This window comes from Anopheles nili, chromosome 2 (genome assembly GCF_943737925.1).
Source record: "Anopheles nili chromosome 2, idAnoNiliSN_F5_01, whole genome shotgun sequence".
Lineage (NCBI taxonomy): Eukaryota > Metazoa > Arthropoda > Insecta > Diptera > Culicidae > Anopheles > Anopheles nili.
In genome coordinates this window covers 67458739-67514582 of record NC_071291.1, presented here as the reverse complement: position 1 = coordinate 67514582, position 55844 = coordinate 67458739, and the positions used below count along the sequence as shown (strand labels likewise).

The window sequence follows — 55844 nt, the reverse complement described above, 5'->3', positions numbered from 1 at the left end:
ATTGTGCTCTTCTCCCAGAGCACCTCGGGTCGGGAGAAGATGATAGAATGATAGAAAAGAACGAGAAAACTCGCTAGTGAAACGTAAATACACGCCCCACGCTTATCGAGGCAGAAAGGTAAATAAACAGCATCCCAGACGGAACGAGAGCAAAATACGAATCCATTCCAAACGTCAAAACGACCGTGCGTGGCCGCAGTTGCTTCACTTTTGCATTTGCATTATGTTTTCACTTCCGTTTGCTCCCGTTTTTTAGGGTGCGTTTTGTGGCTGGAACGGAAGTGTGAATGGGTCGGCACTATGATGGTTGGAAAAGTCAATTTCCGGCTCAACATCAAAGCAGGGTGACATTTCATGAGCCGATTTGAAGGGCATACAAGAAAAACACCGAAATTAGTTGATCGTTTTGAGAGAATTCCAACTGATTTCTACAGAGCAGATCTCGAACAATTTACTGAATTTTCATCCCGGAAACATTCCAGAATATGTTTAACCAACAAACGTCGTTATTATCAGTCCGCTTCGTACCGGGAACGACATGATCATACGGAGGAGGTTCGCTACAACAAACTTCTTATCAAAACATTACGCTTACCAGCGGGTTGATTATCAACATCAACCCCGATGGAGTTTTCTCCCGCAGCACGCAACGGAACGGCACGGGCGGGACTTGATCGAAAACGAAATGAAGCCTGTGATTATTAAACGATTTATTGTTTCCGTCATGGGCGTCAAGTCATTGTCTCGGGCCGCGTTGTCTGAAAACCGGTTTATCCGCTAGAGAGCGTGCAGCGGATCATACAAGCGCCAATAGATCGCCAAGAAATATGTCATTAAAGGTTGGCATTTTCGAGAAAAGCATTACAGAGGAAATTGAACCATGATATATGGGGTTTTCTTGTAAAAGATTTACTTCATTTTGTACCACAAATATAGCAAACTGTTCGAGTAAGTTTGCCGCAACAAAGCGGTTCGATAGACCTGCAGCGTGGAATGCCGGATTTAAGGGTGGAAAAACTCGCCTGCAACAAACTGTCAGCCAGCTTGTAGTTGGCAACCCCCCCCCCCCCCCCCCCTTACCAACTTCTCTCTAGTCAACCCACCCAACGCGAATGTCGTCCCAAGCCCAACCACTTACCTTGGGTGATGGAGTTCTCGCGTTGTCTCTCGATCGAGGTGCTTTGTCTCCGCACGTCTGGTGCGATTAGTGCAACCAGATTTGCTTCTACCTAGCACCGACCGGTTGCATTAGCGAAGGGTTGGCCAATTGCACCCTACTTGGGAATGCCACCCCGATCGACCGGAAGTTCTCTCGACCTGTTTCTTGGGCGTTTGGAGCTTGCCCAAGCGAAGTGTTGAAGGACGACTCTGCAGGCGGATGATGGAAGGTTGCTGGATCGCGATAAATTCACCAGCTGTCAAAACTTCACTACTTTTCTCACACAACACTCACTCTCGCTTTTTACCTTCACTCGTGTTTAATTTTTTGCCTCGTGTATTCTAATGCACAAACCGGACACCGCAAATCGCACACACTATCCTGCCCATGACACCATTCTCTTCTCGCACCCGGTTCTTCACGGGGAAACTGTACCACGCCTACCGGGCATTAGAAGCCAAACCCGGCACCCAACCACCACACCACGGGGCATTGTAAATGCATTCCGGTCTGTGTTCCGGTTTTTCTTTTTGCTTGTTTTTTCTGCCAAACCCATCCACCAGCCTCAGCACGAGCACGAGTGCCCTTTGGCGTCAGGGGCCTGAGCAAATGCGACTCCACGAAGGTGTGACTCGCAGGCATTGGCCCACATCCTGTATGTGCAGCTGGCAAAGATGGTGATGCACAGCCTCCGCCAGCGATGCAGCACTTCTTTTGCGCGATGACGCTTTCCTGCTCTGGTCGGTGGGGTGTGGAGAAAAACAGGATACCCGTGGTTGAGGATGTTTTGGGCTCACGAACACCACCCAGAGGGAAACGCATAAAACACAAACACACGCACTTGAACACTCTCTCTCTCTCTCTCTCTCTCTCTCTCTCGCTCTCACTCTATTTTTCTCTCGCTTTCTCTAACACGCACTGGTTTTCAGTGCACTCTTTCCTTCCGCACTGATGCACTTTTATGCTCCACGTAATGGCGCATGGGAGGCTGAGGAGCTCTCGCACCGGTACTTGGTCACGCGCCCGGTTAACGAGCGGAAGAGCCGATTTTGGTGTTTAAACCCTCGAAATCTGGGGTGGCTTTTGCTCCCAGTGGAAGGGGGTGGTTTTAGTTCACCCCCTGCCGTCGATGTTGGGGGAGAAAAGCAGCGAATGAAACGTTGAATGAAATTTCCTAAAACACGAGCACGAGCTATTTTTGCGATTCCTCCAGCATCCAGCAACACAACCAACACAGCGGCCCGCTCGAATGGAGCCCTTTCTTTTCTTCTCACTCTCGACGCGCTGGAGCGCCACCTCCCACCCGTACACCCGTAACAACCCCTCGCGCCACGGACACGTATACACATGCGCGCGAGCACTGCTCACCCCTCACTCACCACTTCCAAAAGCGCACCTTTTCCGCCCAGGCAGTGAGGGCGAAAAATTTGACCACGGTGTGGTTCTAAACGCACTCACACACGCACTTCACGGCGTAAATCCGGTGGGCTTTGTTTGAGCTTTTTCCACCACGCGATGGCAACGCACACGCGAATGCAAAGAGCTCTCGTACGCAAGAACACGCGCAAGGAAGCGCCTGCACGCCGTGGATGTTAAGCGCGGTTCTCCACGCGACCACCTCCGGCAGCATAAACCGCTTTATGCTGCTGCTGCTGCTGCTGGTGTTTGGCGCACCTTTCGCGCCGTCTTTCCCCCACTCTGACACTGCCTTTTTGGTGAAAGCAAACGGCGCCGCCGCCCGAAACCGACAGCGAAAACCGACAGGCGGCCGCAGATCCGCGGATTTAGCTCCGCGATCGCGATACAAGTGAACCGCGAGAAGGTGGAAAATCTTCTCTTGATTAAAGTCATCCCTCCTCTCCGAAGGGGCATGAGAAACGATGTCTGACAAGTTGAACACATCTCGCGGTGTCGTACTAACGTCTGCATATTTGCGTTTGCACTGTGTGCTGACTATTTTAAAAAGGTTTAAAGCGTATGTTTTATCAATTCAAGCTTAACATAATCTAATGCTCAAATTACACTAAATCGTTAAAGAATGGTACGCATGGAAAATGATAAAACTTTACCAAAAACAGCATATCGCGTCCGTATTTCATTTTAGTTGTTCATCCCTGAAGTTACACCTCTCTCTCGTTATGACCCACTCTCGCTCTCTCTCAAATTTGCTCTGTTTACTCCTTTGTTTTCTCTTTGTCTTTTCTCTCGCTCTCTGTGGCAGTTATGCTCCCTCTGTTCATTGACGTTTGTATGACAATTTGGAAATAATATGCTGTTTCTAACACCTGTAATCGTTATACAGAATATAGAGAACCTAATTTGAATTTATTATAAATCATTCCAGATATCAGACTAGTTTTAAGGCATATTTAAACTATTATTTATCCATGAAAAAAGAATGAAGCACGATGAATTCTAACAGGAAGACGGCAATGTCTTTCTAATGTTACGGTATAAATTACATTCAAACATTTTCTAAAAGTGTCTATTGTTTTCTCATAATACTTTTATTTGAATTTTATTTCTCGTTACAAAGTAATTGAAATTGAAACTACAAAACGGTAAAGAAAACTCCGTTAAAAAAAACAAAAGAAATGTTTCCGACAGGTTGGAATGTTCGAATTACAAAATAAGAGAAAATCTATCCTATATTTATTTTTTTCTAAATATTAAAGAAAAATATATCCTTTGTGCCGCAGCGATAACCAAGAGACGATTTACTAATGTAACTACCGAAATTTGAACAATCATTGAACGGTCTACTCACTATCAATAGAATGTGCGCGTTATGAATTTTGTAAATTCAATTCTTTTTGCCGATTTTTTAATCATTTTTGTTAGAAAAATTGCTCAATTATCATTATCGAATAGAGGGATGAGAAAGTTATTAGTTGTCATTTTCGTAGAAGTGTGAATGGAACGAATAGACTCAAATTTATCCATGCCTGATGTTAACGATTGAACCATTGAAATAGTAGATAGCTGAAGAGAAATGCTAAGAATTATCCTCTAAACATGGGGTTGGGTTACATGAACGACGATTAAATACTTAGTACAGAGAACACTTATAGAATAGAGTAAAAAGGTGATTGTTTAGGCATAATTTGGGCACAATCAGAACGCTTCAATCGACCACGGTGGTTATTCAAACGTTGTTTTTCGCTGGCTGGATTTAAACGACGATAAGCTGGGATTTAGAAGCGTATGTAAATGCTCAGAATACGCGTGGGTAAATAAGCATGTTTTCTTTGAACATTTTTGAAGACTATGAGCTATAGCTATGAGGAAAAGAATGCAATAAAAAATCTTTCTCGTTGATCGAGATCTGTGAGCGTTTAGATGGTACAAGTACACAAGAGGAAAGCGGCACGGAATTAAATATCTAATACAAAAAATGCATTTTATGAATGCACTTAGCATCATACCATAGTTATGTTTTTCTTCGTTTCCTCCTGAAACCACGAATTTGTGCACTTCATTTTAGTATAATTCGAGGAGATCACACCAGCGGCCCCCAAAAAGGTTCTCGCCCCTGGAGAGTGTGCGTTGGAGTGGTTTATAAAAATATGACCATCCCAGCGTCTTGTCGTGGAATCCTATTCTATATGGAATCCACTCTCTACCGTGGAATAATGCTGTGGGTTTCTGTTTCTTTAACTCTACTCTCAATAGATATAAAAATATATACCATTTTTATATACGCACATGTCTTTTACAATACTTGTGTCTTGTTTTTTGCAGGCAGCAATAGTTTTCACCATGAGTTGAGCTTCTATGCCGGTAGGGGGAGGTTAATCTCTACACTATTACTTTCTTCACTATTTTATCACACTGGAATGCATCATGTTGCTTCTTTCGTAAGAGGTACATTTGGGGAGTGCTGCCTATTTTCTTGTTGCAGTTGCAGTTGTGTGAATTACTGTTATACTTTTACATCGCGGAGACACGCGGAGTGCTTCATTCGGCACGAGCTTTACACATGCATCCGTATCCCTATTCGATATGTCTGTTCCAAAAGCGCTTCTTTTACCGACTGTATGATGCGGCCGTCAATTGCTCCTGGAGCTGCCGACGCATTAACGGAACGGGTGCCATTCCACTGAAGCACGTTGAACACACTCTGGGGATGTTACACGCGTCCTAAAAACTTCGCTTATGATCGTGTGCCATCGTTTTGGTGCAGTAAAGACGCTTGTGTTGCTTATTGTTACCTCGTCAGACTTATTGGATTCTTCCTGCTACGGGGAAAGGAACGAAGCGTACTTTCCCGTGTCGGTATCGTTATTACTTGGCTAATATTCGATGCGCAGGGATGTGATTTTCTCTGAGCCGTTACTGTAGTGTCGTTGTCGCTTAATGTTATCGGTTCTACTTGCATCCAGGAGTATCTATATTGGGCAAACATGCCGAGCGTATGCTTTGATGGCCAAAACGATAGGGAAAAGGATAGAAGTAATCCAAGCGGAAGCAGTAAGCACACCGTATCAAGGGCATCGTATCGCAGGGCACTTTTCCCTTTTGGACGGATTGAAAATTAACGAAAGCTAACACAATCAACGGTGTAGAAGACGGAGAGATGCGGAAAAATACATTCGGTACAGTACCGCTTAGTAGTAAGTTAATCATCCACACAGTGGGAGAATCGAAGCCCGGTTTAGGCTCGCCTGCTTTGCCGGCACGATTCGTCGTAACGTAACAGTTTGAAAACTTAGTATCAAAAATCGTAAAAAAAGACAGCGCTATAGTGGCCACCCGGAGGGCCGGGAGACTCACAAGGGAGCAAATTTAAACGTAAGCTGCTCGTACAGCACCATAGGCGCAGGCCTTGCGAGGCCACCCTCAGGTGCTGTGCTCAATGTAGATCTCCTGGGCCGTATCCTAGAATCTATCCTTAGACGCGGCACTGTACTCCATCTCGGTGAGGTTCTGCATTTCCTGCAGCTCTTGGAATTTCTCGTGATCTCGAATATGCGCATAGTTGGCCGCCAGACACATCAGGTAGTGTACGAAGCTGAGAATAATCAACAGACAAGACACCGTTGCAAGGATGAACATGATCTCGCACTTTTCCACGCCATCCTTGCAAAACGCTTTTACTTTAGCCGGTTCGCATATCTTCATATCTTCCTGCTTGACGCCTTCCGGGAACATAAAGTCTACATAAAAAATTAGGAAATCCGAATTAGCGTTTGTAGTAATACGGTTTAAAATTAACTAGAGCTTCCAAAAGTAAAAGACTTACAGAACTGCGTTAGGTCGATGCAATCACGATGAGTCTGCACGTTGTTGTTGGCGCACATGTTCCAAAAAACGGTAAACACAAACGTGACGATGGCCAAAAAGCAAAGGATCAGTATCCACACGATATTCAGCACGTACGTGATAGCCATAAAGACGGCGCACGAGATGCGGCCACCGACACGCGACCCCCACGCCCGATACACCTTGTGACGGGTAGCACCCGTGGCCAGGAATCCGACGAACAGAATCATCAACCCAAGGGCTGCCATGGAGGCGCCAATTACAACGAAAATCATCTGAACCGCCTCGATCCAGGGCAGCCGCAGGTGAAACACTTGATCGAGCATGATGATGGCCAGCGAGGTGCCACGGAACATCGTGCCACAGAAGACAGCGACTCCGATAAGGCACATGACCGTCGCAATCAGCGTCGCGTACGGTATCCGTGTAATGCATGATTTACAGCAACCACCTACGGCGGAAAGAAAAACACAAAGATATCGATTAAAAAAAAGAATATGTAGGAATATTCCAAAATTTGACCCAACATAAAAAGTGCTCGATGTATGATGAAAAGATCGCTGAAACAGCATATAACAGTGAAAGTAAAACAACAGATAACATACGAAAAAAGGAGAGATGGAATGTGTACGATATAGTTAGTGAAAATTTGAAATTTATGATCAAGTACTGCTTTTATTTGAGAGGATTTTACAACACACGATGTTTGATGAATAAAACCATTGAGACTAACGAATATGGCGTTGAAAATGAAACAGCAAACAAAAAATGGTATAGCAATGATAGAAGCGCGTCACAAGCTGAAAAAATTTCTTGCGACTCCATTTCATGCATCGTTGAAGAACAAACGACACAGGTTTTTTTTATCATTTGTTGAAGGAAACTGTTAGTACTGAACGGCAAATAAATTATTTATGTTGTGTGCCCTGTTTAGCACGGTCCTGTTAACCGTTTGCTGACCTTACACAATAGAATAGTACCGATCTATTACTTTCAAATTGCTTCCAAACAGTCTATTACATTGCTACGGCCGTTGGAACACAAACCGGAAAGGTTTAAATCGAAACATAAGCTTTGAAGAAAAGAAACGCACGAGGCGGAAAAGAGAAATTTGTTTTCTCATGTTTCGAATTTCGCTACACGGATTTGCTCTGCAAAGGCATCGCCTAATTGATTAATCAATTGCATATTTTTTAAAAACCTGTTGCTGAAAATATATAAAAAAAATCCAACAGTGCGGCCACAAAAGGGTGGTATTATGAACACTAACATAGTGTAACGTACATGTCTCTGTAATTATTTGAAGATGTCAGGCAGACGAAAACGATGCTAAATGCAACAAGTGATGTAAATTAAAACAAAATGAAAAAAGAAAGAAGCAAACACACAATAAAAGCAATGATTTGCGCTACATGTGAACTCGGTTAATTAAATTTGATCTCCGCACGGTTCGTATTAACCTCAAGAATGCGAAGATAGCGATTTCTAAGAAATGATTTAAGCCCCACATGGAACACTGTCCCGCAAGTGCCGGCAACGGACAGATGAGAGTGTGCACGAGTATGAATCACACCCATTGCGGCGTGGCTGGAATGGCCTTCCGCGTGTACGCACGCAATGCTTTTTAAATGGTGAGTAACAGAAATCAAATTGCACCCGTTTTCCAGCGTCACGCTGGCAAATACCTCTCCGCCGTGGTTTGCCGTGTAGAGTTGTGTCCGAGTATCGATCCACCGATAAGTTCGAACGATAAGGTACCAGGCTGCGTTCGGTGTTGGTGGCAGCCTGCTGTTGCGGTAGGGTGTTGTAGGCACGCGTGAGGGCTCCATCGTCGTCGAAGTTAGTCTCGAGCAGAAAATCGTCCCGTATTTGTCCGGTCGGTGTCCGATTCCGATTCATGGCCATGGCCGGATGTGCCGTTGCACGGTGATGCACTTCCGGTTGCTTCCCTCGTTCTCCGGATGTTGCTGACAATCGCCCGCTGACCGTTTGAACTGTCGGATATGCGGGACAGACACGTGCAGTCGTGACGATGATACTCGGTATTGTTGCTGGCCGATAATGGGATCCACCAGCGTTAGGTGGGGAAGCAGAGAAACCACAACCGCCGGAAATGGGCGTTAAACAGCCAACAACCGCACGCCAACCGTAACCGTCATCAAAACGGTACAAGATCAAACATCGTCATCCCGTGACGCTCTTTCTCGAATCCAGCGCGTCTGCTTCGACCTAGTTTATCGACCCACCCAACGCGAGAAGGTCAGATAGTAGGCTACGAGGCAGTTACGTAGTCGTTGGGGATATTCACGTTCTACGAATCACCAAATTCCGCGAGCTGGGACGGTTTTTGTCGTTTAAATTACGCTGATACACTACACGATGGCAGGTCGAAGTCGCTCGAAAGGGCAAACCGCACTTAATTGAGTGGGAGCGTTAATTACACCAAGGGGCCACTATGCGGCCCACTCGGTTCGTTCGTTACGGACACGTAGAAACTTACGCACGGTACCACTGGATGGCGTACGTCGTTTTGAATGAAACCCCAACGACGGGCGGTTCAACAACATTCCAGTCCCTCCACGATACAACTACCAACGCGCACAAACACTACCACCAACACGATTATTGGTGGGGAAAACTATGCACTCTACAGTCTCAACAAGTGGGGGGTTGCATCCGACGACAATGGATAAAAGATTTTTCTGCCAAAACATGCACTAAATTCGAACAGCATCAGTTCCGACACGAATGAGTTGGATTAATTGCACGTTTCATGTGATGCTTAACGTAATGTGATGCTAGCTTGGACCCCACCTTTCGGAATGGTTTCTCTTTGTGCTAAGACTGCTTGCACCCAGCACTTGCGATATTTCGACAAAGCCTTATCTTATCTTCGGCTGATACAACGATAAGAAATCCTGCTGTACAGGCAGCTACCAATAAACACGCTAAATCGTCGTGTGATACGTACCCATAATTAGTTGGAATGAAGACTCCTCCGGAATGCACTTCTCGTGCAAGAGCTTTAAATGAGGCTAAAGGTGCTACACCCTTTTTTAGGCCTTTCTCTTTCGCGAGATAGAATCGGTAAGCAAATGCTGGGTTTTTGTTTGATATGAACTTTCACTTTGCAAAAACTGCGAAACTGTTCGATTAACTTACAGATGAAGATCAGTTTTTACTAAAATTCGTTAGAAAAACATAATTATAAACAACACAAAACTTGCAGCAATCGCACGTAAACAATTTTCTTCAATGTTTTTTTTGTACACTGACATCAATTGGCTTGTCGGATGACGTCTCGTCGAAATTGTCGAAAACAAATTGGCTTCCGCGTTTCGAACATAAACAAAATTATTTAAAATAACTCTTGTCTGAATGAAAACCACTATAGTTTTTAAGAAATGCCTAAAATAAATTATAATTTATTGATTCCTTAGTTCTACTTTACACATTTGGCTTCATGTTTGTCGAATGTCGAACAACGCCGTTTAGTCGACATACCAATTTCGACATTTCGAACATGGTCGTTTTAATTTTAACCGTCACCTATTAACGTAAAAAACTGTAATAGATCAATATTATTTCTTATATTATGTTGTGGGAATTAAGAAAACAAAATTGTATTGTATTTGGGAATAATGCAAAAGTTCACCCACTAATAATAATATTGATTTTGAAATAATTTAAAGAAGCTTGTTAGTAGCCTGATCTTGTTGTTGTTGTTATTTATTTAAGATATTATTGTTATTTATTTAGATTTGTATATTTTTTGTGAGCTGAAAGGCATTTCCTCCCAACAGCTGCAGATAGCCTTATCCCGGGCTGACTCGGTTAGCCTGATCTTACCTTAATAAGCTTCTTTACTTAAACTACCAGCTCAGTGGTTGAAGCTGCTGTACGCACATTTAGCTCTGAAACATAGACTTTTTTTATATCTGACGAAGCTCAGATGAGGGGTCATTACAACTACGATCTCTATGAATTGTATTCCAGCTTATTAGAATAGCACCAAATGATCCAACTCCTTTTTTTAGTCCATATACGTGGATAGAGGAGGTGATGGAGTTAATACATCCGTCAAACTCTGGCAGTTGTAATAGGCTGGCAATCGATCGTGAACGGTTTCTGATATGATATGAAGAAGAGAAATTGGTATTATCATTTTATGTATATTCGCGAAACATACAAAAATAAATGAGCATAAAGTGAACAGTTGCATTCAATATGTAGACATAATAATTTTCGTTTATTGGTTCAATCTGTAACATTGTTGCCCGATCTAAAACTGATTTATTAGAGTAAGCTTATTACAAACGGGGCCTACCGTGTATTCCGTGGTAGTGCGGGTTTGCTGCGGAGCTTGGACCTAAAAAGAAGAGTGCATATATTTTGTACAATCGTTCCGTTGAACTGATTACGAACGATATTCGTCCTTGGTCAACGTTCAAAGATCGCCTCGATGGCTGATAGTGTACGCTTCCGAATCTGTGCTGCTGCTGTTCTTCCAGACCTTACAGGCGTGTTCCACAAACCAGCAAAATAGTTCCTGTACACAGTTGCAATCTTCAGAATATGCTTTTGCAAACGCTTGTCTACGAAGAGATGACTCGGAACGTGCGTATGTTCTTGAAACCCCCAATTCAACAATGAATCTTCTCTCACCATTAAATCTAATAACCGGGAACCACTCCCGTTCACACGTACAGTAGGCGGTATGCACTTATGTACTCTAAACACTGCCCATCCTAACTTACTACAAACGAATTACTTATATCTCTATCTTATGACGCGTAGCATGGGTGGTGGAGGAAGAGGTTTAAAGAAACAGGAATAAAATCTTACAGTATATCTTATTGGTGAACAGAAATTAAATAAACAGTAAAATTGCCACAGTTACACAGTATAGCACGGTACGACCTGCCTCCTTACGCCACAAACGTTGACGAATGGACGTAGGAGCCAGTATCCTTTCTGGTTTCGCTACATCCAAACTATATAGTAATATCCCAATAATTACACGTACACTCAACACGTCTCGATCACACGTATTTTTGTCTTCTTCTAACCAACAATTAATCGACCGATCGAACGTACAATAATAAATATATAAGCAAATATATATATATGTGAGAGAGTGTATATATATCGGTTTCTATATTTTCCTACACCTTAGCCGCCTTCATTAGGAAATGGCCTACGCTGTACCTTTTCCCGTTGTACCCGTAGGGCGAACACCCTACAACTTTGGGAAAAAATGGGAGCTTGCGAGAGCTAAGATTTCACGCTACTAACCTACGAATTATCGTCCTAAACAACATTTTTACATGACTTTCGTTTTCCGATACTTCTCCCGTGCTCAGGTATGTGAGTGTTTGTGTGAATGCACGTGTGGGTGTGTTTTTGTCAGTGTGTTGTTGCTGCCTGTAAGTGAACTGTTCGAACAATTAATGATGTAAAGCTGATAATGCTGCGCTTATATTTGCTACTTGCTCTCCGGTGACTTGTGCTGGAGCTTTGCCCCAACATAGCCACCGCCATCTGTCTGACTGCGGGAAGGATCATAGAGATCGGGTTACACAATTCCATCGGATTACATCGTAATCCATCATCCTGCTCTCGCTGCTTACCTCAATAAAACAAAAGCACTAAACGTACAACAACTTGCGATTCGGTTACTTAGGGCACTACAGTACAAACTAAATCCTTCTCGATCGACGAGGGTCCGAAGAAGAAAAAAAACAGACACAAACAGGACACATCAAACTATTTCTTCTAGGGACACTTTAGGGGGTTTATGCGTCCCTAGTTGTTATGTGTTCTACGATTGGCCATTAGTGGTTTCATTGCTATGAAGTGTTTCCATTGGTCTGCATTGCGTTTACAAGCTAAGGAGAAAGCGACTAAGAGCGCGGTTTGCTTTTAAAAACGCGTACTCTGAGGCTTACAATATTGCGTATGGTTCTGTGTTTGGTTCGATGATTGCTATAAGTGTTACTGTTTGTAGCTGTTTGTTTGCTTCGCTCCTACGCTCCTTCTGTCGGTCTTTTCGACGTTAGTTCCGTCTTTTGTACAATGTGTATGTGTGTTTGCCTGATGCATCCTGTAGGCCGCACGTGCCTTTTAAACGGTGGCCGGAGTCGATGGTTTACTGGTGGCCGAGATTTCGCTGGTGCTGTTATTCCCTGTAGCCGCCACGTCCGGTGAGTTGGCGCTGGCCGAACAGCTCGGCTGCACTGGTACGCTGGTAGCGGTGGCCGCCTTATCCCGGTCCCGTTCACGTCCAGGACGGAACGCTTCCAGCAGGGCGTCGACGCGTGACTCTGTCGGCGCCCACCGGGCAAAACCAGCGGCATTTTGCAACCACACCACCATCGTCCCTACGACGCTCTTAAAGTTGACCTCCGATCTGAGGAATAGAAGAATGCTTAAAGTCGCAGTTCGTGGCGTAATTACCCACGGCGATAGAGGCATGCATGACAAGGGAATTTTTGATCTTGGTTTGCTGATGACAGGTACTGCTGTTTACTAGGTACTGCTTAAAATAATTGTTGAAACTATATAATGCATGAATCGTAACAGCTAAATTTATTATTCTTTGATTGTAGATGCAGACACCCAGTGCCCAAGCCCCAATCCAACATGTGCGAACCCAGAAAGCTTTTAGCTCTTGCCGATTGAGACCCTCCAGATGTGTGAACGGAAGAAAAGGTGCATATGCTAAACGAACAACGGTGCTAAAAACATAAAAAATAAAATGACAACCTAAACGTGTTCTTACTTTGGTATGCAGTGCTGCAGGCCGTGGCGGTACTCGTGCTCCATCCCCATTACGACCACTTGCTTCCGTTTGTACGGGCTGTCCTCAATCTTCGCCAGGCACTTCAATGCCGGCTCCTTCCATTCCTGTAAAAACACTATAAAGCTACGAAGGAAGGAGAGCAGGTCGTCTGAAGTTAGCTACAATTCTCCCCGCGGTACGGTTTCACTATTTTAATCTTACCTCAACGGTTCGGCCGAATCGGTCAACAGCCGGTCAATATGCTGCAGGCTAGCATCGATCAGCTCCTCGCAGTACGGCGGATTAACCTGAAACGAACCCGAAACAGGCTTGAACTCCAGGAACGAGCCTCTCGAACCGAAAAACGAGTCCGTATCGCCAAATGCGGAGCAGTACTGGCGGAAGTAGCAATTGAGCGGGCTCGCAAAGCACTCGAACGTGACGTTGAAGTGGTAATAGAGGCACTCGAACACGACCGCCGGTAGGGCGGACTGCGTTAGCTCCGGTTCCTGCTGGTTCGGGTTCGCGTTGATCCCGAGAAAAGTCGCGTATCGCTTCAGCATGCAGTACGCGCGCCCGATGAAGAAATCGAACTTCTTATCGTCGAAGCAGTTGTATCGGTACAGCTGCTCGAGCTTCTGCAGGTGCGAGATGTTAACCACGTGCGTATCGGGCGCCGCCATGACGGCCGAGTTCGTGTACTTGATCACCATGTGGTCGCGGTCGTTGTTGTAGTCGATCTGCGGCATACGGGGCGATGGCAACGCGAACTGCACCGGGTAGCACCACACCTTGCGTGTTACCGGAGGCTGCAGTGGAGCCGCAAGCTCCGGGATGCTGTGTTCCTTCAGGATCTGCCCGTGTCGCTCACGGATGTTGCGCGCGTGCTGTACCGAAAGGTGGTAAAGCTTCGCGCATAGCTGCTCTACGCTGGTGCGTACCGTTGCGATGATGTGCGGCTCACACTGGCGCTGTAGGTGCGTTAACCGGTCCTGGAAGTCCTCGTAGCTGGCACCAACCGTCCGCCGGAGCCACTCGTACGCGTCATCCGCGTTCCATTTAACGATCTTTTTGCTCTCCTCGCTGGCGCCTCTTCGCTCGACGATCTTCTTCGCAGCATCGCAGTACCGGGACAGCTGTTTACGGGCGTCCCCCGTGAACTTGGGCTTCATGATCTTGATCGGGATGTCACGCAGGATCTCGCGGTACATTTGGGGTGAAATTTCGGGCGAACACTGGCTGGGCAACAGCGGATCCACGCCCTGATCGATGGTTCGCCGCTCCATGAGCCACCGCTGAAAGGAATCCTTCGGTGGGGCGATCGATTCGCGCTTGTTGCACAGGTCCTCGTACGTTTTGTTAAGCCTCATTGTGAGTGAACCGCGCAACGCTTCAACTTCCGGGTACGGTTGGGGGAACGTCGTCGGTAGTCGCTCGTAGATCAGCACGTTCGTCGGCACCTCCAGGTCCCAGGGGCCCGGTAAAACGTACTTCTTCAATGGCGGTGGCCCTCCCCCACTCGCACCCGTGCCACCACCCGCTCCCGGAGGCATGCTAGCGGTGTGTTGAGCATCTTCCGACGCGCGTCGCTTTAACGTGTGGTTGTGGGGGGACGGAAGTGAATTATTGTAACCGCTGGCATTGTGCGGATGCGATGAAAGCGGTCCATTGGGTCCCATCATCGGATGGCTGCTGCAGATACCGAGCGGGTCCGTGAGCGGATCGAATTGGGCGGGACCTCCGCGGTTCAGAACGGGCGGTTCCCAGAGCGATTCCCCGGTGAGCTTGTTCCAGAAGTATGGCCGTCCTTCCCGTTTCGACCAGAACTTCCGCCAGCCTTGCTGGGTCAGCTCGGGCGCGAGCTCCTCATTGAAGCCGGAACCGGCCACACCGGAAGCAGCCGGTGCCGTGCCGGATGGGGTGTGTGCAATGTCGGGCGGGGTCGTTTTCGTCGGTGTCAGCAACGGTGCGCTTATCGTGGTCGGGCTGGAAGCTTGCAACTGGGGCGATTGGGACTGGCTTTGGGCGTGCTGCTGATGCTGCTCTACCAGCGTCGAGTTCGTCAGTTGATCCCATGCCGATGGTGCCGCCGGAAGCATGCTTTCCGTTTTAGTGCTCAATCCGACGTCGTTCATGATGGGTGTTGTTATTCTACGGAAATCAGGTACAAAAAGCAATTAAATAAAGTATTCCTGAAACGGGCATCCTCCTGCAGAGTGCAGCGGAATATAATATAGCTATATCGTAACATATTTTAGGGTTTTCTCAAACTTCCCCATGTACGGTGAGATTTTTTTTTCTCCACAAAAGCTTCTCCATTCGTAGCAACCCCTTCTTACGACGGTTGCTATGGTTTTTGCTCGAGAAGTGGGTCCAAAAAAAAAACTTCCAATCCACTCGCCGTCGATTGTGCTCACTCTCTCCGGTCGCTCGACGGAACGGGATGAACGCGCGGCCAGAGGACACTTCCCTGAGCATGAGGAAGGGGGGCGGGAACAGGTGGCCCCGTTCCGTCGTGCGCACTCGGTCCCACGCGATGCCAGCCGAGGTGTCACATGGTGACCGCGTTCTTGCAACCGGTTCCGACAGAGCCACCTTCGAGAGCGGCTGCAACCTCCGTCGCGACGGCTCGCGAGCGACTGAAGCGTTTGCTGTCTCGCCGTCATCGCCGTGCCGCGTGCAAGGCAGGCGCGCAAACAGATTCGCGTAAAACGCCACCCATACGCGATGCTCGCGCTCATTCTGCTAGCGTAAACCGAACTCGCTGCACGCGCATCGCACCAACTGGCTGCTATCGCATCCGTCTCGAGACGTGCGTCTTATTGGGCGGGTGGTTGGGAGGCACTTTTCTAAAGGGGGTAGGTTTGTTTTTCACCCACCGACACATGGCATTGTGCCCTTTTTTGCCGCCAACACACGCTGTAAGCCACATCCTTTGGCCTTAGGGGGAGGTTCCCCATTACTCACCCGGGATGGCCGGATGCGGGACGGGGCGGAAGGGTGCCTCTCTTCTGCCTTCAGCTAGGCGGAACGTCGCCGCGGGACAGTGGCCCCCGTTCGTCTTGCTGTACGTGTGCTGACTACTGCCACTTGCCGTTGCTGCGTCTGTCATATGTGCGTGTCACCGTGTGAGTAAAAAACCGCGAAAAACGACTCTTCACACGCGAAAGTGGTCCTACGATATGGCACTGGCGCGGTTTTTTTTTCACGCCTAGCACTACGCGCACAGCACAGCAGCTGGATCGAAGCGCGCCCTAAGACGGAGACTAGGGCCCTTTTTGTTTACTGCGCAACCAGCTGCCCGTTCCCCCACCCCGACGGCGATCCCACGCGCGCGGCACTGTTTTGATACGAACGCTTCGCACCCCAGCGAGATGATGCACGGCGGCAGCAGCAGCAGTAGTACTAGCAGCAGTAGCAGCTTCAGCTCGACCACGGGAGAAGATGCACTCGCGAATTTCGGGCACAAACGTTCAACCGATCCGGTGTACTCCAGCGCGCTCGCGTTCGTCATCGACGGTACTTCAGTTTCGCGCAGCAACACGCCGCCAAAACATGACGTAAATTATCGCACGAACGAAAACGGGTGACGAAGAAAATTCACAACAGCCGTCCGTCGAACGCCATTTGCTTTTTTTTTCTTTTTTGTTGTGTCAAAGTTTGCCTTCAATGCAAGCGACCTTTACGCGTGACGTTTACGTGACACGTCAGGTTGCACCCATGTTGGATTTTCTAGTTGACGTTTTCGTTAGCGTGCCCATTTTGCACATTTTTGTCAATGATCATTATTTTCAGAAGCTTGCAGATTATCTGATAATGCTTAGAAAGACGTTATAAATATGAGATAGTCAGTAAAAGGTACTAGGAAAAAGAAATGACAATACAAACTGGTGCGTGAATATGAAAAGAATGCAGCATGGCTCGACGGACAATTTTTGTCAGCTGAACAAGTTTGAAATATTGGATAAATAATTGAGCAAAATCTAATTTTTATATCGTTTTATCCTTTAAATATAGCATACAATTATCCTTTTATAGTTTTCAAAATAGCAATTTCATAAATGCTGTTCAAATCTTGTTGGTAGCAACCTGATGGTTATGATCTTGACTTGAATGCCATCTCTCTCGCACACGTGTTTGCAATGTTGGCGTTAGAGGAAAAGAGAGCGAAAGCAAGCGGTGATGCACTTTTCTCGCTTGCACGAAGTGCAATGTGCATTATTTTCATCAAACTACAGTGAGGTACCATTTTTGCTCTGTTTTAATGCTCTGTTTCAACAGCATCAACAGCATAACGCTTTAAACGTGATAGATGCGAAACTAATTACGTTTATCCGTCAGGAACAATTGAGATAATTGATTTCTTATTATTATAGTTACGTAGGCTGAGTTTGGCCTTTGATTGATTGCATTTGGAAACAAATTGCCAAGAGCATGCCACTTGTTGCATTACATGAATAGCAACGTTTTTTTATATTCAATTACCCTGATTTATCTTTTATGGATAACATATCGCTACTTTCCCTCTATACAATAATTTTTTAATACCAGGTAATCAATCAATTAAGAAATATTGCTTTGATATCGATGTTAAATTCAAATTTTGAATTTAAACTACTTTGAGATTTAACCATCATCATTGCGATAGAGTAGAGTAAAAATATTACTTCACAATACAATTTGAAACAATTTAAACATGATTTATATTACGTTTTGGTTTTAAAGAAATGCGATTGGTAATTTTTGTACTCTTTTTGGCCACTTACTCAGGTGCCTGTGGCGCCAGGCACAGGTACTGCTTTGAAAACATATGAACACAAGGTATAGAAACGGCCAGTTTACCTGATGGGTTATTCTGTTGACCTGTACGAGAAAAATTCGTTAAAATGGCTAGAACTAGTATAAAACTACCCCTTGGTTCGCTGTTCAGTGGCAGTCTCGTTCGACATTCTGATGATACCTCAACAAAAAATTTAAGAGATGCTAGTACTTGTGTATTACATTGCGGTGCTCTCTACCATAGCCCGGTTGGTAGGTTCGTCTGGGTTTTACATCGATAACGGCGTTGATCAAACCGTCCGGCAGAAAAGCGTCGAATTGGCCGAACGACAAGAGATCGAGCATGAAATACTGGATCTACTTGGGCTTCCCGATCGTCCCAACAAGCAGCACGTTCATCCATCATTAAGGTAGTTGACGAAGCACCCTATCGTGTGCAGTGTTTAACCCCAGCCACGCTTTTGCAGAAAATCAGCTCCCCAGTTCCTGCTCAACATCTACCATAAGTTTACAGAGGAATCGAACGGTGGAGGTCGATCCGGTCGTCGGAAGCGGTTTGCCGATGGCAGCAATCTGTTCACAATCGCAGACGAGCGAGCCATCGGGGAGAGTGATGTGATCATGTCGTTCCTGAACAAGGCAAACCGTCACCTACCGAAGATCCGCCATCATCGGGGTGGTCATCGACTGTGGTTTGACACGGCGGAGCTTGGAGCCGATCCAAGTCAGCAACTGCTGTACGCGAGCCTGCGAGTGTACAAAAATCGGACCACCGGTCGTCCCTGGGAGGCTCTTGTCCGTGGCCGGCAGGTCGTAGTACGGGCTTCCCTCATTGGAGGGTACGATGCGATTCGGGACAGCCAACATCTTGAACTCATCGCCGAACAAGCAGTTCCCTACGGGTACGAAGGCTGGGTAGAGTTAAACGCCACCCAGGCCATGCAACGGTGGATCGTCGAGCGAATACCCAACAAAGGCGTGTTCGTGGAGGCGTACTATGCAGAGAGTCCTCGCAAAGCGACCTTCCCGCACGAGGTTGGGTTGGTCCTGTCGAACCGATATGGTCGCTACCAGCCCTTCCTTGTGGGCTATTGCAAAGGACCTGAACTTCTGCATCCAGCAGGAACAACCGAAGTTGCGTCTAGTCGTTCCAAGCGCAGCATCAAGCGGAGTAAGCCCAGCACCGGCAGACGAACGGATCGCGTACGAAATCCGTTCCTGGAGCGATTCGGTGGAGGTCCCGGCCAGCAGAAGAGCTGTCAGATTCAGACGTTGTACGTGAGCTTTCGGGATCTAAATTGGCAGGATTGGATCATCGCCCCGGACGGGTTTGGGGCGTTCTTCTGCTACGGCGAGTGTAATTTTCCGCTTAACACGCACATGAACGCGACGAACCACGCGCTCATCCAGACGTTGGTACACCTGATGCATCCGACACGTGTCCCAAAGCCATGCTGCGCCCCAACCAAGCTCAACCCCATCTCGGTGCTGTATCACATCGATGACGCCAATATCAACCTGAAAAAGTACAAGAACATGGTCGTAAAGAGCTGCGGGTGTCTGTAGCAGGCGCCAGAACTGTAGCTGTTCGGATCGGACACCTCTAGTTAATAGCTCCCAGTGAGAACAAGCGATGGCAATAAAGAATCACACAGCTTATGATTTTATAATTTTATTTCCGTTTTACTTTAATTTATACGACCTCATTCGCGCTACGGTTAGTTGACACAACCCCACCAGAAGTGCATTCTTCTGCACGGCTTGCTTTGTTTTTTTTTGTTCTAGACCGGCACATCTAGTAGGCGTCGGTTTCTCACTCTCTCTCTCTCTCAACCGGACTTACGTTTCTCTTTTTCCGCCTCAGCCACAAACCCGTACCACATGCCTGGCCCCCCGGTCATGTACATAGTTAAAGCTGATACAGTGTCCTTCTTTCCGTTTGTCTGGCTGGTCTCCGCTATAAGGACCTCATGGGACAGGCCTCAAGACACCTCGTGGGGCTTGTTTTGGGGGTTGTGGATTCGGATAAAAAGGTGTCCGCCGTTTAAAACATCGAAAGAGGATTGTGAGTTTAGAAGCAACGATAAAACACAATCGTGGAAAAACGCGAGCACACACTCGTGTACCGAGCACCTTGGGACCGGGATAATGGACCTCTATAACACCGCTACTTCGAATATCCTTCTACGACTTCAATAGGGCTGTGGTTCAGCGGCATAGTTCGCCACCGCGCACGTGGCTAAGCATAGGTTACGCGCCATTCACGGAACATGCGTGATAAATGGTACTGGTAATTATAATTCGTACATATGTTGTCGGTTATATGTTGAAGTAAAACAATCTCTCATCATTCCACACCCCCCACGATTTCCCGGTTCGTTAATTCTCTATGATTGGGAGCGTCTGAATAAGAAAGAGGAAGGTTCGCATTTGGGCGTCCTCTGGTAAAAGCGAGTTGAACGTGTGACCAAATTAGTGTGGCGGGCGCGAGTGCTATCAATCTGCGAAGCGGTTGTTTAGTAAAAATGTATTCGCTTAAAACTCGGAAGGACGTGCTCTTTCCTGCGGGCTGACGAGTGTCATGATAATTGGATTGGATAATTGTTAGGTTTCGATTGGTTCGATAGGCTTACACGGTAATAATTGGAAACGCATTTTGCACCGCTCCATCAGCATCATCATCACTGTTCTGCGTTACTGACGATCGGTTTTGTGGCGGGAGCACGACGCTTGTGCACGTGCAGGTGTTGTATCGATCCTTTGCGCCATTTTCTCGTGTTTAGCGTGTATTGATCACAGAGTAGAGTTGCTTTTGCGTGAGCGGCTGACCGTAACGGTCGTTTACCGCGCACACAGTTTCGCTTAGAATACGTGTATTATCCTAGGGTTGGTTTATCGTTTACTTTTTTTTTTAATTAATTCTATTCAATCTCTTACATTTCCTATGTACAACAAGCGATGTTGCGAGCGCAGCAGAAATGTATTTCCGAACGAAGTTACAACGTTAAATGTACGCCTCCGAGGCTTAGTCGCATCTAAGGGTAGGTGACGGAATGGTACCGATGTTTCACCGGTCCTTTAAATGTACAATGACCGAGGGCTAAAAGAAGTTAAATTTATCGTAATCCTGACATGCTCAAGAAGTTCGGAAGCACAAAAATGATGTATAAACCGGATAATAACCGGGCGATATATGGCTAATAGCTAAGCAATGTGGGCTGGATTCAAAAATGTACCAAATATCCTTTTCTTTTTAGAAGGAAATTTTAGAAGGATATTGCAAATTAAAGTAATTAAAACGCGATTTCACACGAAGAGCAGGTCTTATTGTCGACTTCTGTACATTACATAATGTAAACGATGATAGATTTAAGAAAATATAATTTCTTATACTCCAAATAACTGAATTAAATGGTATGAATTCAGAATACTACCTGCCCTTACGAAAGAAAGCATACACATAATTTAAACACACCTTTAAGGAGATAAGCAAGAGAAAATATATGCATGGGGTACTTAGTAGGCTTTGGATTATTGTCCTTCTTTGAACGAAAAGTAGACGATAAAAATCTCAAGCAATTCCTTTAACATTATATGCAGATTTACGCTTCTGAACCGTGTCAACTTATCATCGCTGATATGCTCCCAGCTGACAAGGTCCGCTGATCGATCGTTAACTAGCTAGAAGAAACGTCCCTCTGATCGGGCACAAGGAAAGGGCACTAACTAACTCGCACTGCTCGTAAGCGCATATGCTTCATGATTGTATTCTCGACCGAACGGCTACCTTCTTCCCCGAGTACGCAAACACGCACTAGCGAGAAACCGATTGTTCATCCACCTAGAGCGTGGTTAGCTCTACAGCGTCACCATGTCCTGATGTAGAGACGCCGTTTCTGCGACGTCTGCGCGTTGGCTCCTCAGAAGTCGTCCTGTCTCCCAAAGAACACGCACGACACCCTCACCAGTGGTTACGTTTCAATGTTGAAAAGCTTCCTGAACCCCGACACCATCGTTTTGTTCGCGACATGCTGATGCAGTGCGGTGGCGATGGTCGTGGTCGCCTGAACGGTGGCAACCTCGGTCGGGGCCAGGAGCAACCCTCACGTTCGCACGTACTTATACACGACGAGAAAGACAAGAAAGCTCACCATCACGAGCACGCACGCGGTGACAACCTTCGCGAACGTATTCAGCCCAGATTCGTTCGGGTTCAGGGGTCTCGAGGAGCTCTGCTCAGTCGAGTTGCGTCTTTTAGTGGCGAGTCCTCGAGCTAGCGCCGGAAAAGCGAGAGACTGCGTGAACGTCAGCTTGTGTAAGGACTCACTGAGGGAGTAAGGACCAACGGAACCGCGAGCTGCTGCCCGTAAAAGGGCGTACTCGAGATCGAGAGCGTCGAACAGCGACAGTCGGGCGGTCATCGTGGAGGCACGGCGTTGATCCAGCTCGGGGTTATCCTTGTCACGCTCAGGTCGCAACCACGGATCGGAGGACCTGCGAAAGAGTGCTTATGTGAATGTACGTCATACCATTAGTCGGTGTTCTTCAACTTACCGTTGGGGATGAGGTCCTAAGGTGGCGACTGCCACAGACGTAAGCGAAGAGGTCGTGCTGGAACTGGCGGTACACAGATGGTTGCTGGTCGTGGCCCCATTAAAGTCCGAGCTATCCTCCAGCGAGCTCTGTAGCGGGTGAGGCGGCGTAGATGCGCTCCTGTGATTGTCGAACAGGGGTAGGCTGGCAAGACTCACCTGATCGGGTGAAGCCGGCGGTCGTAGGGCGAAGATCCTTGCGTGATCTGGGTGTAGAAGCGATGTCGAAGGTCGTCGAGCTGCCACACGTTCAACCGAGGGCGTTGGAGAACCGGCCGGAGGTGATGCAGTTGGGGAGATGGCATTAGACACGACGAGCGGATGGCAAGGCATGGCGATTGGTGAAGGGGACGCCTGCACGGAATCGATACCGGAGTCACCCGCCTGCAGCTGATCCACGAAAAGCGAGTTCCGGCGGCCATTGCTGTTCGGTTGCTGCAAAATGGGAGGAGTTTGCAAATCAACCATATGCTGGATCGAGCTGCTGGGTGTTGCTGAAGGCTCTTACCCTTACCTGATCGTCGGCTACGATCGGAAAAACGAAGCTTTGGCCATCTGCTTCACCTCGGGGCGAGTCCTGGCTGGGCCACACCTGCAGCAGTGGAAGCGAACAGGTTGGGTGCTTGGGCGGACTATCGCTGCTGCTGCCGGATGGCTGCTGGAATGCCTTTCGTCCGAGTTTTGTAGGACTTTCGCAGCCGCCGGACTCCTCGGAGGACGTCGGCGGTTTGGTTGTGGTGCGCCAGAATCGTTTTAAACGCAGCTCGCGTCGCTTTTCCTGTTGCTGGAGGGTGGAAAGCAATGGAAATCGGAGAGGTTAGTGTGGTTTGAGGTGGGTAGGCTCAACTATGATAGTAATTAAACGCAAATTAAATTAAATAAATTTTAAAAATTTTTAAAGCAAAGTTTTTTCAAAGGATATTTTTAATATTGCAAAAGGTAATCGAATAGGCGAAAGAAATAAACGTAGTGATCCTGATCTTTCAGGAAGATAAGATCGAATATTGACAAATATGAACCAGTTGAAAAATTCTTAAAAATCCACCGCTAAATAACGAACATCACGTCTAATATAAGCGGTTAGCTTTATGTGATGTAAAGTCCAAGTTGTGAATATTAAAGAGCGGCAAATCGGAACATAATTCCTATAAATTCTTTACACGTTGTACTTAGTTTAACACGCCACAACACAAGCAAGAGAAGAAAAAAACTTCATCTCCACGGCTCAACCTAAAATCTCTTACGAACCTCGCCGAAGGATCCGCTGGTTAAGATGCCCACGGAGAAAAAGCCCACTAGCACCTAATGCATCTGAACGATGGCCTCGAAGAAAGGCACCCTCGTAATGGCTCCAGTGGGACTTCAAAACTTCGCCAGCGCGTTCAGAGAATGGTTCAGTACAAAGCGCCAGCGCCTGGAAAGGAAATTGGGTGGCATTTTTCACTGGAAAACCTTCACCGCCTCCTTGATGGCGCTTTACGATCGGCCAAGGTGGTCGTCCTCCGAGTTGTACTCCCTTTTTCGGGGTAACCGTACGAGCCGTAATCCACCGAACCTTGGCGTCCTTGGCGCCCGCTAATGGCGGCCCGCATACAGGACCACCGCCATCAAAATGGCCGGTGAAGGAAATGCGGCATTAAAGCCGTGACAGTGGAACAATACGGTAACCGTAAGCGAATGTGCCCCGCCCGGTGGTCCACCCGAGAGTGCCAAAGCTCATCATAATAAATCTTCATCCGGCTTGTTGGTCCTTTTCCGGGCGCGCAGACTGTTTAAAAGCACATCCGAGCGGGCGGGGTTTATGTTTTCCCATTCGTCTGGTCTCGGTTCCATAAAGCTAAATGTTGTTCGAGCGAACGGAGGCGATAGATTTGGCGGAAATATGAGTGTGTGATTTAGAAAAAAAAAAGCCAAACAGTATCCTCTTCCACAGTCACCAGCTTCGATCCGTGATAATGCTGGCCATACCGAGCTTGCCTAAGCTCCTGTGTCACGATCGTCGCTCTTCGATGCCGTCAGTGTTGGTTTATGGGCACACGCGAGCGTACAACACGGACCGCCACCGAGTTCGACACGGACGGCAAACCGGAACCGGAGGGCGATTTGCATAAAGTATTAAATTTAATTAATATTGAATGCAACGTCTTCCGCGTTCGGGCGTCCTACATTGGCCCTCGTGGGGATCGTTCCGGGCGTTTGTGAGTCTCGTGTCCGGAATGGTCCGACGGTGATGACGTCGGTGCAGGTGCATCTGCAGTTGCAGTCTATCTCATCGCTCGCATGCACTGCAGAGGAATTGATCCGCTATCGTTCGGTTGAGGTGCGCGATTGGTGCAGAGTGGATCACTTGTGAGGCATTTTATAGTCCCACCTGACGGAAAGGAAGCTTGCTGCAGTAGGCGAATCAGGAAAGCATTCAGGATGTCATTCTCCCAGCAATGGCAGAGAACGCGAACGATGTTGTGTGTTGCTTTGACGTTGAACAAATGTTTTGAACTTAAAGCATGGCTTCAAATTAATATTAGATCACCAGCAAGGTACCAATGTTGGGATTTTATCCTTAAACTAGCAATATTTATTATGACAATGCAATAATTTACAAAACTTAAACATTCTTCAGCAATATACAAATAAATTATACGGTTTTACGCATCAGTAATTTTTGATAAATTTAAAGAGTATTGAAGAATAGCTTATTTCAATTTAAAGAAAGAAAATAACTGACAGATATTTTTTATACAAAAAAAACATTTAAATGATCCACAACACCATTAAAATTATCACTTTCAAATTTAATACAAATGTCATAAATTCTCATCATGAACGATTTTCTTTTCTTTAGAAAATCGTTTCAAGTTTAATCGCGTTCTCTGGTGCGGGGAAAAGCAGCGCATGGAAATCGAGTGAATTCCATAAAATCAAATGTCCTCCAGTGCATGTTGGGCTCCGGTCCATTAAACTTATCTTCATAATTTCCATCCCCTCGGTGGCGTTTGGTCAGCGCGTTCCAATGCCGGACGGTGTGCGCTTTCGTGCCACGTGTCGCGACGATGCATTACGGCTCACGTGTCGGGGAAGTTTTATTTCTCACGGGATCCGTCCGAAAGCCAACACTGGGTGGAACATTTTTACAGCCACCCGGGACGAAACAGAAAAAATAAATAAACAGTAAGAAATCCAAAAGACAGTAAAAAAAATGAGCCATAACGCAAAGCACCAGAATGGGGTGGGTGGGCGAGAAATGCGCTCGGATTTGGGATGAAAAAAGAAAATGCCTCTAAAGGCGTACGAACCCGCCATGTTTAGCTTTGCTCCACGAGTGTGTGACGTCAAAGCACCTGGCCTTTTCCACCTGGGAGCTCGCGCGAGGATGTGCGTTGTTGCGCTTTTTTTGCCTTTTTCTCTTTCTCTCTCCCACACTTTTTCGCTCTCTCTCTCTTTCTCGCCTTCCTACGCTCATTCGTCGTCACCATTCGTCTATCTGACGGGGTGTTTTATGCTCCCGGTTTTTGATGAATGTTCACGTTGTAGCTTTTATCTAGCATATGCCATCAAGCGATCTACAAAGCGATGGTTTTGTTTTTCTATTTCACCCGGTGGGTGGGTGTGCTTTGAATCGAGTCAAACGGGAGTGACAGGGCAGAGAAGGAGAAGCAACAGACAAAAAAAAACACACACACTCACCGCCTCCTACGATTCGTGGTGGGAATTTCATCTAGAATTTTTAATGCCTCCACTTGGTGAGGGTGGGAAAATGCGCCTGGGGATGTTGAAGCTCGCGCTCTCCGACCCGCTCACTTTGATTATGAATTATGAATTGCCTCACTAACGAACCGAACTGGAGGCCATGGGCACGAGCATAAAAAAGCAGCGCCTACTACGGAAGCGAATAAGCCCACGTTTCCCAGGGGGAGCAGTGTAGGTGGGTTGCATTCCTGTACAAGCGTTTTCATCCCTTACCCGTGTGCAGTGCGCCCGTGTGGAAGAATGGCAGACCGGTAATAGCGACAAGCGTCGGAAAATGGCGCATGAGTGTAGTCGTAGGCGGACTGTGTTCTTATAAATAACTCCATTATGCGCTAGGCACAATGTGCGATTTTTTTTGCTCTTTCCCCATCGGACCTTTCATCGATACGGTTGGGGTGCGTGCGTGGGTGGATGGGTCGGTGCAAATGCAACAGTTTTTCGCACCGACTCGCCTGGGCTCGAGGGTGATGCATATCGGATGAGCTTGAACCGGAATGAACGATGAAAGCGAGTCAATGGTTTTTTGAAGAGTTAGGCTTGCGTGACGAGCTTCGCTTCTAATTGGAGCCTCGTGAGTACATTTTATGTTTTGTTTTCATTTTTTCTTTGCTTGTAAAAAATTCGGTTATACTGAACATACGAACATTTTTGCATTCTATTCATGCATTTGACAGTAAAGCTCCAGGTGTCGGAAAAAGCTAGCCAGTATTATATTAAAAACAAAAGAACATTTACAAAGGTATTTTATAAATTAGTTTGATATTGGATTGAATTGGTTAACTATTTTATCTAACACAATGAGAAATAGGATATTATTGAAGTTATAAATATTCAAATAAGAAAACGGTTTTGTTCACGTAAATTTAAAGGTTTCGTTCTTCGATTACATTAAAGGCGCAAATTTTATTGCAGTTTGAAAAGGGGCAATTTTGTATAGTCCGAGATTTCCGATATAAAAACCGTTTCACAGTGAATTGATTTTTTTGCTATTCAGTTCCTTTATTCGTCTCCCCGGGGCAACTATTTCACCAGTCATCATTAGCATACGAAATGCAATATCCCAGCCGTGCTAGTCGTGCAGTTTTATCTCCATTTTCCCAGCGGATCGCTCGCGAGCGTTCGCGAGGTCGGCTTCATTTTCGGCTGGTGATGGAATAGAAATAAAGCTATCCTGTTTCCTCGCACCATTTCCCACCTCCCCATCTACGCTCACCAACACCAGCCGTCTAGGTTTTCGGTGGTTTAATATTTCCTTCCAGCGCGGATCAACGCGGCTCCATTTCTCGGCGCGAGCAGACGATCGGGCGAAGTGTTTCCGGTTTCCGTCGCCCTTTTGCCACTGGCTGGGTGGGGCACAAGGGTGTGTGAGTGTGGGGGCTTGACGTTTCGCCAACAAATTGCGCCCGGGCGCGGTTGGAATGAAAGTGAAAATATGTGTCGCTGGGGAAATTAATTCCGGTAAACGGTAGCCGCGCGGGCATTCAGCAATATTGGCAGCGCTGGATGATGATGGTCACGATTATTTGCGCTTAATTCGAGCCCTCCTAGTGGCAGGATGAGCGTAGTGGAGGAGAAGGTAGACAGGTGGGTGAGCTATGTCCGTTTTCCATCTACCTGTATCATTCCGCTCTGTGGCGTGGCTAGCATGTGGTGAAAGGTACGGATAAAGGACACGTTTATTCTCCATCGGCTGCCAGGCAGGATTATCGAAGAAAATTGGATATCTAAATGAAAGTTTGGCCATTTTCTGAGCGAGCTTTATGCACGTACAATTTGAACCAACGGCTTGAAATGTGATCCTCCTCGAACTCGAAAGCAGCTAGTAGCAACTCACATGCCGTTTCGCGCCATTTCAAGCCTGTTTGCACTATTTCCGGTGCCGTTTAATTACCGTTCAAACATTATCCACCCCCTTTCTGTTGATGACTGCTTTTCGTTGCCAATGATTGCACCGTTGCATCGTTGCAATGCAAATGCACTTTCTCGCGGGTTTGTTTGTTCGGAACAGGGCCCGCCCCTGGTTTTCTGGCTCACTGCCAAACAACCGGTTAGCCTTTTTTCTACTCCCTCGTGGCCACACGTGCCAACCGTGTTTGATGAAGCTCAATCGAGCGTGGTGACGTGCACGGAAAAGCCACCCGCATCGCCAGGACCAGACAGCGTGGCGGTGGGACGGAAAATTGCAGGCTAATGAACAGCTCAGTGTTATTGCAGTTCATGCAGCGTGTGTGTGTGTGTTTGTGCATGAGGAACATTGTAACTAAGTCTCGTTCGCCCACCCATCTGTTGAGCAGGGTAAATAAATGGCAGTGTATTTAACATTTGAAAAGGTAATCGAGTAAATTGAATTAATTTTAGCCCGGCGCGATGGTCGTGCCGCTTCACCGGAACGTGGACTAACTTCGCTAGGGAACGATTGCGAACAGAGCGTTCAGTGAGAAAATGGGATCATAATGGTAATGAGAATTGGCAATTATTTCAGGAATTGTCATATTGTGCATTCGCCGGTGAGTATGATTCGCGGAATGATGGTGAGTGCATACATGAGAGGTGGTTGTTGCATAATCGGGTGCTATTTCTGCTACTGGCTAGCGAATAATTGCTTCGTACCAAACATTTTTGTTTTCAGGATGCAATTATTCTGATGTTTTTCGATTTGCACGTGATGCAGAGGGTGCATATTATGGCTAACGATGTGCGATAATACGTATAGTCCGATAACAAGATCATATCGAATGCATTAAAATTATTATGATCGTAAATTTGTGTATTGTAATTTAATTAAATGTGCTGAAGAATCGAAGTTTACAAATTTTTCATTACTTTGTGCAGTTAAAAATGTATTATTACTCATTTTAAAATTAAATTTGTGTAATTATTTCTTTTTGTAAGTTTTTCATTCGTTCAACAAAACAATACATTTGTTATGATTTATTAATAATAATAATTAAGAAACAACTATTGCATTTATGAACAAAAAACTGTAGTAACCAAAACCATTTATTAGCTTTTGGCTCAAACAAGTACTGAAACATGCATTATAAAACCTCCATAAAAGATGTGAAACATGTCTGTATCTAACACTCGTCCATTAGCAATATAATGTTACTTAAAAATACCTGTGTCTTTACAAGAGTACCTTCGTCAAGTTATACCTTCCGGAAGCTGCTTCGAAGAACCTCTCACATCGGTACAAATAACTTTCAGCAAAATCGTACCCTCTTAAACTGTGCTCGAAGGTAAACCTTCCAAAAACATTATCTCTCGTGAGCATTCTGCAGCACTACCCCGATGAGGCCGCGTTCGCAGCCGGCACCACGTACGCTAATGCTGGTAAACCACACGCTACCGCGAAAGGACGAAATGTGATCCACCGCCACGTCCAAGATGGCGTTCGTGCTCGTGGCGTTCGAACCTTCCGATCGCTCCTCGCATCGATGGTGTGGCATTAAAAATGGAGTTTCGGTTTCGGTTTCCCACAGCGCCAACCAACTGCGGCCCGTTTTCCCCGTTCCGGGTAGAAGCGAGTGAAAAAGGACGAAAATTGACTCATGTCACTCGCACTTGACGAGCCTTGCATCTTGCCACCGTCGCGTCCCAAGGCTCAATCAATCTTTCCCAGCACCACACACTACCGGGAAACTCACGACCAGGCTCTAATCATGCCGAACGCAGCCACAAACACGTCGCAACCGGGCCCCACCACATTCGATCCGTGCCTTGTGGCTCATGAATTAATTACGAATTATTTCATCCTACTCGCGAAAACGTCACGATTGAACGCTAATGATGATTGAGTTTTGAAAATTCAATCACTACCCCCAAACAGGGGTAGGTTCCCTGGAACTGGGGGACGTAAATCACCGAAAAAAGCACCCCGAAGCTGAATGCACCGCCGCTGTGGGGTGTGGTTGGGTGTCGTTTCCGGTGTGGCATTTTTGTGGCGCCTTTAATGACGAAGAAAAAACGGAAAAGGGATTTACGAACCGTGCTTTACTGCAGCTTGGGACGCTTTCCCGGAGCGGGTTTCGCTTGTTTATGTTTCGGTGACATAAATACGCTAAAACAGGCTTGCCAGAAAGAGAAAGAGAGAGAGAGAGAGAGAGAGAGAGAGAGAGAGCAATAGAAAGCGAAAGAAAAATCAACCCTTTCGTGATTATTTTGTAATTTAATTTCCATCAAGCGCGAGCGTAATGTTTCTCCGCGGTCCGGGTCGGTAATCAGTGGCCGAGTCCTTGTGGCTCGTCCTTGACCCGTCTAGCCCGGTGTGATTCATAAACTCGTCCCCCCATCGTCCTCGTGTGACAGTACAGGAGGTTTGGAGGTTTTAAATTCATCCGTGATCGTGTGCGATCGTACCAACCGACAGGCGAACAGGTCGGTTTCGGGGAGGAGGTCCTGCGCACCCGAATGGCAGCTGAATTATTTATCCAGCTTTGCGGAAATGTGCTCACGTCGGAGCCGCAGTCGGTGGTAGCGCGTTGTGGGTGTACTTTTACCCGGGAAACAGGAGCGTTGTTTGCGCTGAACTATGAACAATCTGTACGCGCGCGAGTGCCGAAGCGGAGGGTAAAATGCGTTCATATTTCATTCCGAGATGGTTTTCCACCCACCCCGTGGGTGGTTCCGGGGTGGACCGGGCTTTGGAATGTGCTCAAGCCGGGAAGGAAAAGGCTGCTCGTTCGGGGAGTTTTGGTGGCGCAAAAGATTCCATGAAGTCCGTTCATTTTCTTGGGTGGCATCCAGACGGAGCCAAGAAGCAGCATCACGATGATCATCATCATCATGACGCTGATGGTGATGATGATGATGTTAAGGGCGAGAAATCTGCTCGGCACCCACGGCTGCCACGAGAAGGAAAAGTGGTTTTGGAAAACATTTGTTTTTTGTTAATTTAGTTTGGCGAAGCGATTTTTGTTTGACGTACAACTTTTAACCCGCTCAGGACTCTCGGCTAGGCGTCAGGGATGCAAATGTCACGGCTGCCGAGATATATATTTCGGAAAATATGGAGAAAGTGACCACCGTAGAGGGGACGAATTTTGGCGCAACTAGTTCCGGGATGCAGGAAAAACAAAAAAAAAACACAAAAAGCCCGGGTGCGATGGGAATGAAATTTGACTTGACGCTCGGTTTCGGCTAAAGTTCGGTTCGCTTTCAATGTGAACGGTATGACGGTGAACGGCAAAGTTCCACTGCAAAGGGAAATCGGGATGCAGCTCAGCGAACAAACACCTGAGAGTACGCAGAAGTTGTCGGGTGCTTGTTTTTATTCGCCTGGCTCCAAAAATTAGTTTATTTGCCACCCAGTCCGAAAGGTGTGCTGAATTATCGGTCGAATGCAACGACCTTTGTCCAGGTGACAAGCTATCGGTTGTTTTGGAAAAAGCAAGGGCCGAGAAGATGATAATATTTTGGATGTGAACCAATGTTTCGTTGTTCATTGTTTCTCCACCTTAGGATGTTTGTATTTTATAGACCATTATAGTTAAACAAAGTTAAACAGCTTTCTAATCATTATAAAATGTAACTGTTTCAGCTAAAAGCTAGGGAATTAAAGTTAAAGAGCTCAATATTTGTGCGATATCGTCCGAACAGATAAGCTTCTTCCTTTATTAGGTGAATCAACATTACCAAATCCAATTGCAGCAATATCCGACTACTTGTTTGAATCTTTATTACTTCTACACACATTTGCAGTATATCACAACCCTTTCCAAAGTAGCCATTTAAAGTAATACGCACCATTTGGCAGGAAATATTTGCCCACACGCCGCGGGCACGTAACTACAATAACTTCGTTTGTGCAAATGTTAACGAGAAGCATTCAACACACCTCTAAGTGAATCGTTTTCCCCACTGTTTCAGAACAGCTAAACTCCGTTAAAGAATCCAAATAGAATCACTTCTGGTGTCTCGCCTGCCCATTCGTTTCACCACACGTACTTCTCTACCGTTATTTATCAACGTCGTCGAATACAGCGCAATCAGTTGAAACGGTTAAAACGTACTTTCCGGTGGGGATCGGGGAATAAGTTTCCACGAACTTACGGGAAAAACGGCGATCCCAGCCGGATGCGAACATGTCTTCGGTGTTTCCCGTGGTCTCCGTGTCACGTGGCACAATTTTTTTTCCTTCCGCTGCAAAACCTTCGAGCTTTCCCAATCAAACTTTCCACTATCACGCTGCAGCCATCAATCTTTATTGCCCAACGGTACCGGAAGAAGTGCTGGATGGAACGATAAAAAGAAACAACCCGCAACCCGGAACGGGGAAAAAGTTTTTCGCGCACTAGCAGCGAAGAAAAAAGAAAGGAAGCCAAGCTTTGTACTGAAAACAAGTCAAGAAACAAAAACAAAACCAAGCCCTACAGACTCACCTGCATCCTGTTGCTGTCGGTGTTCAGTTTCAATCAATGTTTTCATCCCCAAACCGATTCTATGGGTTTTGCCACGTCAGCAACAACGAGAAGCTGGAACCGGCCGGTTCCCGGAGCCGTCCGTGCTGCAACGAGAATGAAGAGTGAAAGAGACAGCGATTGAGTTTCGGTTCCAGACTGGAGTGTCCTGAAAAGGCGCGTGTGTGTGTGTGTGTGGTTGTGGATTATTGATGGTTAATGTAGATGTTGCCGCTGTCCGGTGGCGTTCTCAACCACCCTCGAGGTTTCGCAATCGCAAATGCACTTGGCGTCCGGTGGCCAGAATTGGCAGCCAATCGTCCTGAGAGACCACCGAGGGGGAGGCATGAGCATGCAAAATATAATACCCTGTGGAGTGTGGGTGGGGGTGTTTTCATATGCAACCCCCGTCCCTGGCTGGCCTCGTTTCGGATGACCGAGAACGAACCGGAGACGGGGGTTGAGTGATTTATGAAAATATTTAGTGCAAATCAAGCGGGCAAACATCAACCGGGATGCAGACCGAGTGGCCGCCGGCAGGGTGGCACCCGGGGTGGAGAAAACATGCCCTCTGGAAAGCTGGAAAGTGCCGGAAAAAAGGGGAGACCCTCGCCGAAAGTAGGATATTGAATTTTGGCCCAGAAAGCCCTCCCAGGTCAATATTGACGATGGTGGGAGCCGGGTGTCTGCTATTTCTGGCCGGCTCTGGCATGCGGTGGCCTCCTTTTTCGGAGCCGTTAGCAGGATGCACGCGCCACGTCGGTGCCGGCGTACAGGCACGGCAATGGCCCGCTGCCAGCCACGGGAAAGCGTTCGATCCGATAGAGTTATTAGACTTCCTAGCCGGCTTTCCGGTTGCTTTCGGTTGGCTGTTGGATGCAGTTTATATACATTTTTTCTCTCCCGTATTGTTCGACACCATCCTCGTCGTCGTCGAAGTCGTTTGCCAGGCGCCTGTCTGGGGCTACACGGGAGGAATACGAAATGATGACTTACGTGGGATGGGAAGGAAGTTTTTCACTCAGGCTTGGGGGTAGACGAGCGAACCCCGAAGCGGGCGGGATAAATTGATCGGAAGTGTAACGGAAAGTACGCCATAAATAAATACGATCGTCGAGACGGCATTCGGGTTTGGTTGTGGTTGTGGTATCCTTCCACCTGGTGCGCCGCATTTGGGGCGTATCCGGTGGTGCAGGGATGCAGCTGTTCGGTTGCGATATGCGGTTGCATTTCGAGCTGCAGCTATTTAGGGTTGGAGTGCAGTGAGTGCAGGGTTGATGCGGTTGTTCGGTGTTCGGTGTGCACTCAGAGGAAGTTCTACGAATTTTAAAGTAAGCTAGCATATTGACTGCCAACTGTTTTGAATGGGCTGATGTGTCGGGAATTAGATTCGCTGTATGTTGCACAAAGGAAATCTGGAAGTACGCAAGCTGGTTTTTTGAATTCCAAAAGACATGCCGTAAGCAGATCACGATGTGGTTTTGCAAACAGAGCAGGTATTTGAAATTGGAAACAAGAATATTGAAATACCGAGCAGTTTCTACCATCGAAATGCCTTACTGAAATGCACATTTTCCTGGTGGCTGTTATGAAACACAAAACTGGGCTTTATATAAGAAAAATATTCAATCATCAAGGCTGCCAAACTTTATTTATGTACTGGTAAAAATTATTTATGTGTAAAAGTAAAAAACAAATGCTCCAAATCACAACAAAGCAAGTGCCTTTAAAACATATGAAATCTCACATATTATGGAAAAATTTACAGCTTCATTTGCAGGAGCAGAGTTTTTCTGTCGTCTAGGTCTTGTCATGTACAAAATCTCCTAGAAAAAGCCGCACATAAAACTCCGGTGAAACCTACCGGTATGACGAACCTGTCACGTAAACGTAATAACTGCCAGAACAAACTTATCTAGCATGTAGTACGTTCGAAAAATGCCATGCCAGTCTGTGAAATGAATTTTTCCGTACGCCAAATTCAGGACATGAAAATTCAACAAAAGAAAGCTGCGAGCAGACACAAATTTCACTTTCATAACTCAGCTGAATCTGAGCAAGATCTTTAACGAAACCGAAAGCACCCAGCCAGACACAATCGTGCGAGAACACGCTGCCATGCCATGTATGGCGCCGTTCTCGCCGGTAGACCCCACCCTGGTTCAGGTGCTCACCTTGGACGGCATATGGCGCAGTTCGTAGAAAATAATGCCATGAATAATGCGCGTCTAGCCGGCAGGACTCTCGAGCCCCCTTTCGGTTCGCAGTAAACACTTCATGTTAATATCGCAAGCTGCCCGCACGGTAGCACAACCGTGTGCAGTGCTGCACGAGCTGAGTCAGCAATAATTCGCCCTCAACGAAGTGAGCACACAGTAAAAAAGGACTCCACCGTGTGCACGATACAGGCCGTGCTCATCGTAGGGGTAATTTAATGTTAGTTTTCAGTCGGTTGGCCCGTGAGTGGGTTTTTTTCGTCGTTTTGCTCCACCCGTACCGGTTCTGCCTACAGTACCTGTATCCCTATTTCCCAGCCCCGTTCCAACAGGATCGAGGAGAATGGGAAAATCGATGAAAGCTTCGTGCCGCGTACGCGTGCAATCGGTTTGTCGGTGGAAATACGTGGAAAAACGGGTGCAGAGGTGCGAATAAAAATCCCACCCCAAATCCACCCGCTCCTCTTCGACGCCCACTCACCCCCTTCTGCAACCCCTCTCTCTCTCTCTGCACTGCAATCAGTGTCAACCTGTAGAACGTGCCGAACGCGCTACGGCACGAAAACGCGCGTATCGTAAAGCGGTTCTTTATGGCTGCGTCATTGTAATCACGAGCCCCGGGAACCACGATGGTGGGGTTGATGGAGTTTTCCATCCATTTTCCAGCCAGCGGAGCGTATGGAGGCTCGCGCGCGCGCGCGCAGCAGGTGTAGTCAAAATCAAACAATAAACTTCCCAAACCTTCACGTTTGGTTGGCATGTGAAAAAAAAAACGCACCGCGAGTGGTGATTCGTTTCACGGTCCACCGGATGGAAGTTTCAAATGGGGTTTCAAAAGCGTGCTGGTGGAGTTGAGTGAGAGTGGGGACGACTTTGGGATAGCTAGCCCGGGATTGGAACACAAGAAGCTGCTATTATTTCCTGCTTCCGTATGAGAACTCGCCAACCATCGCCGCCCCAACCCCGGGACGTGAGTAATGCTTATGCTCGTGACAGCTTTAATACATTTGTCAGAACGCGTCCATCTCGGGTCGTGTTCCACGCCGTTCCTCTCTTCCGAAGTGGAACGAGGATCCACGTCCACGGGTGCACAATGAGTTGACAGTGTCGTCGTGCTCATTGCGGTGGTGAAACTGCCCGTTATTTATACATTTTTATGTCTTCATTTCCGAGCTCTCGCAATTGTGCGCCCGTTTGCCGCCAGCGAGTCGGCCTGTCGTCGTTTTTTCGTCGCTTGCTTTCGGTTATTGTTGGATACATTTCACCCGTAGGCCGGTGTTTTTTTTTTGGATCGGTGAAAATAGGAAAAAAAGAGGCTCACACACGCGCACGCTACGAAATAACAGCAGAGTGGCGAGCGGAGCTGACACGGAGAGAGAAAAAACAGCTTTCTTGAAACGAAAATAAAAGATAATACCGGTAAAGAAGCATAACTCTAAAGCTTCACCCCGGGGCATCTTTGGGGAGGGGGAAGCGTGCGAGGGAACGGGAGTGGGCGTGCGAGCAGACAAAGAGCAACAAAAAAGTAGCAGCAACAACAGACCAAAAAAAGAAACAGGCGAGTGTATATATGGCGGCATGATCAACACAATGGACGGCACAACATTATGGAGTGCCGGCGAAGTATCTGTGAAATGACTAACGACGACGACGACGACGAGAACGACGTGAAGCAAAGATGAAGAGACGACGACGTCGACGACGAGTGACTTATGCTTATGAGTGTCTTAGGTAGAAAGCGAGCAGTCGGGCTTTTTTGTTGTTGCTGCTTCCATCAGCTCGTCCCCGTGAAGCAGGAAACAATGGGGAAAGTCGATTTTAATCCTGCCCAGCAGCGCATCGTCCTTGAGCTTGTGCTTGTTTCGCGAAGCGCCCGCAGTCTGTCACAACACACGAGCATAAGGGCGAGGGCTTAGAATACATTTTAGCTAGAAATTAAATGGCTTGGCCCGCGAGCGGCAGGATATGGTAGCTTTGGCTTGAGTTTTAGAGACCTTCCCTCGAGGGCAAACAAGTTGTGCCATGACGAACAGGTGGCAAAGCGTCGCTGGTCGTTTAAACCAACGTGCTCCTGTGCTCTTGTGCTCCTTAAGCCCTCGGTTTGTGCCTGTTCCGTTTATCAAACCATGCCCGATGGCGAGCCTACTTGTACGAACAAACCCCGGCAGTGGGGGATTCAATTATGGTTGCTTCTTTGTTTTACAGTGCGTTCGCCTCGAGCTGTTTCGTTGGTGCGGGACATCCGGCCCGGTGCAGGTATAATGCCGTTCGATCGGTGCCGTCCAATGCGCTGTGGTGGCGTGCCGTAAATCGGCGTGTTGCGCCACCATTAAAAGCTTGAAATAGCAGTTTAATACTGTCGGGGGGGTTTAGGATGGAGAAGCAGTCGGGGGCGTGGTGGTGAGGGTGTCTGGTGCTGTTAGGAAAATTTTGCCACTGATTAAATCAACGACCATGGTGGAATGTGTTTGGGTGGCAAATAAACAAAACCGAGAAAAAAACGCTAACACTCTAAGGCAAATGAAGAGCACTGGTGCTTGGTGGAAATATAGAGAAATTGCTTCTTTGCTTTCTTCGCTTAACGTCCCCGATATTGAAAAAGGCATTCTCGTGAAGGGAATGTTGGATGAGAAAAATATAACCCCAAATAAAACTTGGCCACTGCACGCTCTAAGGCAAATGGAGACGCCTGGTACTTGGTAGAAGTGTAAAGACATTACTTCTTCTTTTTCTTCATTTAACGTTTCTCATATCAAGAGAGGCATTTTTGTGCAGTGTTCGTGTAGGGAATGTGAGAAAAATACCCCCAAACACTCATTAGTTGGAAAAACATAGTTCCAAACAAAATTTTTAGATAGCCTTTTAAGAACAATGGAGACGCCTGGTGCCTGGTACATGTATAAAAAAATACCCTATTTTTCTTGTTCGTTTAACACTCCCGTTGGGAGGTACGATTTGGTTGTGTGAGTTGAGAAAACATAGCCCCATTCAGTACCCAAGCTCGTAGTGCAAACGATTATGAGGTCTTTAAACGGCCCGGCGACGCTTATCTCACACGGTATCGGTCCGGTGAACAAATCAATCGAATCCCGTCGGTGGCCCGAAAGGGCACTCTGGGTGAGCTTAATCGATTATGGCAGTGTCGCACCACGTTCGTGAACCGCTGACCTCGGCGATAGCGTCGACGGAAGCACGGCCAATGCACAGTTTACTCACTTTCCTATCTACCGAGGCAGGAAAGATACGTCGCCAGCCAAAGCGGAGCTTTTGTGTTCGCAGGATCTGTACGAAAATGCCCGTGGATGGAAGGGTGGGATGATCATAAAAAAACGGATTTTATTATCTTCCGAAAAGCGTTGGTTTTGCCGCAGTCATAGCGTGGGGAGCCCGACGCCTGGTGCATGGGGCCGCAAATTGGTGATAATGAATTGTGTGCGAGTTACGTTTTTACTTGCGGTGGTCGTTTTATTTTGACCTCGAGAGCGGCCACGAGATACGGTAGGGCTTTTCTTTTACTTTATATCCAACTCGTCTAGCCGCTTGTACGCACAGTCGAAGTAGGTTAATTGTTGTTGCTGGCGCGCGTTAATTTCGGACGAACCCATTCCAAAGCCGAGACGATTCGTTTTCATCCCACTTGAAGAGTGAGTTATCGGTACCCGGGCAGGCTCTTCCGCTAGCAGGGTGGCCATTTTGAGGAAACGGACATTAAAGCGCTTTAAATTTATGTGCCCATTCATTAGACCCGCGGCAAATCGGTGCTCATTTGCATAATCTCGTTCGAGCGAAATAAAAAAAAAAGCTGGTACTGCAGTAAAAGGGGAGAGAAATGTTGCTTTTTTGCTGCTGCGAATGAAACTAATTTACATTTTTGTGTTTTGTTTAACCGGATACACACGTTGGCGGAACTGTATTGGTGGCAATGCAGTGGAACGCTACACAAGCGAGAAAAATGGCTTCATTTCCCATTCGGAGAAGGATAGATTTCATTCAATGATGGACTAATTTATAAGAAAGAAGATGAAGAAAAAATCAGTACCGAAGATCAAACATTTACCGACGTTTTCTATGCGATTTTATTTGATCAAAAAATACCTCTCAAACCTTTTCATCATCTTCTATTGCATTAGGAAATGAATCAATTTTGCAAACCACTCGCCAATCAGGATAAAGGTTGCTCATGCACTAAAGAAAGGCGCCCACTTGGTTGCGTTGGGTTTTTCTCTTTTTCCTTTTGGCTCAAGGCTCGCCTCCTTCCTGGAGGTGCAAACATTCACGCCAGCCACGCCACCAGTCTTCACCACCAGAGAAAGCGAGGTGTCCGCAAGCGAGAAGGTCAAACGCTGCCGGTAAATTCCCCGTGAAAGGGAAAGATAAACACATCTGATTGCATTTTGTAATTTAGCCGAACGCCTGGGCCCCGGAACGCTTCGATGATTGGCATTTCGATCGGAACGGAAGCTCATGCTCGGGCCTCTTTAATTCGTGCCGACGTGCCGACGGAGCGGATCACAGAGCGGCTTTACGTTGGGCTTTCAGCGTGGGTTTCAAGGAGAAATTGCAGCACCCGAAGATGAAAGTGGATCCTGCCTCGAGCAACAGATCCGCGGAACAGATGCCTTTCGAAAACGGTGGCCACCTTCGAGACCGTCTCGATGGCAGCTCAAATCTCAGTGGGCGAAAGAAATCGAGCCCATAAAAGGAGCGAGGCACCATTTCGTTTTGTATGCTTTTGCACCCCACTGGGCTCGCATTCCGGGTTCTCTTTTCAGTTAATTTAAGCGCAAACCTTCGTCGGGACTCGTCTTGGTGCCGCGGACGGACACGGTTCGTCGGGGTGTAATTATTTCGGCGAATTTATGCCCCGCGGAGACGATGACAGCACTGTTTGTGTGCGTTTTGGGTTTCGTTTGTTGGTTTTTTGTCTGTGAGCCGTGGTCCTTTCGGACCTTTGGCGTTGTGGAAAGCGTGTGGTGGAGTCGGAAAATTGTCATGGGAAAACTTTTTCCTCTACTTCATAAACATGAAACGAGACAACGGTGGCCATGTGGAACGGGCCGGCAAGGATTCAGTTCGACGTTCGACACGGTGTGGTGCGTTGATGTGTTTTTCCGCTTTTGTGAAAACCCTCAAAGGATCTGGCGGAAAACGCGAAACCATTTCACCACATTGTTTTGAGAAAACCGGAGTCAGGAGAGGAAGAAGAATAACGTGAAACAATAATGCGGCGAAATTTATCGTAATTACGCTGATCCCCTCTGCTCTTGCCACTCGCTTACGTTCATTACTTTCAGCGATTTGAGAATTTGCTCGTCAACGTGTGATTCACACGCCGTTCCATTCGGTAAGGTTAGGCGTTTTTCGGTTTCATCCGGTTGTCGTCAAGGTCACACTCGTGTTTCGCATCTGTTACCGCTCTTTTGATGAATTAAAGATTAGACGACCGAGCTTTCCGGGGAGGGGAGGGTTCCCGGTGGAAGTAATTTCCATCACCAGCGTGACGATGCGGTACCACAGATCTGTCCCATCTGGTGCGTTGGAAATGTCGGCTTTTATGGCCCGGGAAGGCATAAAATGATAAAAAGTAAATAGTTTTGTTCCGCTTGAACGGTAGCCACGGGATGAATAAGTGGTACATTTCAATGATCTTGCCTAACTAGTGCTTTCCTTTTCGCGCATTTGAATGCTCTCGAAGGCCTAAAGAAGGGGTTCTGGGGACGTGAAACCGCTCTACACACACGTTGAAAACGAATGCCGAAAGAAACCGGCACCTGTCGTAAAATGCCACCTCCAGCAACCCGAACGGCACGGAGACTTATGAATATTAATCTGACAACTTTCGGTGGAAGGTATGGTGGAAACTTTCACCTTTCCTTTGCCTCGGTGCGTTCTCGTTTTACGACACTTGCTTTATTTGTTTTGAGTGAGTAGCTACTTGCTTGCGCAATTCCTCCTCTGAAACGCCGGCTCAGGGCTTCTGGCGGCCAAATCCCGGTTCGTAATTTTTCCACGTTGGATCAGGGCATTTACGATTATACTTTAAAGGAAAAAGTTTAAAATTCGTTTGTTTACGTGAAAATCGTTGCTTTCAGCACACCTAGCTTTAGGCGAAAAATCCCAAAAAATATCGCTGGATCCGCTTCAAGGTTCTCTTTGGATTCAGTCTTCGAAGGGCTTTCAGTAGATGAAACTAGCGTTGCTATTCAGATTCATTTTTGAGAGTTAAATAAATGAACGATGTTTGTTTTGCTTTAGCCGAACGCGAGCACTAGCCATCAAAACAACACATCTATTATTAAAATTGTAGGTGAAAAACGCCAACAGACCAATCAAGGTAGCCATGTTGAAACGGTTGTGTCGGTGTTAGTGGCAGGTTCAGTGCGAGAAAAATGATCCTTCTCGTAGCAAGATGGTTTTCCTGCGTTTCGTCGCGTTCTGAACGTGACATCTGACGCAGAATGCGCATATAATGAAACCGACTCGAGCAGCATCGGTATAATAGGTTTCTCATTTTTCCCCGTTGAAATATTTCTCGTACCGAAACGCCAGCCCCGGCGCGGGCCAGACGGTCGCCAACTTTTCATTCGCACTCGCGTTCATTAGGGTAAATGCACTTTAAACTGAAGCTGTATCGCCGTTCGCCGTTCCGGAACAACCGAATGGGTTGGAAACGAGCCGGTTTCGAGAATGGCAATGAGCCGGAATGGGATGGGGGATGGAAAGCTTTTCGATTAATGTGCAACGGTTTCAAATCGCTGCGTTCGCTCGGTTTCCTGCTGGCGGATGCATTTATCATCACAGGACGATGAGCAGGAGGAGGATGGCATGATGATGGGAAAGAATGGTTTCGATTGTACTTTTAGCTTGTCTTGTGTTTTATCGAACAAGCTCGCGGGACAGAGGGTGAGTCAGATGCAAATTGTGGATCAAAAAATCCCTTAAATCAATTATGTGATCAAAACTAAATATGATGATAAATAATAGATTCATATGGTAACATAAAAAGGATTTCCTTTTGAATATGTCAAAAATATTGTTTGATAGTTCTGTCGACACAAATACAGAGTTTTTTTTATTACTTTAAAGATCTTTGAAATACTTTATATCATTATTGCTTTCCTGTTGAACGTTCTTAGGTTTTTTTTGATATAGTAGTGGAAATTAATAGAATAGATTTCTTTGTTCCTTCGATCTTCACCCAGTGTGCGTATCAGGGTGGTGTTATGGAAGCATAATTTATAAAACACTGCAAGCTCTCTGCGCTTTGAAAGGAACCACTGGGGAAGAGAAAAATGTTGGCTCTCCGCTCCGACGCCATCGTACGTATTTCTATGATTATGAATGCATTCCGGCGAACCAGATTTGGCCGCCACCGAACAGCGGTTTGAGAAGAGCAGAGTGCAAAATCGGATGTATAATTTATGTGCCGGAGCAAAGAAAAAAAAATACGCTACAAAAAAAAGTATGCTTGAGTGCAGCGATCAAGGGGAGGGTTTTTATCTTTTTTTCTTGCTGTAAAGTGATGTACTTCGATCAAAGCACTGCAGGAACAAGCTCTGCAACACTCGCTCGCGAGCCACTCGGGGAAAAGCGATGGGCACTGTACGTAGCATAATGTTCGCTCATTTACATCCATGCGCCTCACCGAGCGTGTCGTTGACATTTCGGCAGCGCAACCTCCCAGGAAGGTCACCCAGGATGTGAAGAGACAGAGACGAGGCTTGTTCCTGGTGCGGCACCATTCCACTTCATTAGGCCGTTGAATTATTGAGCATTTGTTTTATCACCACTGTTCAAGCGGTGCGAACGAACCAACCACCCGGCTGGCTGCGCTAACTATCGGCCACGGGTGCGAACGTTAAGGACATAGTGGAGGATGGCTCGCAAGAAAGCACACAAAAAAGGCACATAAAAAAGACGGATGCCTCCAACGCGAGCCTTCGAAACGCGAAGCACGAAACTTTCCTTCAACTTATCGCGCAGCGGTCCACGTGCCACGCAGCTCAACTATTGCGCGATATTGCGAGCCTTAGCGCGAAGAATCTGTGCTGATATTTCACTCCCGGGCCTGCCAATGTTTTGCTTGGTCGCAGTTGATTGGTCGCGGGACACATTAGTTCTAGGCACTAGGGGACGAACTTCCACTACGCCAGGAAAAGAGCACGTAAATTGATGAAGCATTAAGAGATCCCGCTTGGAATTGGTTTCGCGTACGGTACTGGTGACGGTGTCAGGTCTTGAAACCGGCGCCCACAGATACAGTAAATAATGACGAACCAACCAACCGAACGAGCTTTAGTCTCTCGCTGGCGCACTGCAGTGTGTTTTAATCGTGAAAAATTACGCCCACCGCGCTTCATCGGATGTGATAAATAGGTCGACCGGAGGGATGGAGAAGATTTACTTGATGAATGTGTTAGGATCAGGTAGCGGTGGTGGTGAAGGGAAGAACCGGAAGCAGCGGGTGTTCGATAAAATAAAGTACGTGAGTAGGCAATCGTGAAAGCAGGTAATAAACCATCGCCTCGAAGAACCTTCTCCGTGGCGGTGCGTGAAGCTCACCTTTTCCTGGGTTGCGTCAAGAAGGAAGCGCTCGAGAATTAATCAACGCCTTGTTTTAATTATGCACTTAACCCGATAGCATCCATTCTGACGGACAATGTTGTTTTTGAACTTCTTTCACATTTATAATGTACTCCGTTTTGAGTAGGAATCACGGAGCAATTAATTTCCGTGTTGGTGCAGATATGATAGATAGAATGATACTGCTAGAGTGGAATAATACAAATAGCATATTTTCATCGGCGATGAATCCATTCTTTTCAAATTCTTTTTATCCCTTTTTATATACTCTTTTTCTGTTTGGCAGAATGAATTTAACAGGTGATAATGTAGATAATCTTTAATACAATATTGTTCAAGCATCTGTATCCAGAATTTCACTGTAACTTTTTCCACTTGAGGGATGATTTGGCGAATTTTTGCAGAAAAATTGAGCGCCAATACATTTAAAGTAAATTAAATTTATAGCTAATTCTTTCAAGAGACAAGAAAACTTTTTGATCGAGGTATATGCAAATATATTGTACTTACTTTTTAAAGTAAACAGTAAAGTGTTTCTTTGCTGCTCAAGTTAATAATCTAAATAATATTTTGTGTATCATAATCATATCCTTTGCTTTAAAATATTAATGTTAAACCTGCTGTTAGTCAGCGGGTAATTGTTGAATTCAATTTAAATCACTCGAATTGCATTATCGTCGCCATGCTTTTTCCGATTCCATTTGATTGATAATGGCAACTTGCGGTATCTGTCCGCCCTGTTGCCTTTCAAACCGTACGATGATTTGCACGCTCGATAATGATGATGGAGCAATGCATTTAGCGCAATTACCGAACCGTGGTGCAACCGTTCTCTCACTCCATTCCTTCATTGACCGCCCAATGCGTCAACCCATCGATCATTGTTGGCAGCCGGGCGCCCAGTGGCATCGTGGGGATGGATCGGTTTGCCCGAGAATTGATTGTATCCTTCCGCTAGGGCATTGTGAAGCGGAAAGATACATATGACCGAGACGTGTCCGGTGTGCCAAGACAGCCAGCTGGTCGTTCGCTTGATTGCCTTTGAACTGACCCGTTGAGGCTGCGAGAAGGCTGCACCAGCGCCACCGAACCTGAACCGTTGTGAAATGTCACGCTCGAAACTTCGCCAAAAGTAGCTTAACTGTCCGTCGAAAAATCATCCACCTCGGGCGGATGGCGCATTCATACCTTCGGTCCCTTGGTGGGCTTCGATCCGTGTCGAAGCCGAGACAGTCCGTCACCGCGGGGACGGTGTCCTGAACGAGTGCGCTGCTACACGACCCGTGATGGCTGGCGAGTCCGTCGGCAAATATTCTCCACCCGTCGGCATTTTTCCGGTCGGCCGAACACGAGGTTAGTTAGCGCTGGCTTCCCATTGAACGCGCGGTTATGTTGCCGGAGACTTTTCTTCGCTTTCCTGCTCGTGTCCTTGTGCGCGTGTGTTTGAGTTTATTGTTTGTCATTCCACGAAAAGCAGATCGTGACTTCGTGAAAGTCATCGGCAACGGTGGGAGCCCCGCTGCCGACCAGCAAAAGTGAAAGTTAACCGAATTCCAGCCAAAATGATCACATTGTATCGCTTCCGTAATGGACCAAAAAGTTGGGTCAAATCGTTCAAGTTTCCACCCGCAGCATCTTGTGGGTGAGGGTTTTTGCTATTGAGCCCTTCAGCAATCTTTTACCTTTATCCCCCCCCCGGGCCGGGAGGCAATGAAAGCGCATTGAATTTTCGCCACCGCGGTGAAATTAATTTGCGGTCGAGTGATTTTCTATTTTCTCCCGCTCGAAGGGATAATCGGGCAAATGGCATTTGGTGTGGTTCGGTTGGCTCGAGACAGACATAATCGTAACATATCCGGGCGAGACGTTTATCTGAGCCCGTTATCTTGTGGTTAAATGGTAATGGATACGCTGCTGCGTGGAGCACGATGGAGACGCCTGGTGTTTCACGTGCCACGGCGTTCTTTGCGCGTGTTTACGAAATCGCATTGTTCGTGCGCGGTTTCATGCACGCAAATTTGCTCGCGTAATTACGTTACTGTATCAAACATTCATTACCACGGTCACAGCGAAGGTTTTAGTATTTTTAATTCAATTTTTAATTAAATACTCTGACGTATGACCACGTGTGCACGGGAAGGAATCACGTGGCGCATTACGACGCACCGATTTGCGCTTGCATGGTCAGTAATCTTACTAATATGTTCATCCCCACCTACCGTGACGCAGAGTTTGTCATGAATTTTAATAAACGAGCTCACAGCCCACTGCTTGGTCGCTAGTGCGCCATATTAGCTCGCGGGAATTAGCGGGGATTTTTTTGCACCACACCGGTTCAGATTAAGCTGGGTGTAACATCACTCTGACATGCGACATGAGCTTGGATTCGTACTCGTTTCGAGCCGAATAGGGTTTGCTTTAGGTCCCCTCTCGGTCGTATTGCTCACCCATCTCGTATGTGTCCATGTCAACGCGCCAGCGAAACGACGTGACTTAAATCATTCATAGCTAATTAAAGGGGTATTGTGTGCGGCGGTCGTCCCCTTAGCGTGACCTTTTTTTTGGAGTGTCCTCGGGGAGAAAGAAAACAGAAAAAAGAGACAAAGAGAGTGACAAAAAATACACGGCTCGGTCGCCCGACCGACCATACAATGTTAGCAAAACCGATTATGATCATTACGACCGAAAGGGTGCGTTTGTTCGTAACGATATCCTTTGAACGTTTGATCGTTAGTGAATGATGGTGGGAAAAGGACGCGTTCAATTTTTTCGATTCATACACCCATCCAGTGTGGAGCTGAAAAACAAGTAGGCTTAAAAGTAAGCTCTTTTCATTTTCTTTTAAACGAAACTCCCACTCCAACTGAAAACCCATCGCTTAAAGCGATACGATCGAAATGGCACAATGTAAATCAAGTAAGCCTTCCTTAAAACTTCCTTTACAACTTCTGAAATAAAAGCTCGCATTGCATCAGCAAATTGCGTGATCGCAAGTGGGCCATTTTTGTTCTCAACTAATCAAACAACGCAGATGCTCCACCCGGCTGTTGTTTTCCTTATCCGGCGATGAAGTGCTCCTCGGCCCGAGAATGACCAGCCGCATCCATTAATCTCGTGTTGCTCGGACTTTGAAGTTTTATCAATAATCGCCCACGGCGGACACTGGGCTTGGTTGGTGGAAAGTTTTCAGCGTCGTTTTTGCGCGTTTTTCCCCTTCACACGCCGGTTCCATTTCAGAGGGGTCCGGACCGGAAAATGCGCTTCTCTCGTGCATGAAAATGAACGAAAGCGAATGGAAAAGCCAATGGAAAGGACTGGTGATGTTGGAGTGTTGCGATAAAAAAAAAAACTTTCTAATTATGTTGTTGACAGGAACGGGAGACGATGCGATAACTCTCTTTCTCACTCATCTTTCTCTTTCTTTTTCTCCCACTCTTTAGTTACCCTGTACTCGGTTGAACCATGTTTTCATCCCCGTACTTCCCGACCTTCATACGCCTCGACCACCAACCAATGTGGTAGGTGCCGCTAGGGATGGGATTGACCAAGTTCATGAATAATAAATTGAGGCGTACGCTATATTTACAGTACGGCGGTATTGGTCCGGGCACTACGCTATCGTGACCCTCACCTACCTCGTCAACTTCCCCACCACTTCCACTCTCTCCCAATGGGACAGAACATGCGGCAAACGGCCCACGCTATGGCTTTTCTATTTACCCACCTAGCGCACCTAGTGTCGGCATCATCATGGCACGTTTCTGGGAAAGCACGAATAATGGTGGAGTGAAAGGGGGATGAAAAAAGCTGTCCCAGCTCGGTTCGCTGGACCTCGGTAAAGCGGCAAGTTATTAGGTGTGACAATGGCGTAACGACCGCTCAACCGGTTGCGCTTAATGGATGAGGAGTGTGGGTGGGGAGGGGAAGGGAAAGGAGGAAACAAAACCGAGGCGCATTTGATGCGTCACCCTCGGGCCGCAAGGGTCTGGCCTGGTGGACCTCTGTTCTCCTTGCGAGTCCTTGATGGCGCACGCACTTCCGGTGCACGGTGGGTGCCGAGGACAGCCGAAAGGGGGTGGCATGGAGCATGGAGAGACATCAATTTGATTACTGAAACCTTCCACCGCCCTCTCTCTCTCTCTTCCTTTTGCAACCGAAAGACGTGCCGGCAATATGTCGGGCCATGGCACATCGACGCCGGAGGAGAGGTCGTTGGCTGAATTGATATAAAAATAATATTGCCTTTATCACACGCACGCCACGCGACGGCGCTGGGTCGAGATGGAGGGGAAGAATTGGGGTTGGAAGGAAGGGGGTAGCCGTCATTCCTGGAACGGGCTTCCAGTTGACCTTCCGTGCGTGGCACGCTAGGATAAGGAGCGGACATTTTGGGAGAAAACAATTAGCTCATGCAAGCGTGCTGTTGTAAATTTGATAAGAAACGCCTGCATCAAGACGAGCACAATGCTTTAATGCAGTCTTCTATTTCTTGCTGGAAAATATCATTGTACGTTTTTTAACGTTTACTTTTTTTTTAATTTTTTTAAATAGGATATATAAGGTTCATTTCAAAATTATGAAAAATTAAGCTTTTTTAAAGATATCTTGCACATAAATTAATCTACAAGATTGTGTAAAAAAAGCTGTACAATATAAAAATAATTTAGTTCACATGTTTTGCATGGATAATAATACAATTTGATTAGGTTTTATAGTAAAACGTAATAATTGTGTAAAAAACTGTGTTAGACTGGTAAATGCAGAGTAGCTCTTTGAAATTATTGATAAAAAAATAACACACTGTTTTATCGCCGCCCATATTTTATTAGAAACAGCTTTGTAATGGAAAAAAGGCATGAATGTTCGAATAACTATAAATTACGCAACAAATAAATTCATGGTTGTCCATCCGGTTCCACGGTGCCGACCCACGGTGCGTAATACCGCGTCGAGAGATTTCCTTCCCATTTTTCTCCCTGTTTCACGTGCACCGGTGTCACGGAAACCGTTTAATGGGTGCTGACAAGGTATTCCCTGTTCTGGGAACATCCGCTGGAGCCACCAAATCAACGTATCCACCGAGGCGTCGGGAGGCCTTGGCCGTATTTTTCCAATCTCAATTCCGTGGCAGTAAAACCCGACCGGTGGGTTACGAGTAGTCCTGATGAAATTTTAAAACGCCTCCCCCCCCTCACACACACTCACACGTACACATATACCCATAATCCCGCGCCGAGAGCGTTGGAAAATTGTTTCCATTCCGCTTTGCTTGATCGCTCAAGGATTCCCGCCAAGGTTGTTCCAAAATGACACAAATGAGCACATGTAGCACATCGTTCGGGTTTATGGCGCTAAAATAATACACCGAAATAACTGCTAACGGTCCAACTTGACCCAATTACACTAATAAGCCCTGCTGGCGATTTTTTTTTTCGCATGCAGTCCCTGTCATGGGTAGCGGTCTGCTCCTTGAGATCCACCACCGCTGAAGGGAAAGGAACCGGAACACGGCCGGGTCGTATGCAGATAAACGTAACACACTTCCACCTGCCTGGAGCGTTTCGGAGCTTACCCGAATAGCGAACTGCGGGCACGTTCAAATATTTACCACAATTTCACCGGCGAGATGGCTCGCTTTCCCGAGGCTCGCTTGGTCCAACTATTTCTCCGGCCAGTCGTCCGGGAGTAGTGTGCGGTACGGTGTGTGTTAACCGACTCGCCATTTACTGGCACACACACACACACATCCACATACACATGGACACACTTCGCGCAAATGGTTTTATGTGGGGTGTTTGCTTTTCATTAAAATAAAAACGATTTTATTCCACATTTCGAAGCGAGAGCGTTGCGGTTGCATGTTGTTGTCTCTCTGCGGGGCCCTGGTAGTGTATATTTGGGCCCAACCTTGCGTCCTGGAGCACCCGGCCGAGTCTCGGGCCGAGGTTGATGAAATTTTCATCGATTTCCATTGCACCCACGACCGTGTGGACGCGCGATTTGCCCCAACGCCTTTGTTCGATGCGCGTGTGTGTGTGTGTTTGTGCTTTTTTTAGATACAGTTGGCGTTAGTTCGCCACACTTTTCGTCCTCCCGTTGACCGGGAATGGCATCGAATGTCAAGCTTGTTGGCATACATGTGGTCGAAGTGGTCACATTCGGGGTCCGGGACTTGTCCGGTCATCAGTTGCGGGAGCTACAACAAATAAAAAACGCAACCCAACCGGAACGCACTCAACCGTCACCATTTTCCAATCATAGAGTGCGGTGACTTTTTTTTTACGTTGCTTTTTTGTTACCTTCCCATCACCAGCAGCAGCAAATGCCGAGTGGTGAATTGAGCCATTTGACGTTTGCACGCCAGATAAAATGCATGTGAAAGGGATGAGAAAACAGTCGGGGTCCTGCACCGAGCGTGTGTTTTTCCCGCCAAGTCTTATCTAGCGTGGAAATGGTATCGAGCGCACTTGCATCAGCAGCAGCTGCTGTTGGCTTGTACTGGGCGGGTGGGGTTTCGGTGCTGTTCGATTACAAATTGCCCCGCGGGTAGATGGACAGCAGATTTAGTGACATGCTCGATTTTCTGGTCCTTGCTGCTCACTCCCAGTAGCGCGAACGGCGAAAGCAACCGCTGAATGTGCCATTCGCAATGCAACACAAATTTTCTCTCTGTCTGTATGCTGATGCGAAATATATTTCCCAATCAGTTTTTTGGAGCCGGAGGCATTTGGCGTGCGAAAGAACAGGGAGGTCACAAACATGTGGCGAAGGTGAATCGATACAATATTCAGATGCAAAAGATAGCATGAGTATATCTCTGTTATGTTTCACTTTTTAGATGTGCACTTTTGTTTTAGGAACAAGAGGGGTTTAAAATATATTCGCTAGAGTTTCTTTTGCTTTCGAGAACCATTAAAATATTGAATTTTGTTGAATTGAATAACTATCTTCTGATTATGTATTATGAAAAGCATAACATAAAGAACGAACACATGAAATCAATCTTCTTAAAAGGTTACTTAAATAGGGTAGTTTAACCTTCATCTCATATGTGCTGGCTGTTCTGTCCATTTAAAAAAAAGCTGTTCAATAAACATTATTATATGATTAAATTTATAAGCGAACATGGGTGAACCCATCATAGCTTCGAGCCATGTCTGTAAAGATACTTTGGATGAGATCAAACGATTTAAATTAGCCATTTTCTCTAACTATCGGCAACAGCCATCAGCCCCAGCGTCAGCCGGTAGCGATATAATGCTATTAAAAGACGTGGAGCCCATGTTTCAACAAACACGTGCGCTATTTGGTTGACATTTTGCCTCGCGAGCTCGAAAACGCGCGCATTAAATGTCATTAAAAGGGTATTTTCATACAGCGCGGCAATCCGATTTCGGCAATTCCGCGTGTTATTATTTTAATTGGACCGATTGAAAAGCATTCGCCACACACACGCACACGCGAGGTTGCGTTGGAGGTTGCTAAAAAAAGTAAAATGTCAAAATATCTGTTGAAATTTTCACCGAATGCTGAAAATAGCACGGTGCGATTGGATATAGCTCTCACAAAACGACGCTTGGATGCTTATTTTCGGAAGGACTAAATCCTGTCTGCCTTGTTCTTCGCCGTGGTTTGACGATAGTGCAGGCGTATAGTTAAACAGACGGTGGTTGATTTTGAAAATAGACGGGGAATTATCGGAATCGGCTGAAAGGCAGCGATAACGGGAGACTTGTTTTTCGTTGGAATTGCTCTGTTAGGCAGATCAATTTCCGGCACCGTTGGGTCTGTTTCTTGGCTGCTTTGTGGTTGACGACAAATGGTTGATAATTGATAGCGCGGCCAGAAGCGTACATTTCCGTTCAGTTATTTATTTCAAGTTGGAGGTTTTAAAGTACTCCACGAGCGTTGAGATCGATGGATCGATTTTTCAACGTTTTGCTTAAGATAAGCAGAGCTTTATTTTTATTGCTCTGAAAGAGAAGCAAAATATAGCGGCTACTTATTGCAAAGAGCTCAATCAATGGCCAAATAAAGCTAAGAATCCACACGCAACAAAGCCACCCTTGGTGGCGTTGTGGCCACACAGTGATTTCGTTGTCAAATTCTCCGTTTAATTTTGATTAATTTCCTGCACGGTGGATTCGCTTTATTCGACAGCTGCTGGAAAAGCGTCCGGCAGTCCGTGCTTTGACCGACACGAAGGTAATCAAACGACCGGTAGCGATCGAACGGAAACCATAATGCCAATAAGAAAGCACAACATTAAGCTGGGGAACGATTTTATTTTTCGTTCGCTTCCGAATGCCCAACCGTCTGCTGTTGGCAGGCATGCCAGATAGGAGATTTATTCATTTCCTTCGATGCCGCTGGCAGGTGTGATTGTTTGGGTCCGAATCCGAATTCATCCAATATCGACCGATTTTCGCCTCAAAAGGTCCCAAAAGCAAGAGCGTCTGTTTCGGGCAACCGTCGGAGAAATCCGATCTCCAATCAGTGACGCGACAAATAGGTTTTCCAAAGCAATACACTCGCCTTCGGGGCACTGCAGCATGGAAAAGCTTCGTCTTGCTGGTCTGATGTAAAACTCCGTTCTCTCGTTTGCATACATTCGGGCGCCAGCTCCAACGGGAGCACAACCAAAAAAGGATCGAAAAAAAAAATAAACAGGAAGGTAAACGAACAAACTCCCAAAGAAAGTGGTCCACAGAGGGGTGTAAAAGTTTGTCCACGGGTTGCCTACGCTTCGTGTGAAACGCCGGCCGTGCCGTAACGAGTGACAGCTGCAGGGAAGATTAGATTCAATTTAAAGGGTAACATAATAGGCGAACCGTTGGAAAAACGCTCGTTTTTTTCCGCTCGCTGTCCTTCACTCGTTCCGGGCGGGTGTTTTTTTTTCGGGCGTCTGTGAAGCTTTTTTAAAATTGGTGCGAAAGCAGGATAAGGGATGTGTTGATAGAGCTGATCGTTGTTTGAGTAAGTACGCCTGCCGGTTCTCCGGAAGGAAGTTCGCCCGAAAAGAAGCGCGCTAGGGAAGACAAACACCAGCCTCGGGAGGGAAATTGTTATTAACGGTATGGAAATTTGGTCTGCGATATTGAACTCAGTGTTTGCTTTCCTTGCCGTTCCTGTGCCCTGTGGGTGTGCTCAAGGATGAGAAACAATGCCACCGGCTGTTTATTAAACACCACGCCCGGTACACTACATTCTTCACGGTGATCGGAATAATGTCCGACGCAACATAAATCATGCATTTATAATGCGGGCTCATCTTAATGCATTAAAAGCACTCGAAGAGGTTTTTTTTATCTTTCTTCATTGCTCTCCTTACACAGCTCGCCTGCCCGGCGGTTGCTTTGGCGTGGTCGAAATTTATTACAACACCGCCCGGCGGGAATGTTTGCTTTTCCGCGCACCACTAGCTCCTTTCGTGGCCCGGAGCCTTGTGGTGCTTGGTGAAGATTTCGAGCACTTGAACAAAAGGCCGGCGAATGGGAGAAAAAAATTATATCCTTACAAGAAAAACCCACAAACTCCTCCACGATGCGGCGTTTCACTAGAGCGTGCGTTAACAAAGCGGGCCCGAAAATGTACGCTCGGCTAGACAACGGCATGGCGTTTTGGTAGCGGCTTCCCAGCGGGTGGGAAAAAGGCACAACAAACGAAATACGCGGACCCAAGCGGATATAAAAATAAATCGCATTTCTCGGCCGCCATAAAACCGATACTGACGAGCTGTAAACCGAAACCCAACCCTCCAGAGGACGATATCGTGTTGGGGTTGGGAAATCGGTTGGACGGTTTCGATCCCGACGGTGGCTCCGGGTTTTTCGGTGCTATGAATTTTAAACGTCTCCTATGATGATGCCGCAACGTCACAAACCCTTGCCCTTGTTCGTGGCCGTCACTAGAGTATCCTTAACACACACAAATACATACAAAGACACACAAAAAAACCTGCTATAACCCGAGCCGTAATGATGGCGTTGTCTATCCTTCGGGCCGAGTTTTGTTTTCCATCGTTCGCGTGTTTTTTTATCGCGATTTGGATCCGGATTCACCTCGGGAGAGGATGTTTCCTTTCGAGGATCACATCGGAAAATTGTGGCACACTCTTTAAGATGATGTCGGGACGCTTTTCCGCTCTTTTATCGCCAGCCCCAACTCAATTCGGGACGGAAAAGTGCACGAAAGGTTCACGAGAGCTGCTGGGAAATGCCAAAAGTTGCACGCTTGTGGGCGGCTGGAATGACTTTTCCGCGCATACACCGCCGAGTGGGCGGGAAAACGCAAACCGAAAAGGATGTTGTTTTAGAGTGCCGGTCCGGTTCAGGTGCACTTCGGAATGGGTTCGTTTTGATTGAAAGCTATGCGCGCCGGATCACTCGTTTGGTTTGTGTTTTTTTTCTGCACCCCAAGAAAGCAAAGCTTTTCGCTTGTATTTACTCACCGTTTATCAAAGTTTTGTCCAGCAAGAAAAAAGCTACCCCCTGAACGTCGACTCCGTGCCGGTTCGCGGAAAGCTTGGTTTACGTTATGCCCGGGGGCGCAAAGGAATGCGATCCAGATTCCTACGGTGTCGGCTGAATGTTCGCAAATCTCGATCCTTCTGGGAAAGCCGGCTTGCAGTGGTTTATTCAAATAATAATCTCGATAATGTACAGTCGGTGATGTTCATTCGCAGGGAACGTTCGCCCTTTCCGGGGCACGCCATAATCCACGCTCCCGTGCTAATAGATAAACACAGGTTCGATGGATGGGTTCGTTTTCCCTTCGATAGAGCGTTCACACACGCACACGGTATATCATAAATTTTATCTCCCGCTTTCGCCCCAGAATGTTAATCAGCGGCCAGAGGGCCATCCAGAACCGTCCCGGGAGGGAGACGCCCGGTGTTGGATCAGCGATTTTACCGATTCTGAGCACGATCGCAAACCGATGGTCTATTTGTACACAAATTAAGCCCTGCCCGGTTTTCCCCGGAACGGTTTTCCCGGGGGTGAATTTGAGACGTCGCTTCTGCTGACGTCGAAGGTGATGAGTGTGCAGATGGCACAACTGTTTCCACTCACTTTCCCTCGGGAGGGGCAAGGGTTTGCCACTGGGGATGGGAATTTTCCCGCTTCGAATCGGAAATGGTACAAGCGCTTTACGAAATTTGCCTACCGGAGAGGGCTCTCGGGGCGGTTTTTGTGTCCGAAACCGGGTGCGTACGGTCGTGTGCGGATGTTGTCACCGGGTTGGGATGATTTTGTTTCCGTTCGTTTCGTTTCCAGTCAACGCACGCCTGTTTGTCGGTTGCATTCTGTTTGCCGGCAGCAAAAGGGTCACAAAAGGACATCCCCGTTGATGATGCGAACGCCGGACGGACCGTATGGCCTGGAGCAATGGAAAGTCAATTTTCTGTCGTTGGCAATCGGAGGTTTTTCCTTGTTCGCTTCACCCGAAACCATGGTGTGAGGACGACAAAAAAAGCTGCCCAAGCATTCTGCACGGTAGTTAAAGAGAAGTTTAAGTTTGTGGTGCAAAATATGGCCCACAAACGAGACGTTTCGTGTGTAAAGGGTTCGACGTCGGGTTGGGGCGTTGAATAGGAAAATGAAAATTCATTCCCACCGTTAATGGGTGTTTGAGGAACGTGTCCTTTTTGGGTGAGTGTTGTTAAGCAAGTACGGGAGAAAGTTTCGAGTGCCTTGCCAGAACCCTTTGAGTGGGTCGGTGCATCAAACGAAAGCTCATCACCTCCTTCTAATGGTTTCGTTTGCTTGGTAAATATTTTACCGACAAACACTCACGCACAGTGTTGCACTCGAGAGTTGCTGATCAAGCTGCTCGTAAATTCCTCCAACGACTAGTTGTAGCTGAGGTCTTTGGCTCTATCTCGCTAGGGCTCTCTATGGTTTTGTAAAAGCTCGAAACAACCAAACAATCCATTTCTCCTTGAGGGTTTATCGTAAAACGAATTCAAGACACCCTGTTTGCGAAAGGATCGCCATCTTCAGTGCGAAAGTAACCCTTTTGCTCTATCCTTCATCATCGAAGTTGGCACTTTTCCGATGTCGAGAGGGCATCGAACGCAAACAACATTCTGCCCGACCCGGTACGTGACGCACAAAATGTCGGCAGCACGTCAGCTGGCGGACTTTGCACGAACTTATCCTCGAGCACCTGAGCACGTTAGCGTAGCGTTCCGTGGGCGAACCGAGGCGCAAATGGAAACATTTTAAACTCCAGCCACAAAGAGCTCCATTTTGTGCGAAAGTGGGTCCCCGCTTGAAGGTGAATCCGACTCCCGTCCTTGCTCAGGGTTCGCCCGTGCGTTCGGTT

The 55844-nt window shown here is 46.9% G+C and overlaps 4 protein-coding genes across 4 annotated transcripts; 1 reads left to right on the top strand and 3 right to left on the bottom strand.

Moving 5' to 3' along the window:
• Positions 1 to 3653: 3653 nt before the first annotated feature.
• LOC128722145 (neuronal membrane glycoprotein M6-a) lies at positions 3654 to 8341 on the bottom strand. Its single transcript, XM_053815987.1, has 3 exons — positions 8107 to 8341; positions 6402 to 6872; positions 3654 to 6315 (listed from the first exon to the last, which is right to left on the bottom strand). Exons 1-3 carry the CDS (start codon positions 8324 to 8326, stop codon positions 6038 to 6040), a joined length of 969 nt encoding a protein of 322 aa, XP_053671962.1. The 5' UTR covers positions 8327 to 8341; the 3' UTR covers positions 3654 to 6037.
• A 4203-nt stretch (positions 8342 to 12544) lies between these two features.
• LOC128720242 (mRNA (2'-O-methyladenosine-N(6)-)-methyltransferase) lies at positions 12545 to 15337 on the bottom strand. Its single transcript, XM_053813900.1, has 3 exons — positions 13425 to 15337; positions 13203 to 13346; positions 12545 to 12830 (listed from the first exon to the last, which is right to left on the bottom strand). Exons 1-3 carry the CDS (start codon positions 15335 to 15337, stop codon positions 12545 to 12547), a joined length of 2343 nt encoding a protein of 780 aa, XP_053669875.1.
• A 1239-nt stretch (positions 15338 to 16576) lies between these two features.
• On the top strand, positions 16577 to 19547 carry LOC128728897 (protein 60A-like). The gene is made up of 3 exons (XM_053822550.1): positions 16577 to 16721; positions 18226 to 18391; positions 18449 to 19547. Exons 1-3 carry the CDS (start codon positions 16577 to 16579, stop codon positions 19545 to 19547), a joined length of 1410 nt encoding a protein of 469 aa, XP_053678525.1.
• A 2537-nt stretch (positions 19548 to 22084) lies between these two features.
• LOC128728885 (uncharacterized) lies at positions 22085 to 32706 on the bottom strand. The gene is made up of 4 exons (XM_053822539.1): positions 32701 to 32706; positions 23088 to 23357; positions 22536 to 23008; positions 22085 to 22475 (listed from the first exon to the last, which is right to left on the bottom strand). The coding sequence occupies exons 1-4, from the start codon at positions 32704 to 32706 to the stop codon at positions 22085 to 22087; spliced, it is 1140 nt and encodes a 379-aa protein (XP_053678514.1).
• Positions 32707 to 55844: the final 23138 nt, after the last annotated feature.

Coding starts and splice junctions, on each gene's coding strand:
- LOC128720242 (XM_053813900.1), bottom strand. CDS start 15,337: ATGAACGACGTCGGATTGAGCACTAAAACGGAAAGCATGCTTCCGGCG. Junction 13,347..13,424: donor GATTCGGCCGAACCGTTGAG/GTAAGATTAAAA, acceptor CTTCCTTCGTAG/CTTTATAGTGTTTTTACAGG. Junction 12,831..13,202: donor CTGCAGCACTGCATACCAAA/GTAAGAACACGT, acceptor TCTATTCCTCAG/ATCGGAGGTCAACTTTAAGA.
- LOC128728885 (XM_053822539.1), bottom strand. Junction 23,009..23,087: donor CGATCGTAGCCGACGATCAG/GTAAGGGTAAGA, acceptor CCCATTTTGCAG/CAACCGAACAGCAATGGCCG. Junction 22,476..22,535: donor TTAGGACCTCATCCCCAACG/GTAAGTTGAAGA, acceptor ACTCTTTCGCAG/GTCCTCCGATCCGTGGTTGC.
- LOC128722145 (XM_053815987.1), bottom strand. CDS start 8,326: ATGGCCATGAATCGGAATCGGACACCGACCGGACAAATACGGGACGAT. Junction 6,873..8,106: donor CGGCAAACCACGGCGGAGAG/GTATTTGCCAGC, acceptor TTTCCGCCGTAG/GTGGTTGCTGTAAATCATGC. Junction 6,316..6,401: donor CATCGACCTAACGCAGTTCT/GTAAGTCTTTTA, acceptor TTTTTTATGTAG/ACTTTATGTTCCCGGAAGGC.
- LOC128728897 (XM_053822550.1), top strand. CDS start 16,577: ATGATGCACGGCGGCAGCAGCAGCAGTAGTACTAGCAGCAGTAGCAGC. Junction 16,722..18,225: donor GCTCGCGTTCGTCATCGACG/GTACTTCAGTTT, acceptor TCTCTACCATAG/CCCGGTTGGTAGGTTCGTCT. Junction 18,392..18,448: donor CACGTTCATCCATCATTAAG/GTAGTTGACGAA, acceptor ACGCTTTTGCAG/AAAATCAGCTCCCCAGTTCC.